Raw genomic sequence first — 58193 nt, forward strand, 5'->3', positions numbered from 1 at the left:
AATATGCTCAATCAAGAGGAATTAAGTTGGTAACTTCAACACCCTATTATGCACAGGCAAATGGACAAGTCGAAGCCGCTAATAAAGTGATCATCAGCTTGATCAAGAAACACATTTCAAGAAAACCTCGAAATTGGCATGAAACTCTTGTACAGGTATTATGGGCTTACAGAAATTCACCGAGAAGTGTTACAAAAACCACACCATACAAATTGGTGTATGGTTAAGAAGCCATTCTGCCTATAGATATCAATCTACAATCAATTCATATACAAAGACAAAACGATTTGCCTGTCGAAGATTATTGGAATTTAATGTATGACAAGTTAGTTTCTTTAGATCAAGAGAGGATGATAGCATTACAAAATCTCATCCAACAAAACGAAAGAGTCGAGAATACATACAATAAAAGAGTCAAAATTCGAAATTTTCTAGTCGGAGATTTAGTATTGAAGACAATTCTTCCCATGGATCAAAAATCTCGACACCTAGGCAAGTGGTCTTACAATTGGGAAGGTCCATTTATAATTGATCAAGTATATTCAAAAAACGCGTATTTCATTAGATAGATAAATTTGAAGTCTATGAGCAGGATAATTAATGGTAAATATTTGAAAAAATTCCATGAAAGGTAAAATAGCAGTATGAGTTGTATCAAAGTAGAATAATTACAATCATGGACAGAATTTTGACTAACAACTCCTATAAGCCTGATATGCTTCATCTAAGCTTTGTCTTCGAGAAGCACATTGAGTTTCCAGTCGTTTCTTGTGCTCCAGAGTCTTCGAGAGTCTCGAAGAAATATCCTTGCCTTCATCTTTAAGACTCTTTTGCCGTTGAATTACTTCTTGACTTCGAGTCTTTAAAGCTGTTTTCTTTGCTCGAAAAGTATCAAGCTCCTTTTGCAAAACCTCGATGGATTTTTCAGTGTCAACTTTTGCTTGTTGTAATTGCTTCAAAGCAGGAATCATTTCTTCTGTGGATTTCCTGATAGAAAGCAAATCCTATCTAAGATGCTCAAGCTTAGCATGATCGCCCTCGATCTCTACCTCAATATGGGCCACTTCCTGAAAAGTGTTAGCCTATTTAGCACGAAGATCATAGGCGAGGGTGAATGGCTTGATGAATTCTTGAAGCTCGAGATGAATTTCCGGAGGAAGGTCTGGATACACGAGCAAATCATCAACCATTTGCTCAACTTCAGTTTTAAATGCAGGAACAAGAAATGCCTGGTCAAGATCCCTAACATAAGCCTTGGAACGAAATGATTGGAGCAGAGGTTAAAAGTTGGAAACTGACTCAGCGGCTTTCTCTAAGGCAGATGTACCGCTTGTCCAATTCTCTAAGACATCAAAGATATTATCAACTTCGATGTCATCATTGAAAAAGCTGATCCAATCAGCAGAAGGGATTGAAACAGGAGGTGGCATGGAAGATTCGACGCCACCTTGGTTGGATTGTGAAGGAGTAGGAAGCCTAGGTGATATGGGAATAGTCGAGTCTACATATAAAAGGAGAACACAGTTAGTTTTTTTTTAAGAATATATATATATATATATATATATATATAATAACCAATTTCATTTGAAAGAAAGATAAAAGAAACAGACCTGGATCAGAATGGATTGGAGGTCTTAGTTCAAAAGATGGAGCTTCATCTTGAGAAGAGTGATGAGGGGTCTCAGCAAGAGTAACTGGATCTGATAAGGAAACCTCACCTTAAACGTTTTGGGGAACAATTTCAAGACCCATAGTGACACCCATCAAAGGAATATTGACAATATTTAACTGAGGAGTCACCAACTTCAAAAAGGAAGGCAAATCAAATACGGAAATAAAACAAAGAAGATCGATGAAGAAGTCCAAACCTCTTGAAGGCAATCGAATGAATAGAGTGGACTATTGAATAGGAAATCGAATTGTGTTAAAAGCCAAATACCTTGGGGACAAATTTCATCGCGTCCTTCAAAAGTTTTTTGACTTTTAACTTTGGATCAGGTTTAGTAGCATAAGCTTGTTGTTTTCCTTTTCCTTTATCAAGCTTTCTCATTGTCAAAACCTAAAATAAAAAAAATGAGTAAAGAGAGAATGCGAAAAGAACATGAATATAAGATACTTACAATTTTGCTGCTCGTTGAATCCGCTTTGGTTTTTTGTTTTTTAGAATCGAAGCCCTAAGAAAGGGAAATAGATGTAAAAAAATGAATTATCAAAGCAAATCATACAAGTCGGAAATTATACCTTTGAACGTAAGGAAATTTTATCAGAAACAGTCTTCCTTTTTCGAGTTTTCAACGAAGAATCATCTCCACCATCATCATCACTCTCCCATTGGGGGGTCTCATCAGGGTGTTGAGGAACACTCTGAGGGACAACAACTACACAAGACAAAAAAAAAGATCAGGTAATGACAAGGAAGGTAATATTGAAAATTTTGTTTTAAGACATTTACTAGGTGGAAAGTTGCGATTATCGACCCAACACAAAGGCCACCATCTCTTTCGAGGAAAATCGTACACGGAACATCTCACATAGGTAACTCGATCTTTTACAGGAATTTCTATGCGTTCTAAATAAAAAGGGTCGAGCGTTTGGGAGAGGGGGAATATTTTTAGGGCAAAATTTTTCAAAATTTGATTCCCCTCGAAGATTAATAATCTTTTTTGAACGGATATTCCTTTATACCATTTTTGTTAAAGAGACAGAAGCATCAAAAATTGTTCGACCTAGGTTGTCGAGTCGATAACAAACTTTAAAAAATTGCTTGAATTGATAAATAATATTACGATTCTTGTAAGTACTCGGTAGTTTCGGGACCTACAAAGAAAGAGGAGAATTAATCAGCTTCTTCATGAAATCATCAAAGGTGAACATTTTTTCGACATAATATGCACACCACCAACGAAGAAAACACTTCGATACAAGAAAGGAGGAAAAGAAAGACAGAGGGTTAAGGAAAAGTTATTTTGTCAGGACGAAGCACGAAATTTAGAATCGCCTCAATATCTCCCTTATCAGTACAAATATCAGCATCAATTCTTTCTTTTCGAAGAAGTGGAAGAGGTTTTATTTGGCAAAGACCAAATTGTTGAGAAAAAACTTGAGGTTGATAGGGATAAATTCTAATGTCTTTTTGTTGCATGCCAGATAAGATGACATCCCAAGACAAGAACCCAAACCACATATCAAGAGATTCTTGAGACATATGTCCAACTTGATTATTCCCTCGAAGACAAGAGGGGCCTAGTAAATCTGAGCGAATAAACACTACAAAAAAAATGTTAAATAGTGGAGGTTATTTTGTGGTGGTTTCAAAAACCTCCTTAATTTATTAAAAACTACAATTTTTTTATTTAATTTACAGAGGTTTATAACCTCTATTAATTAAATATTATTTTTCTAGTTTCTGACTCCAAAAAAATTTCCCTCTAAAACAAATCCCAAAATCTGGAATTTCCCTCTTCAACTTTACAGCTTACCTCTCCAACAAAAATAAAAAAAAATTGTGATTTCCCTCCCTAAAAAATCACAAACCCCACAACTCCCCTCCCTAAAAAATCAAGAAACCCTCTCCAAAGAAACCCTTCGAAACCCCTTAAGCACCATGAGGGATGAAAGAACATCACGGTACCCAAACGCTCGACCCCAAATCCTCGAAGAACATCGCGGTACCCAAACGCTCGTGAGGGATGAAAATCCTTTTCCTCATGCTCTCCTCAACAATCATTGTGCCCCTTTCTCAGGTATTCTTAACATTCCCCCTTCCTCCCTCTCTCTAGGGTTTCGCCTCATGTTTTTCCTTTTTCCCTTTCTCAAATTAGGGTTCCGGCGAGCATGGCAGAGGGTCCTGCAAGCCCCGGCTGCGGCAGTCATGAGAGCAGCGACCACAGCCCTCGCTCCAACGTCCGCGAGCAAGACAGGTACCTTCCCATCGCCAACATAAGCCGCATCATGAAGAAGGCTTTGCGGGTGATGGGGCGACCACGGCCTCGGTTCTTGCGCGTGAGATAATTAAGCTCGGGCTTCTAAGTGTGACTTCTGGGGCTAACCCTGTCTCTCTCAAGAGAGGGATTGATAAAAGTGTGCAGGGTTTGGTGGAGGAGTTAGAGAAGAAGGCTAGGCCTGTTAAGGGTGGAGATGATATCAAAGGTGTGACTATTGTTGTTTTTGTTGTTAGTTAATTTGATATTGATGTAAGAGTAAGACTATTTGTTGCGGTTTATGGTTTGTTTGTTTGTTTGTTTGTTGGGGGGTGAGGTTTATTACTATTCCTTTATAAGTTACTACTTTTTCTTGTAAATTACATGTTACAAATCACCGCACACTTTTTAAATAACTATTCTGTCTACTTTTTTTTTTCTAATTTCTTTTTTCAAATGAGAGTGGCACGGCGTGCCTTTTTTGGTCACCAACAGTTAACCTAATATTTTTTGTGTGCATGTGTGATTTGTGTTGTTGCTACAAAGTTTCAAACTAATGATTTTTTATAAGGGGGATTTCTAGGTTTGCATGTAACATTTGGTGTGTCTCAGTTAAATTCATAGTTGGTTGCATCTATTTTATCCTAATTTTATTTGGGATCTTGATTTATGTATTAAGCTAATTTTATTATTTAACTGTTTAAAATTTTATCCATCTTTTGTCTCTTTTTATTGAAATTTTTTCATACCCTTGTTTTTGTTGTTATAGATTGTTTTGTCACAGGAGCTTAAAAAATGAAGAATGCAAAGGGTAAGGGAGCAGCGAAGACTTCAAAAGAAGCTCTGAAGCCTGTTGATGACCGGTTAGTTCTCGAGTTCCTGTAGCATTACAGTTTGGTGAAATTTATTTAGGCATTTTGATTTTTCATATAACTTTGCATCTCTTTGTACCATTACAGTTTGGCGAAGTTTATTGAGGCATTTTGATTTTTCATATAACTTGCATCTCTTTGTTGATCAGGGTGTTGGCTTTCGGGATTTTTTAATATCTAAACATTATATTATTATCTGATTATGCATATTTGATGGTGCATCCAGTTGTTACATGAATAGTGTAGTGATGGAACATATATCTCTATTGCTTTCAGAAAGGTTGGAAAGCGGAAGGCTCCTGCTAAGCCTGAAAGGAGTAGAGCACCAAAGACAAAGAAGGAGAAGGCCAAGAAAGACCCCAACAAGCCTAAGAGACCATCCAGTGCTTTCTTTGTGTTCCTGTTTGTATCTGTCTTTTCTCTTTACTTTATTATATATCTCCTTTGGAAAATTACATGACTTGTTTCATGGTCTGTGGTAGTGAGGACTTCAGGAAGACCTTTAAGGATGAGAATCCTCATTTGAGGGGTGTAGAAGTTGTAAGTTACATGTAAAATTGCTTCATCTTCAATGATGATGTACCCTTTTTGAATAAGCATCTAAATTGTTTGCTTCACTCTTTGATTGAAGGTTGGGAAAGCTGGAGGAGAGAAATAGAAGTCCTTGTCCAGTGCTATAAGTTCTGCAATTGTGATAAATAATGACACGTTTTTGTTGTCTTTTAAATTAATTTACTCTTTGTTGTGCTTTTAGATTCTTTCGGGTATAATTTTAAGTATATAAGCAAAAGTTTCTTCAATTAAATTCCAGTATATCAGAATCTATATATATATATATATATAAATGAAATCATTCTATTAAAGAAGGATTTATTTTTTAATTAATGTTGACTCCTCTCCTTGGAATGAAAAGGAGAAAGCTCCATATGAAGCCAAGGCTGCAGAAAGGAAAGTTGAGTATGAAAAACTTATGAAAGCTTATGATAAGAAACGGGTGAGTAACATGTTTCGGTTGTTCTGTTGTGTGTGCCTATGTGGTGTTTTGATCGTCTTGTTTATATACTTTATTTTCTATAATGTTGCCAGGCAAGCTCTGCTGATGATGATGAATCGGACAAGTCCAAATCTGAAGTGAATGATGAAGATGATGAAGCTAGTGGAGAGGTAGCCTTCTTTCCCCTTTCTATGTTAGCTATGTTATTTATTTTAGAATGTATTCTCTGTACCTTCTTGAATTTTGAGTGTTATAAGAAGTAGCTTGAACTAAATGAACATTGACTTTTTTGGTTTCTTTTGTTTCAAGATTTTTGTTCTAAAGGGTGACAAACCTGATTAGATTCTTATTTTTTGAGTATTTTCCTGATTGGTGTAATGTCATGTTACTTCAGAGTCCAGATGGTTGCATAGTGGCATCAGCAGCAGCGGATGAAACATTGAGGTTTTGGAATGTGTTTGGAGCACCAACAGTAGCAACTAAAGTTGCACCAAAAGCTAGAACTGAGCCATTTTCAAATGTGAATTGTATTAGATAGGCAAACAATATTTGTTCCACGGCAAGCACAAAACAGATTGATAGATAGCAGATGCAAATACATCATTGGAACAGAGAGAGACATTGATGTACATTGTTGTAACATAGCAATGATTTATGTAAACAGACTTTATTTTCACGCGCTGTGATGAATCGTGTTGTTGTAGTTGGAAAGCAAGCACGAAGCTGCCCAAGCTTATGTTGACGCCGCGTATTGCTATAAAAACCTAATATAAATGGTATGCAACAATGCATGTGCTTACGTGCAATTCAACATGTTTCTTTGTGTTCCAAATCTTATATATGCCTTTGCACATCATCAAATTATATAATGAATGTCAATGATGCTAAGCTTCTTTTTTCTATATTTTTAATGCTAAGATTTTCTATTTTTCTGCTCCTTTTATCTTGTGTTACTTATCTCCAAGATACTTGAATAAAACCCTGCCAGAGTTGGTGAGGGTGTCTGTTGATGGTGTTGTTATCTTCTCAGGTACATTGAAGCTTCTATACTTTCAGTTTATGATTTTGCACGTTGGAACTTGGTATAAAACTGGCTTTCTCTTGGGCATATGTATTTGGTTGCTTAGGTACATTGAGCTTCTATACTTTCAGTTTATATCTTTGTTTTTTGGCAGCTCTGTTCCATTAATAGACTTATATTGTTGCATTTCCGGTACACTGCTGGTTCCATTGGTTGTTATTCTAAATACCCGGTATATTGTTGCATTTAGAGGTAATTTTTTATTGGTTCCATTAGTTTTTTATTGGGTTAGGAACTAATTGGCTGCTACACATCTTTGGTTTGGTGTTGCTATTATGGTTTTGGCCTGTTGATTCATAGTTCTAGTTTTGACTGTGGGTGGGTTATGTTGTTGGTTGCATTAACTAGCTGGTTTGTTTTGGTCCTTGATTGATCTGGTCATCGGTGTTTAGAATTGTCATTATGATATAATATATGTGATAGATAATTTTCTTAACTAAGTTATTTTGCTTTTATTATTTCAGCCAAATGATGCTTCAAGTGTTCCTAATACACCTTTGGATGAAAGAGGATCATCTGGTGCTAGCAACCCTTAGATTGCTTATAATGTATTTCGGATTTAGAGTTTAGTATAAGGCTAATTTGACAATGTTATGGATTTTATGTTGTACTTGGATTTATAATAGAAGTTTGAATTGTAAATCTTTGAACTATATGTTGGTATTTTGGTTATTAGCAATGGAATTTCTTCATCCATTTTATGTGTTTTTTTTTTATTAAGTTTCTTATAAATATCACATGTGAAAATGGAAAATTGTAATACATGTAGATTATGCAATTAAAATGAGTATAAAAACTATTATACACAGGAAAATAGGGAGGATTAGAAACTCTACAAAAATATATTGATTAATGATTATTGTAGTTAATTTACTTTAAAACCTCCACTAAATAATCTTTACTGTTATTTCACTTCAAAGCCTCCAGTAAAAAAACCTCTGCAGTTAGCATAGCTTTAAAACCTCCATTAAAAAATCTCTGCAGTTAGCATAGCTTTGAAACCTCCTTTAAAAAACCTCCACTGTTAGTGTAGGTTTAAAACCTCCTTAACAAAACCTCCGCTAAATACTCACAATACCAAAGGTTTCTAAAAAACGCTGCTAATTGCTTGTGGCGAATGTAACTGCGGAGGTTTTTGGAAACCTCTACGATTTATTTTGTAGAGGGTAAAAACCTCCACTAAACGTAAAAATAACTTCCACTATTTAGCTCATTTATTGTAGTGAAAAGGGGCAAGATCCTCAGTAAATTCATTGAAACTTAGAATTACTTGAACATATCTAGCAAAGTTGTCGACTGAACGCTTTCGAGGAGTTAGAGTAGTCAATCGAGCACCTTCAAGTTGGCAAGTGGGAGTAAGAAAAGGAGAAGTTGATAGACTATGGCTAAGGCCAAGGAATCCAAGAGGTGATACATTGAAGGAACCAAGAGGAATGGGATGATGGACCATGGGCCAAGGGCCCAATCTCTAGAGCTATGGCCACCTTGAAGACCAGTGGACACCTTGAAGACCAGTGGGCTTTCCACGCCCAAGGTACTCTTCAATTTGGACCACTCTATGATGAAGAGAAGGCATAGTTCTAGTTGTAAATATCTTGTACATAGTTCTCTTGTATAGGCTTATTTTTGCCTTTGTATTTATGAGACACTTTAGTTTCTTTTATTAGTCATTGTATATTGATTCTAGGGTGGGTTACTTGGAGTTTGACTCCATTTAACCTCCTTTGTTGATACACTCATTTTCTATTTTTTCAATAGGAAAAGAGGGGTGACATTTAGCAATGCTTGAAGGTGTGACTAGTAATTGGGCCAGAATTGGGCGTAGGCAAAATTTTACATATTGGATTCATTTTGCTCCTAATTTTTCATAGATTTGATTTAGCTAGGTTTCATCATCATTGGATGAACCTAACTAAACCAAATCAAACATTTTTGAAATTAATTCAAGGAGCCAAAAGAGACCAAATCCGCCCACCTTGCCTAGTCTCCTTTCTTTGACCGAATTACTTCTCTAACCTTCAAGGAGATAAGAAGCTTGTGCTACAAGCTTCTCCTTAGCTTGCTTCCCAAGCAAGCTAAGTAAGAAGCTTGCTCCACAAGTTTCTAAACTCATCTAGAAGGTCAACTAACCTTACCATGGTTCCTAGTGAACCATGGTTAAGGTTAGCTTGCTCCTTAAGCTACCTACCTCTATATATTTGTAATTTCTACTCTTGTAATCACTTTTTGACATTTATGAGACTTATAATTCAGAAATTCTCTCTCATTTCAAGAGTCCAATTTCGTGGAGAATCCCTTTCTCCTAGAAGCTTCACAAAGGAACTTCTCCTTTGTGCTTGGTTCCTCAAGTTTCTCTCCTTCAAGAGAAACCGAACAACCTTGGGAAGCATCTTCAAGCTTTTGAAGCTTGAACTCATCCAAATCATCCATTGATATGAAGAACCTCAAGAGAAGAAGGGACTTAGCATGGTTCAACTTGAAGAAACATCAATCTTTTCCAAGTAGTTCCATCAGAAGTAAGTTGAAGTTTCTTCTCGAAAATAGCATTCAACCATAATTGCAACAACCAGAGTGGCCCAAAGAGGTTGCGAGCTCCAGATTCTCAAAAAAGGCTCTCCGAGGCGTCATCAAGACATGAGTATAGAGAAGCCAACAACAATTTACTCAAACATATTCTTTTTTTGTGAATGAAGAGCCTGAGCCAAAGCATAATAATACTTAGGGACTTGAAGAGAAGGAGTAAAAAAGACGCAATTTGATAACCAATACATCAAAAATGCAATGTGTTCCGAGGTACAAACAGGAGTACCCAACTTTCCCATATGTGTAGTAATGAAAGCCAAATAAGTCTTCTTATCCAAAGAAATATAGGTCTCTTTAAGGGGAATCTCCTCTTCAAAAGCGTCTGGGTAAAATCTATCTCCAGTAAGGGCCAAACCAGTAATAGCAGCAATGTCTAATAGAGTAAGGCATACAAAACCACATGGGAATTCAAAAGCACGGGTTTCTCTATTCTAGAAAAAAAATAGCAGAAAGAATCATTTGGGGGTCGAAAATATGCAAATCAAACTTAAACAACTGAATGAAGTCTTGAATACCAGCACCTACCCAGATAATGCGCATAGAACCCTCTACACGTTCTAACCATTGCAAGTGTCTATCTTTGGCGGGGGGAAGTGCCCTAAAGATCTTAATGGTATCACTTAAAAGAGAGAGGTCTATCTTGGGGGAGTAGACAAATGGCAGGGTAGATTGGTCCTCAGAAAGAAGTATATTGATGAATTTCTTTTTATTCTGACTTATGAAAGGTCCTAAGAAAGCACGAATAGAACCATCTTCAAGAGAGAAGGGAATGAGTACCTGAGATTGGTAGAGCTTGAGACTTGCCTCTTCCATACCAGGAATAGGGACAAAAGGTTCGTTGTTTTCCCCTACAATGCAAATAGTAGCATTGGTCATCAACAAAGGGAGAGATTATGTAGAAGAAGCAGTAATTAGTCTAGGGGAGACATCAGAAGCAATGCCTGAAGTGGAAGCAGTAGAGGAAGCCATGGCAGCACCAGGAAACAAGAAGAACAAAGAAAAGCAAGAGTGGGGAAGAAAGAGACTTGTGCACATAGAAAGCGGTGAAAGTAATTTTACCTTAGGTAAAAAACTTTTAAACAAGATAAATGGGCCCGAGGGTAAATTGGGCCAACATATCAAGTTAGCCGCCAAGACGTTTCACATCAAACAGATAGGAACTTAGGGAAACGTGAGCATGCACCGTCAAAATTCATGATAGAAGCAGTAAATTTCAAATAAAACGGTAATCGCATTTAATTCAGAGTAGGTTTTCATCGAAATAGAACAAGGAGCTTCAAGAGAGATTAAAAGAAGGTTCTTGAAAGAATGATGATAAAAATACAAATAGGAATTCAGCTCTCCATCAACTTAGTACACTCCTCGAGATTGAATTCCTAGGGGGGCATCTGTTAGGGTCTCTCGAAGAGATTCTCTCATAACTCACTCGAAAAAGGAAACAAAAAGGGTGCTTGCCATATACAAAGAGTAGGGAGGACCATAGGAATGTGCATATTCGAGGGAAAATCAGAATTTATAAATGGAAAAAGGTTACTAGAGATTTCCCGAGCAGTTTTGGTAGTTACACCAAGGTGGTTACTAAGCTAGCAAGTCAAAAAAATAAAAACCACGTGGGTTGAACGGTTACAAGAAGTTACATTTAAGCCACGTAATTGACGTAGTGGACAGCGGTTATGTGTCCATGACGAACCCGTGCAATGTTAACCGCTCTCGACTAGCTCTATAAATATGATAAGCAAGTCACTTCAAAAGAGTCAGAAAAAATCATACTTGCATTGTCAAGCACTCACTGCCTGCACATATGGCTTCCGTGCATGGAACTGTTAGGTATGACAACTTCTTGGCCACATTTTTTCTTATTTTTCTAGGATTGTTTTAGTTTAATATAGTTTAGTTTCATAGTTTATTTTCTTCTCCAAATTACTATACATTGTAACTTGATAATTATGTGAACTAGATGATGATTTGTATTGCTAATATATGTATTGTTCATTCTGTTTATTTGAGTATCTACATGCATGGAAATTATTGCTTAATAATCATTGATGAAAATTTGGAAACAAGTACTTATTAGTCACTCTGTCTCGTCTATCTCCATTATTAAGAAAGTTTAATCATAAATACCTAAATTGAAACAATTTTGTGCTAGTTCAAATAAAAAGAACTCATAAACGAATTTCATCACAAACACGTTTGCACTGATTTCATTTGGACTTTTATCCACAATTCATACTGAATTTGATTGATCTTTATGTGTTTCTTATCACATATTAAGCCAATGTTTCTAACGATGCCCCTATTTCAAATGTACTTGTTCATTTAAGGTTCGTTAACGAGGCTTAGAGTAGATAAAAGGGAGAAGAGAAATGAAGTAGAAAAGTGCATGGCATTAATAATAGAATTTTCAATTTACACGTGCCCATTTGATGTAGCTTGAGGGTTCGGGCATGCTCCAAGTTCTTGATTCGTACACAAGAAATATGGGAGAAAACATTTTTCAAAGGGATCTAGTTGATCTAATCACCAAAGTCGTCCCACAGCTTGCTCGGATGCCCGCACTCTGAAAGATTTCATATAAAGCAAGGGTTATCGGCTCTCCTTTTCTAGGTTTCGTCATCAACTCGTACCCCAAGCCTCGTCGCCTTGAATTGCTTATGTAGTTTGGGAATTCTTTTATTCCTTGAGCATTCTTACCCAGCCCCTGTCCAGGTTGACAGCCATTTTTGAACAAGATTCGTGTTGTCGGGTCCTTGTTTGGAATTTTTTCTACATGAGCAATTTCCAATGCTTGGAAGGTCGTTTCTAACGCTTCTTTGGCCGTATCTACATTCGGAATAGTCAGTGGTTTGCTGATAATCATATCTCCCTTTACTTGAACGACTACTGGCTTATTATCCACTACAAACTTGACCTTTTGGTGAAGCCTGGAAGGTACTGCCCTTGCTTGGTGTATCCACAGCCTTCCAAGGAGACAGTTGTAAGCGGGAGCGATATCCATTACTTGGAATTCCACATTGAAAATGATAGGTCCCACTTGGATAGGTAGGACGACCTCTCCCATTACTTCCCTTTGAGTTCCATCGAAAGCTCAAACGATCATATTGCTTGGTTGCATCTGAGCTTCCTTGACCATTAGCTTGTCAAACGTACTCTTAGGCAACACGTTCAGCGAAGACCCGTTATCTACCAAGATCTTAGCGATGAGAAACTCCTTACACTTTATGGATATATGTAAGGGTTTATTGTGGTCCAGTCGACCATTGGGTATCTCATCATCGGTCAATGTTAAGTGATTGTTAGCCATGATGCGACTTACGATCCCGTTAAACTTGTCTTGGGATATGTGGTCTGCCACATAAGCTTCGTTAAAGACTTTTAACAAAGCTTTTTGAGGTGGTTCAGAGCTCATGATCAACGAAAGCAAAGTGATCTTTGCGGGAGTATGGTTAAGCTAATCAATGATGGAATATTTGCTTTGTCAAATGAACTTGAGGAATTCATCTTCTTTGTCAAAATATGCTCTTCTTTCCTCTTTGTCCTTTCCTTTTGGGAATTTATTTTCTAAGTCTTTGGGGGTGTAAACGCGTCCACTTCTAGTCATTCCTCCGATCCTGGTAATATTTGATGATTCTAATAATGGTGAGCTTTGCACGTCATAGATCCATGGCATTACCTTGTCACTTTCATAGGGGAAAGGACTAGGCACTCGGATGGTAAGCTTGGGCACGTTTTTCCCCTCGTTTTCTAAAGTACTTGCTGACCTTTCATGTAGGGCTTCCCAATGTGATATTTCAGGTTTGCATTTGAAGATAAGCGATTTCATTATCTAATTAACATTCACAGATTATATTTCCCTTTTTATTCTTTATAATCTTACCAAAAGGGCGTATGTTCTAAATAAAAAGCAGTTTTAGGATGCAAAGACAATCGAGGAATTCAACAAATATCATTCTCATTGATTTATTTGTTTAGTGAACATTCTTCATGCAATGTTTTTCAGTATGTTTCGACAAAATTGTAGGAGTCTGAAGACCGATCAAAAGACAAGAATGAGAGGCTTATCTCTTGAAGACCGAAGCTCTAGATACCACTTGATGAGGTTCCACTTGTGAATCCTCAAGAACACCTTCAAATGCTTCTAGGTTCCTTGGAAGAATGGCAAGGAAGGAAGCTCCAAGAAGCACCAATGTGACCTAAACCTAACCAAGCCAAGTCCGGAAGAAGTGAAGGTTAACCTAGCTCTACAAAGAGAGGAGCTCAAGGAGGGTAGAGGTAGGTTAGAGTGACTTCCGGAGGGAGAGAGTTCAATTGTGAGAAATCTCATGCATATATCCAAAAGTAGCTACAATTCTCGGCCACATAGAATATATAAGGAAAATTAGGTTAAAGTGAACCATGGGTTAGCCTAAAGTTAAGTGAAACCATGGTATGGTTTACTTAACCTTAGATACCCAAAATTTGAATTCAAAATTCAAATTTTGGAGCCAAACCCGGAACCACCCATGTGCACCTCATTTGGAATGTAATTTAACTTCCATTTGAGTTGCATTTCGGTCACACCATGTGCATGTGTTGCACATGGCCGAAATGCATACCAAATGCAAAGCTAATTACATGCTAATGAAGTTACACATGCAACCCTAATTAAACCGTAAATTCAAATGACCATGAAATGAAATTCCTAATCTAAATGGCCGGAAATACAAGGCCTAAAAGAAATACAAGCCCTAAGGCCCAAACCTATACTACAAGATACAAGAACAAAATAAATATACAAGATAAGCCCATGTAAAGCTCAACTTTGGACCTTCCAAGCCTATTGGGCCTATTGGGCCTTGACTGGCCCAAGCCTTCATGCCTAGCCCACTCCTCTTGGCTCTTTTAGGATGTCCCCTCTTGCCTTCTTAAGCATGATTCCATCATCCCCTCCCTCTTGAAAAGGATTTGTCTTCAAATCTCGAGGATGCATGGAAGAAGAATGATCACCTATATGCACAACATGCCAAATATAGAAGGTAAGATTTTCATGGTAAGAAAATGAATTATAGATCCTAAGAGGAATCCTTCTATCTAGCCTAACAAAGAAAAATAAACTATCAAAATTAGACTCCCTAAAAGTAGAGATAGGATCCTCTGCTAAACATAACCTAGAATGAAAGCCTAAAAATATAGTGACACTATGACTTAGACAATGAAAAGAATGATTCTTAAAAACTACAACATCTTGCCTAAAGTACCCTAAATGGTAACCTAGGCTTTTCCTAGAATATAAAGAAAAAACTACTAGAAAACGCCCTAAACAATTTTGGATTTGATTGCTTATTAGATATGCATAATCATATAAGCTACATTTGTTTTGAAGGGAAGGAATCAATTTAAATTCAAAAGAGTAAGAACTTCCCTTAAAAGAAAACATAGAATATAGATTATTACAAATTGGTTCCAACAAACAATGTAGTCCAAAGATTGGTTGCTTTATTAAGACCATAGAAATACTTTCTTCTTTGTGCACCTTCAAAGAAGTAGTATAAGGAGTAAAACTAGAATTAGTCAACTCTTTCTTCACAATATCTTGAAGTTGAAGATGCTTCGTTTGAAAATTGTGTTGTTCTTTAACTTCAAGATTAGTGGCAGCATGAGGATAAGAGTTAAGACTTTTATGAATCAGAAGAGTACTTTTCAATGCGTGTTTGATGGTTAAATAACTCTCCTTGGTCACAAAGTCTTTAGAGGAGACCCCTTTATCCTCACTCTTCCCTAATAATTTATTTCCTTCTTTTTTTTCTAAATCACGTTTGGTCTTCATTTGCACTTGATCTTCCATCACTTGTGAAGGTGATAGAGAATGAAGCACAAACTTCTTACCCTTGTGAGTGAAAGTTATTTTATTAGTTAGGCCATCATGGTGGGTTTGCTTATCAAATTGCCATGGCCTACCCAACAAAATATGACAAGCTTCCATGGGAACTACATCATATTTAACTTTATCTTGATAGTTCCCAATAGAAAACTCTACTTCCACTTGTTGGTTAACCACCATATCCCCATCATCATTAAGCCAATGAAGTTGATAAGGTTTAGGGTGGGGTGTGGTAGTTAAACCCAACTTTTCAACCATCCTAGTGCTACAACAATTGCACCAAGATCCACTATCCACTATGAGAGAACAAGCTTTGTTTGAAATATTACATCTTGTGTGAAAAATGTTCTCTCTTTGGGATTGTGTATCACTAGGTTGGTTATTGAGGACCCTTCTCATCATAAGAAGTTCCCCATTGTAAGGGTCAGTGACCTCACATGACTCTCCCTCACTTGTTTCTTCTTCATCCTCACTTGAAGATGGAGAAGTAGTAGCTTCATCTTGGCTACTATAAATGTCTTGGCCCCTTAATATCATGACCTTTTTGGTAGGGCATTGAGAAGCAATGTGGCCTCTCCCAAGACACTTAAAACATTTAATATCACTAGACTTAGTGCTAGTGTGTGAGGTGTTTTTCTTTTCTTTTTCCTCTTTTCCTTTACCCTTGTCTAGATTTTTGGAGGAATCAAAATTATTTTTCTTGTCAAAAGTTTTTCCCTCCCTCTTGTAGTCAACCTTTGAGTAACGAGATGAGTATGAGCTTGTTTTGAAATTCTTTATCAAATTTTGTTGTTCAACCTTGATACAAAGTTGAACCAAATCATTCAAATCTCTATAAGGTAGAAGCTCAACCTTATCCCTTATCCCAAAAGTTAAACCACTCAAAAATCTAGCAATGGTAATATCTTCCTTCTCCCTAATGCCAGCCCTCATCAAATATAACTCCATCGTTTGTCTATACTCTTCCACAATCATGTTTCTCTGATGGAGTCTTTGGAGCTTGTTGAGAAGCTCCCTAGTGTAGTAAGAGGGAATATGCCTCCTTCTCAAGGCACTCCTTAATTCATTCCAATATTGAATTGGAGGATCATTATGGAGACGCCTATCCCTAACAAGGGATGTCCACCAATACATGGCATGACCTTGAAAGCTTAAGATGGCTAGGGATACTTTTCTTTCTTCACTCACTTGATGGCAAGTGAAGATTTGTTCAACCTTCATCTCCCAATCAAGGTACCCCTCAACATCATCTTTGCCATGAAAATATGGGAGATCTACCCTAGATTCCCTTGCTTTGGGGGTCCTATGAACTCTTCTAGGAGGTTGTTTTTAATGATCACCTAAGGCTAGGCAATCATCATGCATAAACTCTCCTATGGTTAAACTATGAGTTTGGGAGCTATGTCTACTTCGGTGCTTTTGGTGTAATTTTTCTTCTTTTTCCTTTAACAAACGAATTTCCTCCTCCAAAAGAGCAAGTTGAGCCTCTCTTTCAAGTTTTTCTTTTAGTCTTTGTTTAGACTCTTGCTCTTTCCAAATTTTGAGTGATCTTAATTCATGTGTTACTTTTGCCATGTCATTGTAATCACTTGAATTACTATCACTTTGAGGAGTAGAAAATTCTTCCATTATAGGAGAAAGATTTCTTTTGATAAAAGAAGTTTTGAAAGCATTTTTTTTTAACAAGGTGATGGAAGCACTTGGAGAGGATTGATATTCTTCCAAGCTTTCCATGCAAGGACCGAAATGCTCCATGAGGTTGAACTCCTTGAAGGTGGCGGAATCACCTTGGAGGATTCTCCAATGGTGGAGAAGCACCTAAGAGAGGTTCGGTTACCTCTTGAAGAAGTGGAGAAGCTTGAGGAACCAAGCTTCTAGGAGAAGGAACTTTGAGAGAAAATGATGTATGGAAAACCGCAAGTGTACGGTTGTCGTCAAGTAATAAATATCGAATCACAGGGACTACGTGTTTGACCTAGAATTACTAGTATTTTAATTTGAATTTTAAAACAGATGAAATTTTTGTTTTGAGATGATAAGATCAGATTCGATGGTAAAAGAGATAGTAATGCAATTAATGAATAAGATAAAACTTTAAGATAAGATAAGGAGATTTCCGGGAATCTAGGGTTCGCACAAAGAGTTCCAACATTATTGAATTATTATTTTCATTAATTAATTCTATTCCATCTTGAAGGTAGTCTTAACCTAATTTAATCCTTGCACCTTCTCAGGCTACGAGGACGTGTTTAATTAAAATTAATCTCTACTCTCGTGGTAATTACGTTCAATTAAACCCATTAAGATCTTTGTTAATCTATTGCTCCTCGAAAGCTTAAATCAACTCTCGTGATTTAACACTCAAGTCTGTTCCTTTAGGTTCCGATAATTAGGTTCTCCTCTCAGTTCATCCCTAATTATCTATGATTATGAAAATTAAGATTAATTGTTTATCATAATTATAATCAAGTTCTCCTCTCAGTTCATCCTTAATTAATGTTATTATGAAAACAATAATATTAAAGTTCATATATAAAATATAAAAGAACAGATCAAGAATTGGAATAAAATTAAGAAACTGAATAATGCATTAATAAAGAGGTTCTCAGAGGCTAAGCCCTGATCCCAGAAAAAGGGAAACTACTCACAGGAGTTCATAGTAGTTCTCCAAGAAAAGAAGAATAAAAGAAAAGCAAACCTTAGAGTCGATGGCACAGGCGCCCAACCTTCTCCAAGTGTCAAAAACTAAAAAAAACTGTCTCCGAAACAAAAATCCCCGTTCTAGGCTAACCTCATCTAATTTATAACCTAAAAGGGTAAAAAGGTAAAACTACCAAGATAAAAATTACAAAGATAAAATAAAAATAAAACATAAAACTTAAAAAGCTGGGACGCGAAGTGAATCACGGCCGTGATCTTCTCTGGAGCACATCTATGAAGGGTCAGTGGCGTTCACGGGTGTGATTGGGAGTCACGGCCGTGATTTTCTCTGGTGAATCACGGGCGTGACTTAGAATCACGGCCGTGATTTTCCCTGTAGCTCAGCATTTCCTCTTTAATTCTTAAATCTTGATCCTGCTCAGAGAAAACACAACACATACCAAGAAAAGCATAAAATAGGAAAATGATATAAAAATTTATTAAAAACATGAAAGATATGCATGATTATGCTATGAATTCTTGTGAATTAAAGTGCTAAAATACGAGTAAAATACACAACATCAGAAAACTAGGAGAAGTTTTTCTCACGAATTTGACTCTTGAAAATGAGAGAGAATTTCTGAATTCTAAGTCTCATTAATGTCCAAAAGTGATTAAAAGTGAAGAGAAAACGAAATTATAGGGAGAGGTAGCTTCTAGGAGAAGCTAACCTTAACCATGGTTCACTAGGAACCATGGTAAGGTGTAGCTAACCTTCCATGGTTTATAAAACTTGTAGGAGAAGCTAACATTGACCATGGTTCACTTAAGAACCATGGTAAGGTCAGCCTAACCTACCAAGATTTAGAAACTTGGAAGGCAAGCTTCAAAACTTGAAGAAAGAACTAGTCAATTTTGGCCAAGAACTAAGACACAAGCTAGGCGGTCAAGGCTCCAAAATGCTCCATGATTTATTTTGAAATTCTTTGATTTGGTTTAGTTAGGTTCATCATATGATGATGAGACCTAGCTAAATCAAATCTATGAAAAATTAGGAGCAAAATGAGTCTAATATGCAAAATTTTGCCTAGGCCCAATTCTGGCCCAATTACTAGTCACACCCTCAAGCATTGCTAAATGCCACCCCTTTTTCCCTACTGAAAAAAATATAAAATGAATGTATCAACAAAGGAGGTTAAATGGAGTTAAACTCTCCAAGTAACCCACCCTAAAAACATTATACAATCACTAATAAAAGCCAGTAAAGTGCCTCACAAATACAAAGGCAAAAATAAGCTTATACAAAGAAACTACTATATGTACAAACATATGAAAAAGGTCTTTAAGATCATCCCATTCCTCTTGGTTCTTTTAAGATATCACCTCTTGGATTCCTTGGCCTTGGCCATAGTCTATCACAAGGTGAAGACTAAGTACTTGGAGGACTAAGTATACAAATTGAACTTTGGAGGGAGGTGAGCTACTAAGAGCCACTTAAAAACCAAGCCTCTTCAAGTAAAAATTACTAATCCCCCTTGTAGTTAATCTCCACCAAAAATCTTTTCAATGAAAATTATTTTTTTTGTGATTTGTGAACTAAGATAAACTAGACGAATTAAAGCAACTAAAACAAGTATGATTGCAAGAAAATAAACTATCTAAACGTTTTCCTAAGGTGAGAGCTTGAGAGGTACCAAAGACCAATCAAGGACCACTCTCACCAAGTCTAACGAAAATTAGAAACCTAAGGAGAGATGGTTGTGTACCAAAGACACACCCAAGACACTCCTAAAAATGGCCAAATTACAATGAATTACAAACTGAACAACAAAGTAAACAAGTGGCTTCAAGATAAGTCAAAAACAGCCACCAAAATTAGTGAGGGATTAGTGACCAATTTTGCAACAAAAATTCAAAGTAGTAAGGAAAATTTGGTCTCTAAATCCGTCACTAATACTCTATTTTTTTTTATTTTAAATTTAATACAAAAAAGTAAATGAACTCCAAAGGATCTCCACGGATGTATGTAAGTCCAGCAGCCACAAATTTCCAGCAACAAGTGTTTGGTGTTTGAAATTTTAGTAGCCAAATTCGAAAGCACTCTTTGTCCCTTCCTCCTTCTTTTCTTAGTCCTCTTTTGATGACCCTTGTAGAACTAGCTTCTATGGAGATAGACTAGGTCAAAACTTAGGTCACATTTGAGTACCAAAAAAGAACATAAACAGCCAAGAGATTTGAGAGTTAAAGAAGACAAGAGTAGAGTTTAAGAGAAGACAATATAGATGAACAAAGAACAAAGAATTGGCTAGGACAAGAAGGAATTAACCTAGATAAGATCTAGAGTTGATTAACAAAACCAAAAACACTCAAAATATGTAAGCTGAAAAAAAATGTATACACAAGAGGCAATGTAAAACCGAGAAGAAACTTTAAACAATTTCAACACAATCTCCTTGTATGGCTTTTACTTTGAGGAAATTAGGTTTAGTTATTTTTTTTAATCACTTTGCTTTTGCATTTTCTTTTAAACTTTGTTCTATTTTTTTTTTATCTTAGGAGATGCCTTTTTCTTTAAAAAAATTTGCAAACACACACTCTCGGTCACACTTAGGTTGAAGCACAAAACCGGTTCAAATTTGAAATACAAATGGCAAGAAAATTAGGTCAAGATGTAATGTAAATGCAACATGCTTTTTGTACTTGCTTGTTTGTTTAGCACATGCACGGTTTTGGCTCTAAAATTCAAATTTCAAATGAATCTTTAAACAAAAATTTTCAGCAAACAAGTCTCACATAAGATCAAACTCACAGATAGGAAAAAAAATTTCAAGACATTTTATAGTATAGGAAACCTAAAATCTAAGAAAACTACTAATGAACTAGTAGTAGTTTATGAACTCAAATTCAAACAAAATTATGAGCACACAAGACAATAAGGATCTCGGACAAATCCAGAAAAAAAATTTCAAGATGCAAATGAAAACACAAGGTTAAACAAGCATAGCTAAGAATGATGAACAAGAAAAGAACTACACATTACTCCTAGACATGGATTCAAAATAAAATTGACTCAAACACACAATGACCGAATAAGATTTCAAATAAGACAAGCAAATTAAAAAGATCATCGGCAGAAAATTCCTAAATGCATAAGAGAATGTAGCATGATTCATGAAAGCAATTGATCAAAAACGCATAGATGAATCATTCAAGCAACATGACAACTAGATCCATCAAACTTTAGGCACAAAATAGATCTAGGAAAGATTAAACTCAAAAAGTGACAAGAACACAAGGATGAACAAGATGAACCACGGATCAAACAATCAAAAGACAAGAATGAGAGGCTTATCTCTTGAAGACCGAAGCTCTAGATACCACTTGATGAGGTTCCACTTGTGAATCCTCAAGAACACCTTCAAATGCTTCTAGGTTCCTTGGAAGAATGGCAAGGAAGGAAGCTCCAAGAAGCACCAATGTGACCTAAACCTAACCAAGCCAAGTCCGGAAGAAGTGAAGGTTAACCTAGCTCTACAAAGAGAGGAGCTCAAGGAGGGTAGAGGTAGGTTAGAGTGACTTTCGGAGGGAGAGAGTTCAATTGTGAGAAATCTCATGCATATATCCAAAAGTAGCTACAATTCTCGGCCACATAGAATATATAGGGAAAATTAGGTTAAAGTGAACCATGGGTTAGCCTAAGGTTAAGTGAAACCATGGTATGGTTTACTTAGCCTTAGGCACCCAAAATTTGAATTCAAAATTCAAATTTTGGAGCCAAACCCGGAACCACCCATGTGCACCTCATTTGGAATGTAATTTAACTTCCATTTGAGTTGCATTTCGGTCACACCATGTGCATGTGTTGCACATGGCCGAAATGCATACCAAATGCAAAGCTAATTACATGCTAATGAAGTTACACATGCAACCCTAATTAAACCCTAAATTCAAATGACCATGAAATGAAATTCCTAATCTAAATGGCCGGAAATACAAGGCCTAAAAGAAATACAAGCCCTAAGGCCCAAACCTATACTACAAGATACAAGAACAAAATGAATATACAAGATAAGCCCATGTAAAGCTCAACTTTGGACCTTCCAAGCCCATTGGGCCTATTGGGCCTTAATTGGCCCAAGCCTTCATGACTAGCCCACTCCTCTTGGCTCTTTTAGGATGTCCCATCTTGCCTTCTTAAACATGATTCCATCACAATTATTGGGCCAAGGTGTAGGTGCAACCCAACATGAGGTAGGGTTTCAATTTCAAGTTAACTTTCAACTTCAGAATAATTTCAACACTTCACCAGTCACCGCAGGTCGCAATGTAGCAAGCTCCAACCACCCCCTCACACCACACCGCACCACAACTGCAACCACACCACAACTACCATGCATTGTAACACAACTTCCACGCACCACCGCGAGCCACCGCCTACATCGTGAGCCACCGTGTGCATTGCGAGCCACCGCACACATCGCAAGCCACCGTACGCACCGCGAGCCACCATGTGCACCACGAGCCACTATGTACACCACGCACCACGTGTACCGCGAGCCACCGCACGCATCACCACCCTAGGCCACCTCGTACCGCGCACGTCGTTTAGGGGCCACCCACCATCACTATCCTAGCACCACCGCTTGTGCAACGCACCACCGCTTGTGCAACGCACCACCCTAGCATACCTCATAGTCTCACACCGTACACCACCTATGAAGGTAAGCTTTTTGTCATTCTTTGAGTATGAACCTGAATCTTGATACTTTGATAGTTCATACTCCATAGACACCTTTTTGAGTTCTTTTCATTAAATTTGTGGTTGTGTTACTGTTAGCTTTGTTGGTTGTGTTGGCTAAATTTTTTTTGAATATTAATTAAATTTGTTGGTTGTGTTGGCTGAGGTTGAATTAGTGAATCTTTGGTATGGTTGAATCCTAATAAATTCCTTTTGTATGTTGGCTAAATTTGTTACTGTTGGCTTTGTTGCCTGTGTTGGCTAATTTTTTAAATATTAATTAAATTTGTTAGTTGTGACGTTGTGTTGGTTAAATCAGTGAATCAGTGTGATGGAAAACTTGATGGAGAATCCGAATTGATGTGAATCCTCTTCAAGTTCCTCCCTAGATCTTCGGCTCCTTGATTCTTCCTAAGCTTTGCTAAGGTCTCCAATGGAGGAGGAGACCGTAGAACCACCACGGTTTGGTGGAGAACTCTCCCAAGAGACGCCACTCCTTGATGGAGATAAGTCTCTTCAATTCTCACCACACTCTTCTAGTGAAGTGATAAGAGAATTGGATGAATATCAAAGAGGTTTAGGGACTTTTAGAAGAGAGAAATCTAAACAATTCTTCATAAAATAATTCTCAATATCTCAAAAAGTGTTTTACAATGAAGGAAAAATGAAAATATAGGAGTAGGAAGCTTGGAGAGCAAGCTAGCCTTAACCATGGTTCACTAGGAACCATGGTAAGGTCTAGCTAACCATCCATGGTCTAGAGGCTTGGAGAGCAAGCTACTCACTTAGCTTTCTTGGTAAGCAAGCTAAGGAGAAGCTTGTGCTTCAAGCTTCTAAGCTTGAGTTTGAACAAGCAATGTGAACACAAATCAAGGTGGACGGCTCATGGACTTTATTTTACTCCAACCGGTTTTGAAAAAAATGTTGATTTGGTTTAGTTAGGTTCATCCAATGTGAATGAAACCTAGCTAAATCTAATCTATGAAAAATTAGGAGTAAAATGAGTCTAATATGTAAAATTTTGCCTAGGCCCATCTCTAGGTCCAATTGCTAGTAACACTCTCTAGCTTGCTAGTTACACTCTCTAGCTTGCTAATGCCACTCCCAATCCTACTACTAAAAAACTAAGAAAAGAGTGTATTTCTAGATTAGGTTATATGGAGTCAAAGTGTCCAAGTAACCTACCCTAGAAACAATATACAATAGCTAATAAAAGGAAATAAAGTGTCTCACAAATACAAAGGCAAAAATACACCTATACAAGTATCTACTATATACAAGGTACAAGAAATCAAACTATACAATGTATGTACAATAGAGACTATGAGACTAAAAAGAGGAATCATACTCAATACTCATATTGAGCATAGGTCTAAGAAGCACCTCCTCTCTAGAAGCCTCCTTTAGCCTCCTAACCATGGACCTAGTTAAAGGCCTAATGGTCTTCAAGTGTGACCCTCCTTGGATCAACCTTCACCCTTCTTGGTCTTACCTCTTCCAAAGGGATCCTTGGGGATTAGATTTCCATCATAGTGTAATATTTGACAAGATAAATTTCTACCTGTTACTAATTGTGTTGTATATATTTATGGTTTTACAGAACAAAATGAGATCTGAATATAAGTGGATTAGAGAATTGCTTATATATCTAAATCCAAAAGTAAGAGTTCTAAGTAGGAATACAGTCATGTCTAATATTTCATAGCTAAATTTGTTTGACATTTGATTGTTGGACTTTTATAACTCAACAAGGGTATATTTGTTTGACTCCCCATTTTGTTGATGCTAGTTGGAAGTTGAATAGTAAGATTATTACCTATTGTAAAATGGAACCTCCACACACTAGTCATGATTTGGCACAAATTTTTTTTGCTTTGTTGTTTGATTGGGGAATAGATAGGAAAATATTTTCTATCACATTAGACAATGCTAGCGCCAATGAGGTGTTGCAAAAAATTTTGAGTGAGCAATTGAAATCGCAAAATAATTTGATATGTAACAGTGATTACTTTCATATATGGCGTAGTGCACATATATTGAATATTATTGTGCAAGAGGGCTTGAGGGTGGCTTTTGATGCTTTGCACAAGATTAGATAGAGTATTAAGTATGTGAAAGGATCGGAGGCAATAAAAACTGCATTTAAAGAAGTGTTATTCAAGTGAGGGGTATTGATACAAAAGTAGGTTTGAGAATGGAAGTTGCTACTAGGTGGAATTCTACCTATCTTATGCTTGAAAGTGCAATTACATATCGAAGTGCCTTTGGAAGCTTGGATATCCGTGATAGAGCTTATGTTCATTGTCCATCAAATTATGAATGGAAAAAGGCTGAAAAATGTGAGTTCTTGAAGCCATTTTATATCATGACTAATTTGATTTAGGTTCATCTTATCCAACTTCTAATCGTTACTTCATGCAAGTTTGGAAAATTGAATGTTTGTTACGGGAAAATGCCAAAAGTGATGATCGAACAATTAAAGATATGACATTGAATATGATGAACAAGTTTAGTAAGGATTGGGATCATTATTGTGACATTCTTGCTATTGAGGTTATTCTTGATCCACGAATGAAGTTTAAAGCTATTCGGTTCTGTTATTCAAAGATTGATCCTTCTACATGTGAAGAAAAGATTAATATTTTAAAAGAGAAGATGTACAAGTTGTTTGAAGAATATGTCAAATTACATTCAAATGAGTCAAATACTTCAAGTTCTCAAATTTCCCCTCCAACACAAGTTGTTTCCTTTACGAATGATGAGCATGTGATGGATGCATTTGATGTAAGGTTTTAATTCTCAAATTTTTCAACACAAATTGCTTTATTTTATTTACATCTTATTTCTTACTTATCATAGACATTAAAATTCTCTTATAATGTCTTAGGAATATGTTGATTATTTGAGTCAACATATTAATGAAACTGGAAGGTCTGAATTGGATCTTTATTTAGATGAAGGGAATCTTGACCCAAAGTTTTTGATAAGTTGGATGTATTGAGTTATTGGAGGGATCGTCGAGATCGTTATCTAAACTTATCTAAGATGGCTTGCAACATGCTTAGCATTCCAATCACTATAGTTGCTAGAGAGTCTACCTTCAGTCTTGGTTCTCGTCTGCTAACAAAATACCGTTCTTCCATTCTTCTGGAGAATGTTGAGGCACTCATTTTAACTCAAAATTGGTTGCATGATTTTGAATTAACAGGTAACATTTATTAGTACTATGAAATTAATTTAATAATTTATTACTTAATTTTTCATCATTATTAGTTAACATTTTATTTTAATTGTAGATGGGGATAAAGAAGATGCTTCAATAGATGAATATATTTTGGATTGCTCCATTCAAGACTCTAATGTTATAAATGGACAACTAACAACAATAATTTAATGTTGGATTGTAATTTGTAATTTTTATGATTTTGGATTGTATTTGAAATTGAAGATGATTTTGGATTGTATTTGAAGTTTAAGATGATTTTGGATTATATTTGTCTATATGAGATTATTTAGATTTTATTTGATTGTATTTAGAATTATCATTTAATGTTTGGGATGAATAATTCATTTATGAATAAGTTTGAGTTTTTTGGGCTTTAGTTGTATATTAAAAAAAAGAAAATGAAAAAAATACATTTCTTTTTAAATTAGGTGAGCCAACCCGTTTAACCTACCAACCCGTGGTGGGTTGGGCCAGGTTCAATTTTTTTGAACTTACTAATAAATGAGCCAGATTAGGTTGGCTCACCAAATGATCAACCCGTGGTGGGCCGGGCCGGGTTACCTGTTTTGACAGCTCTAGATTGAAGCGACAATTAAGTTCTCTTAGAAATCGTATCACTAAGAGTTCTTCAACTATTATCTCTTTATTAGAACATAAAAATATTTATTTATACAAATTTTAAAAATAATTTATATATTTAAATATAATATATATACAAATTATTATAACAATCGTTCATAGGCCAAATTATTAGATAAATTATATTGAAGTAGTTATTTTTCTTAATAATAGGTATAAAAAAACCTCAAAGATCAATATTGAAAAGATGATCTAATGGTGTGAATTTTTTTTCTCGAGAAAGTGTTTACGATTTTCCAAGCCTAGTTGAACCTCTTGTATTAATTATTTATTATTTAAATATATTTTTAATCTCTTAAATTTAAAATAAATTTATTTATTTTCTTAAATTTAAAATTATTATTTTTAATTCTTATAATTTTTAAAAATTTTGTCTTAATTTTTCATATCAACAATAATATATATGAAAGTGATAAATTAAAATAATTATATACTATTAATTAAGTTTAATGTGATACTCTCTTAAGAATATTAATTAAGTTATACACTATTAATTAAATTTAATGTGATATTTTTACTAAAAATATTGATAAATTTTATACGACAATATTTAATAAATCCTCTGAAAAAATTTAGATATAAAAACTAAAATAATTTTTTTACTTAAAAACTAAATATAAATTTATCTTGAATTTAAAATATTAAAAATATATTTAAACCATTATTAATTATCAATTAACATTTGACGAACCATAAAAAAATTAACATTTGACGTTCAGATTCCCGAAGACACTCCCACCTCGCCAAAAACTTAATACACCCTCTCTACTAAAGTTTGAAAACTTTTCTCACTCTTTCACTTTTCCCTCGCTTTCTCGGGAAAATGGCGAGGAAACGCAACAGGGCTCGGGTTCCAGGCGTACTGTGGCGCCTGTACCGCGACCGAGCGCGAACCCTCTCAGACGCCATCACATCTCTGCTCCCTCCGCCGCCGGTGCTCTGTCGCTGCAACGGCCGCCGTTGCCTTGGCTGCGCCGCCGACGCCAACTCCTTTCTCCTCCGACCAGGCGATCCCTCCGATTACCGGAAACTCCTCGCCAAGTGCTACGTCGTCGTTTCGGAAAACGCGCCTTCGGTTCCGTTCTTCGTTCCCCCGTCCGGCTTGCCCCAAGATCAGGTATTGAAAAGTACTTTTTTTTTGTCTACGCATTGGTGTTTGAATTGATAACTTTTTATGATAACAACTTTAGCGCTTTGTTTGGATTATGTAGAAAACAATGACATTAAGAGAGAAAGGGAAAGGAAAAATAGTGGGAAGTAGAAAGTAGAAAATGATATAGAGGCATATGAATCAATCGATCAAGTTAAAAGTTCCTTGTTTTTAGTAAAAAAAAACTCTTAAAACTCAACTAAACTCCTTTTCAAATACATGTTAAAAGTGCTTTTGAGAATTATATATTAAAAAAATTCTTTATTTTTAGTAAAGAAACTCTTAAAACTCATCTAAACTTGTATTCAAAAATCAAGGAGTTAGATATAAGTGGTAATGACCTGAATCCAAGGTTGAATTATTCGTGCAGTGCCTGAACTCATCCTTGACAGAAACAATTCTTGATTAGATTTTACTTACCTCCTGGCGGAATTAGAATAGTCTAAGGTGAAGCCTTAAAACACTAGTGCAAAAAAAAAACTTGTTTTCAAAAGCGAAAATTCTTTATTTTTAGTAAAGAAATCCTCAAAACTCATCTAAACTTATTTCTAAAAGCGCTCATAATTATTTGTTCTTTTTTTTGGTAATTATCTGTGCTTTGTGTGGTATGGTGAAAGTAGTAGAGAAACGTATAAGAAAGGGTGAAAATAAAGTGAAATTGGGAAATGACATGCCTGTATTAGAAATACGTTAGTGATTCAATACAAGTGGAAAGTGAAGAAAACGATAAGAGGATAGGAAAAAAAAATATTTATGAAGAGATTAACAATATTTTTTCTTCTCCTTCCACGTTGCTTTATGTCCAAATAAGATATAGGATACAATAAATTTTAGTAAAACCTTTACTTGTTTTTTTCTTGTTTCCTCATGTATCAGAACAAAATAAGAGGGAAAAGGATTGGGTTGGTGGAAAAAAATGAAAGGAGCGATATTTTCTTGATAAATGTGTTTTCCTTTATGTGTTTTTTATTGAAATGCCATTCCAAAATAGTCATTTCGACGGTGATTTTGAATTTCAGATTGTGAAGAGGACCATTGAACGGATGCTGTATCGACGGGAGCCATCGAATGTGTTGTCCTATGGTTATGATAGGGTGACTTCATTTCTTCTTTAGTACTGTACAATTATTTTGGTTGTTTGTGTATTTTTTACTGAGTTCATATTCTCCAAAGTAAAATGGTAAAATATTTAGTAAATTAATAAGATAATTAGTTTACATAATACTTGAACTATAATGGGTGTGTTTGTGAAAGCTGTGAAAATTAAATTATTTCAATAATTGATTATATGAATAATCGGTTATTGTTATAATCAATTATGATCGAAATGAAATTTTGTTTGTGTAAGTTTGTTGAAAATAAATTTGAAGATGTTTAATTTCGTTTGGTTAAAAAAAATCAATTTCTATGTAATAAATCAGTTTAAAAGGTAAAAAAGTTGTTGAGAAATAATCTAAGCTTCAAATTTTCAGCTTTATAAAAACATTTTATTTTTCAGAAAAAAAAAGCTGTTTACAAACTTTAGTTGTTCTAAACACAGTTATTTTTTTGTAAACAGCTTTTTTCCTCTAAAAATAAGCTTAAATGAGAGAATTATAATCTCTTTGAAACATGCACAAAATCTCGCACAATTGATTCATTCTTTATAAACATTCATGCTATTTCTATTTCATTTAAGTAAAATATATCTCTAATTTTTTTTAATAAAGAAAGAAAACTTAAAACAATTTTTTTAATAAAATGTAAAAAGTATAATCTAATTCATAGCAAATTAAAGATATTTAGGTAATATTAATAAATGATAAAAATAGGAAAAAAAAACTACTTGAATTAGAAATCTAATGCATATATATTATTTGTTATATATACATGTTGCAATCGATCAAAAAACTATATTTATAAACAGATTTTTATTAAAAAAATAGTTATGTTTATTTTTAATTAGTTATATTTTATTTAAATGAAATAGAAATAATATGGATGTAAATAAAAATAGATCAAGTTTAGTAGGTTTTATAATTTAAGTGCTACATTAATCAACTTTATTTAAATGAAATAGAAATAATATGGATGTATAATATAATAGATAAAGTGTAGTAGGCTTTTTAATTTAAGTGTTACATGAATCAATTATTTTGTTATTTTACTAAATACTTTACCATTCTATTTTAGAGGATCTGCACTTATTTTCTACTTTGCTTTGTTCTTTTTTGTTGTTTCTTTTGCTGTTTTTCCATTATAAAAGTATTCTTAATGTTGAATTAGATATTTCAAGGAGTCATAATGCAGTTGCGTTATTAGGTACTACCTAAAATGATTTGTTTTATTAATTAGATGTTGTTGACCGTAAAACTTTTGTGCTATTGCATGTCTCAAGACTGCATACTCCTGGATGGTTTTTGTTAGAACATTGGTTCTCTTACCTGATTTTAGTTAACTATTGAGAGTTGACATAATATAAACTGGAGAATGGAGGATTCATATTAATGCATTGGTGATCTAAGGATGAAATAATGTCAGGGACTCAGGGTTATAATATTTTTTGAAGACTAATATGATTTATTCCTTCATTTTTTTAGAGGGTAGTTACTGGTTAGGCAGGCATATGTCTTCATGTATTTTATGAATTCCAGTGTGTATATGTGCATGAATATATGTCTTGTATTTGCTGATTTTATTCATATGCAGCGTAAATGTTCAAGCCCTACTGTGGAGCTTTTGTCCTGTGCATCTTGGTGTCTTCTGTTAAGTAGGGTATGTGATGATATCAATATTTTTAGGATAATATTTATTTAGATAAAGGTTATTTTGTTTTTCTTATCAAAACTAGGTAAAAACTTTCATCTATGCAGGTTGGAGATGATTTTATGGTTTACTTGCTAAGGAATACATCAATATTCCTGCCAGTTCCCCATGGAAAACACCACCAGGTGGGAGGTCCTCTAATCAGTCGTGTATGCTTTGATAAGCTCAAGTGTCAACCCAAGTTTCACTATCAGAATGGTAATTAGAAGTCTGTTATTAAATTTAACAAAGAATTTCGTGGTTCTTGTTATTGCTATAAAATATATTCGTTTGACATATTTAATCCATCTATAAAGCACGGAAGGTTTTGTTGTTCATTACTTCATTTAGATTTCTATCTTAAATTTACTTGTCTAGTAACTAAAATTCATAGAAGATTTGAATGTAAATTGCCACATCTGAAAAATCAATAACTGTTGCCATATCTGCTGTATATCGTTGATTGGATAAACTCATGAATCAATAAGCCTTCTAATTAGAGATGTCACATCAATTTGTGATAAGGCTAAAGTAGTGTATACAAGTGAGGAGCAACTATCGCCTCACAAATTGATTTGTGAGATTTAGTCAAGTCTAAACTCACATTCTAAGATGATATTGGAATCTATATTAGTGATTGTTGTGGAGCCTATCTGCAACTTGTTTTTCTGTTATCCGAACACCAACAAATGTTCAATCTTGTAAACTTCACATTTGAGATGTGTAGTGCTTGGTGATAGAGGTGTGTATTTTAGATTTCACACCAATTAGTGATAAGAATAAAGGGATGTATACAAATAAGAGACAACTCTTACCTCACAAGCATGTTTTGTGAGATTGAGTGAGGTCCAAATCTACATTCTAAGACTTCTACTATTATTGAACCCATTTATTTGTCATCTTCCTCTTCCTCTTATTAGTTTTTCTGATTAATGTTATTGCTATCTTGGGTCTTCTTTCCTGAAACTTATTTGTGTCATGAGTTTAGAGGAACATGAAATATGGGAAATATCTTTTTCCCTCTTGGCTACTGGTGAGATAATGCAATAATGGGTTTTATTTGCAACAGATTCACAAAAGAGAAAAAGAGCTGATGCTGATGACCTGACAGTAGAGAAACTAAAGTGCCATATTTCTCATAGTACCAATGGTTCTCTGGGTTTTTCAAGTAATGTTGGTTTAACTGATAAGTCCTCGATGCAACTGACCAGGCATCATGGGAGCAGGAATTATGATGTGAGTGTCTTTGAAGTTCCCAAGTCAACAAGAACTGGAACTGTCACAAGCAAATTAGAGTCAGAAGTGAAACAAGGCTTGAATTGTATTACACCTAGGCTTGGAAAGCGTTCTAGGCCATTTAGTTGGCAGCGGCGCAGTAGCAAATTGCAAAAGCATTTAACCTTTGAAGAAAATAGTCTAAATACACATTGCAACATACCTGCTACTGATACAGATTGCTTGCATGCTAGTTTTCAGCCCAACACCACCAGCTTAAGTTATCAGAAAAAGGTGATCAATTGTTTTTATCAACTGTTGTTGAATGCCACTGACAAGCTTGTGTCCTGAGATTTTTGTAGGTATTAGACTCTTTTCTGTATCAAACTTGTATTCTTCATGTGCTCCACACATTTGTAGCTAGCATCAATCCAAAATACTGATAATGTCAAATGTATGGTGTTATAATTGTACTGAATCCTGATTGATAGTTATGTAGGACATCCTTAAGCTTATTTACTTTCTTTGGGATTTAGTGCATATTGGAATAATGTTGATTATTGATTTTTTGTAAACCATACAACACTTCAAGTTATGGCAAAGTGATATATGGTGGACGGATAAAGTTTAAACTTCTAGAGACATGGTGTTCAGATGTTTCACATTGATTAGGAATGAGTAGAAAACTTCATTGAGGTAACTTTTGTGATTGAGTTAGGCTCAATCCATTTCTAATATGAGGAATTACTATCTAATTTATTTGCGTTATATTTGATCATTATTTTACCTTTGGTGTTTACTGTAGGTGGAATCATATGATATTTTTATGAAATGCTAGAATAGTATAGATTGTCTGCTTCCAATAATCATTTGCAACAATAAGTGGAGTTCGACATCGCAAATAGTAATTCTCAAGAGCCAGAATTAGGCTTGTAGGAGTTTGTACCATGGTTCAAGCCAGATTCTCATAGTAACTTACTAATCACAGTGATAGACATGCATTAAATGCCTTAGTAAGTATTATCTACAACAGGCACAAGCAAGTGCTTCGCTTTTGGTACTTTTTCTTTATAAAAGAGAAGTTCGCTGAGATGGAAGAGAATATAAAGTTGGAGCATAATGATCTACTGCCTAAAGTTACAAAGTAACAACAGAAAAGTGAAATGTAAAGGAAATTGTTTATGTCAGAAGATCTAGTCCTTTTGCAAGCATGTCCTAGAAACGCCCCCTTTAAAATCCCATGAGCAAAAGCTCACAAAGAAGCAAGGAAAATTAACCTGTCTGATAAGAGCTGTTGATGGAGATAACTATATTTCACATTCTAGTTACTCTACAGTAATATATATAAATAGTTTCGGAATATGTTCATGAAGGAGTGAGTGCTGATATGTTGATGGTACGTTATGATTGCATTACCCTAAATATTAATGCTGAAGTTCAAGAGGACCGTGGGGTTCATTTCAATCTTCACTAACAGTAATTTATATTATTTCATTTTTTATTTGTTGTTTTTTGGTGCAGATTTCATTTTTTATTTGGTCGCATAAAGTATCTCCCCATATAATTGTTTGTTGTATTCTCATGCTCTTTATATGTTGTTTAACTGCAGATGTTGTGGCAATGTTCTTGCTGTTTAATCTTGCAATCTGTTCCCGCTGTTCCCAAGAGGACTGATATCAAAAGGCAATCTATTTTTTATAACCTGGAGTCTTGTTCACTTCTTCCAAAGAATCGTATCCACAAATGAGTTTTGAACTTGACATGATGTACAGTTTTCCCCTTGAAATGGGATTTTTTGGTTCCCTTCATTGTTTTAGGAATTCTTTCATAATCACTTGTCCTTTAAGTTCTTGAGAGACATTATTTTTCCCTATCGTTATAATGTTATAGTGTTCTGTTGTGTTGTTCCTTCTTTTAAGTTGGAGATATTATACATTTCCTTCACAAATTATGTTCAGATATTTTATATTCCTTAAAGAAAAATTTGGCTTGTTCGAAGCATCTCATTGGTGAAATTTTTGGCTTCTCATATGTGAATGCCGGTGCTCAGCCAATGCTTTGTTTGCACAACAATGACTCATATCTCATTGACTCTGGATGCCTGTAAGTTCAAGAAGGAATTTTTAATTACAATACATTGTTAATTGTGAAAGTTATTACACTTTTAATTATTAATCATTTATAAGGTCCCAAGTTCATGCCCTGTATTTTGTGCTCATAATACATTTGAAGTTCATTTTATTCTTGTATCCAGTTATCTTTCTACTTTGGTGCTTGAACTTCATGATGCTGCAGGCCTAATTTGAAAACATTTATACTATTGTTTTAGAAAATGCTTTGATTTTCAACAATTTTCCAGATGAGTTTCTGGTCTCAGAATGAGTGTTGTAGCATATATTTAGGATTTTAATTCCCTAATTTCTCTCTTATTGTTATTGTTATCATGTACAAATTTGTTACCTAAAGTCTCTTAGTTTTATTTCAATAGTTTCACATGCCTATATATTTGTTGTTCCTACCGCTATAAATAATCAGAAAAACAAATACTTTTTCAATTCTCTTTTCAAGTTGGCATCATAGCTCCTTGCAAAGGAGCTTTATCCCCGCATCTTGAAAAACCATAAGCTTGTCTGTTGCCTTCATTGCACCTGATTTCTGAACTCTAGGCATGGTTTTTGTGCCTAGGTATAATGTCAGTCACCAACCACCATTTTTAACTGCCATTCTCTAGTGTTGGCTATTGACCAACATTGATTTGGACTGCCAACCCCACCGAACTAAGGGCCTGTCCATTGAATGGTTTCATCCATGGTTGTCAAACTACGGAGTTAACTCGTAGAATCGTACGAGTTTACGAGTCCAGGGTAGGAAAATTGGTTAACTCGCTTCTAGAATCGTTTTCTAGTAGACTTGTACAGACTCAGTTGGACTCAGGCAGAATTGCTCAGAATCGCGAGTCTATGGGCGAGTCTGCGAGTCAGCTTCAGGTCAATTTTTTGCCCCCTAAATGCCCAAAACAATGTCGTTTCAGAGAGAGTTTCTAGTCTCCTCTCTATTTTCTGCAATCTCTCACTTTTTGCATACGAAAACCACACTTTCCCTCCTATTGCGTTCTTCGATTTGCTTCTGTTCGAGCTCCCACGACACCGTTTGGCTTCATTCTGTCTGTCCAACGCTGTCCTTGCAGCTTCCAGTGTCGTCCCTGCAGTTTTCGACGAGCTGTTCGTCCATATGTTTTCCTGTTCGTCCAGCATCGTTCATTCACCTTTGCCAGGTCAAGAAAACACTCGTTGGAAAGGTGCTTCATTTCCTCTGTTTTTACTCCTTCAGCCATGCTATTGCTATTGTGTTTATGCTATTTTATTCGAACTTTTTGCATCCCTGCTGTTCTAATTTATAGGTGTTGTTGATTGTGTTGTTTTGATTGCCTAAACCAGCACACCCTGCGGGGTGTTTTTGTTTAATCTTGAAGCCCTATTTGTTTAATTTCAAGTTTGTTGTGCTGTTTTGGGGTGTTTGTTTGGTTTGCTAGTGTTACTCCTATAATTAGTAAGATGTTTGGAACTGGTGGTGGCTCAAAGTCTTCAAGCAATTCCAAAACAAGGACAAATGCCCTTGAAAACAGTACTGACATTGGGTGGAAGTATGGGACAGATGTTCAAGGCAATGGAAAAAAGGTGAAGTGCAACTATTGCACAAAAATTGTCAGTGGGGGGATTTTTAGATTTAAGCATCACCTTGCTAGTACTAGAGATGATTTTGAGCCATGTGCAATGGTATCGGAAGAAGTTAAAATTCTAATGATGAAAATTGTTGCAGAGGCTAAAGAGGCATCAATGAGGAAAAAAAGATTGCTTGATATTTGTTGTGATTCAGGAATTGTGTGTCTTGTTGTACACACACCAATCTTATTTATAGAGTGAATACAATAAATGATAGAGATACTAATCTCTTATATTATGGAAACTAATCTAATCATATCCCTAATTGATAGTGAGGATAATATATGTATCCAACAATATCTGTACAATATCTGTAACACTCCCCCTCAAGCTGGAGCATATATATCATATGCGCCAAGCTTGTTACAAATATAATCAACCCGAGGCCCTTTAAGAGATTTTGTGAACACATCTGCTAACTGGTCACTAGAGTGGACAAATTCAGTGGTGATTTCTCCTGAGAGCACTTTCTCTCTTACAAAATGACAATCTATTTCTATGTGTTTAGTCCGCTCATGGAAGACTGGATTGGAGGCAATGTGGAGAGTAGCTTCATTATCACAGATGAGTTTAGTTCCTTGAGTGTCTCCAATTTGAAGTTGCTTGAGAAGTTGTTGTAGCCATGTGACTTCACTTGCAGCTGCTGCCATAGCACGATATTCAGCTTCTGTAGTGGATCTAGCAACTGTAGTTTGCTTTTTGCTTTTCCATGAAATTAAACGGCGGCGGCCGGCGGCGGCGGCCGGCCGGAGGCGGTGGTCGGCCGGCGGCGGTTGTCGGCCGACGGCGGTGGTCGGCCGGTGAAGGCCCCTGCAAGAAGAAAAAGAGAAAAAAAATTCTAAAGGAATAGACCTAAGCTCTAGATACCATGTTGTGATTCAGGAATTGTGTGTCTTGTTATACACACACCAATCTTATTTATAGAGTGAATACAATAAATGATAGAGATACTAATCTCTTATATTATGGAAACTAATCTAATCATATCCCTAATTGATAGTGAGGATAATATATGTATCCAACAATATCTGTACAATATTTGTAACAATATTGATGAAGAAGATGACATAGAGAAAGTGATGGAGACTATGACAGATAGCTCTCAAAGGAAAGGGAAGGATGTCATGAGGGCTTTTACAAAAGGAAATGGAGTTGGTGGTGGTGGAGTTCAAATAACATTAAACCAAATGATGAAAAAAGACTACAAGGACCAAGTTGATCAACAAGTTGCAAGATATTTTTACACAAGTGCCATTCCCTTCAATTCCATTAAAAATGTAGAGTTTATAAAGATGTGTGAGATGATTAGGAGATATGAAATTGGTTATAAACCCCCTTCTTATCATGATGTGAGGGAAAAACTTTTGAAACAAGCCGTGACTAAAATGGATTCAATGCTTGGAGAGTTTAAGAAAGAATGGAAGAGAACTGGTTTTTCAATCATGTGTGATGGATGGACAGATAAGAAGAGGCAATCAATTTGTAACTTTTTGGTCAATAATCCTAAGGGGACAGTCTTCCTATATTCATTAGACACATCTAACATCTCTAAAACAACTGATAAAGTTATTAAAATGTTGGATGTTGTGAATTATGTAGGAGAAGAGAATGCAATCCAAGTTGTGACAGACAATGCTGCAAATTACAAGGCAGTAGGTGAAATGTTAATGTAGACATGGAAGAATTTGTATTGGACTCCATGTGCTGCCCACTGTATTGATTTGATATTTGAGGATTTTGAGAAGCTAAAGGTTCATGAAGTGACTATCAAGAAAGGTGAAAGATTACCACCTACATATACTCTAGAACAATGCTCATTAGCATGTTGAAGAAGTTCACCAAGGGGAGGGACTTGGTTAGACTCGATATGACTAGATTTGCTACTGCTTATTTAAGTCTATCTTGTCTCAATGATAATAAAGCGTCATTGATGAGTATGTTGCTCAAATGAGTGGAATCCAGTAGGTTTGCCTCTACACCGGAGGGGAGAAAGGTGCAAGGCATGGCTTTAGATAGTCGTTTATGGAAGAACATAATCATATGTCTCAAAGCCATTGTTCCTCTTATGTTGTCCTTCTCTTGGTGGATTCTGATGAAAAACCTACCATGGGTTTTATATATGATGGGACGGATTGTGCCAAGGAAAAGATAAAAATCAACTTCGGCAATGTTAAGAAAAGGTAACTTTTCTAAGTTCTAACTACAACTCCCTTGAAATTTTAATGATCTTATTTAGTATAGTTATGTACTCATGTTTCTAGTATATGATAATGGGAATATTCCTAACTTGGATTTATTTCATATTTATAACTATGAACCTATATGGAATATTATTGATGAAAGGTGGGATAAACAACTCCATAGGCCCTTACATGTAGTTGCATATTATCTCAATCCCTTTTCCATTATGACCCTAATTTTAGAGATGATGATGTTGAGGTTAAACAAGGGTTATACAATTGTATGGCAAGGTTGGTCAGTGACTTGAATGAGAGGAGCAAGATCGATATGCAATTTGCTGACTTTCATTATGCTAGAGGGTTGTTTGGGTTTGATACTGCAGTGAGTAGTAGGAAGGTTATGCTTCCTACAAAATGGTGGGACTTCTATGGGGATGGATGTGCAAAGTTAAAGAAGTTTGCCATCCGTGTACTAAGCTTAACTTGTAGCTCTTATGGATGTGAGCTTAACTGGAGTTCATTTGAAATAGTAATTGAATTAATGTCTTTGTTTTTAGTTGTTAATTTTTAATGTTTAGAAATTAGAGTTATAGGTAATCTTGAAATTTTGGTTTTTGTGTTCTATTTTCTAGGTTCATACTGTTAGAATAGTGGATTAAGCCTAACTCAACCCTACAAAACCGGCTTGTAAGGTGAGGGTTGCTATTTTTTTTTTATTTTTATTTTTTGAATATGAATAATTTCTTATTATGAATCTGAATGAGTACAATAAAATAAATAGGCATAAAATATAATCAATCCCTAAAGTTTAGGGATTTAGATAAAACTGACTAAGGATGACTTAGGAGAAGATAAACTAGTATATCTAAACAGAATTATCTTAACACTCCCCCTCAAGCTGGAGCATATATATCATATGCATCTAGCTTGTTACATATATATGTTATCCTAGGACCTCGTAAAGATTTAGGCAATTGAATAGTATATAAGTGGAAAACAACCCTCACCTTACAAGCCGGTTTTGTAGGGTTGAGTTAGGCTTAATCCACTATTTTAACATGGTATCAGAGCCATTTAGATCCACTTTAAAAATGGGCCACCCACCATTGATGCATGCCTCATAGGTATGAGGGGGTGTATTGGAAAAAACCCAAGTCCTGCCTATCCTAGATCATTAAAAAAGGGCCACCTACCATTTATCCACGTACCAAGCCCAATAGTACTGGACGTGAGGGGGTGTATTGGGAAAAATCCAAGTCCCACATCAACTAGAGATTAGGCAATTGAATAGTATATAAGTGGAAAGCAACCCTCACCTTACAAGCCGGTTTTGTAGGGTTGAGTTAGGCTTAATCCACTATTCTAACATGGTATCAGAGCCATTTAGATCCACTTTAAAAATGGGCCACCCACCATTGATGCATGCCTCACAGGCATGAGGGGGTGTATTGGGAAAAACCCAAGTCCCGCCAATCCTAGATCATTAAAAAGGGCCACCCACCATTTATTCACGTACCAAGCTCAATAGTGTTGGATGTGAGGGGGTGTATTGGGAAAAACCCAAGTCCCATATCGACTAGAGATTAGGCAATTGAATAGTATATAAGTGGAAAGCAACCCTTACCTTACAAGCCGGTTTTGTAGGGTTGAGTTAGGCTTAATCCACTATTCTAACACATACAAAGAGAACAAATCGCTTGCATCAAAGGAAGATGAATGATTTGGTTTATGTGATGTATAACTTGAAGTTAAAGAGTAAACAAGTGAAAAGGAATCTTGTTATTCCTTTTGATGAACTTCATTCTGATGATGAGTGGATAACTGAGAAGGGAGATGCTAATTTTAATGGAGAGAATGTCTAACCACCACTTAGGGATGAAAATGAAAATGTGGATGATGGTGGAAATGTTGAACTAGTTGGAGATTCAACCAATCCAACTTTAGATGACCTTGAGGATTTGGTCTTTGATGATGTTAATATTGAAGAACCCTTATCATCAAACGAAGAGGATGAGCTTGAAGAAAATGAAGATGATGATGATGCACGTGAATTTGTTGGAGAGTGAACTTTGATTGATAAATTTAGATCTTGTTTTATGTTTTTGACTTGTGGACTTATGTGTTTTGGACTTTCGGTTGTTCATGTATGGTTAAGATTTGTATTATGACATTTTATTGTTGTTATTTGACTTATTTCAGACTTAGAATGTTGAATTAGTGATATCATATTGTGTGTATTCATTTTTTTTAATATCTTTTAATATTAGGTAGACTCTTACAAGTCTACGGGAGCTCCACGAGTTTGCGTAGATTCTCAAGTTTGACAACCTTGGTTTCATCAACTTGCAAGCTGGGAATGATTGACATTCATTCACCAGCTCAAGGGGAAGTGTTGTAAATATGTAATTAGCATTAATTTAGGACAGTATATTTCCTGTGCATAATATATCTCCCAAATTGATAGCCTGCAATTACTGGATGCTTTTTCCTTTTAATACTCTATTATCATTTGTGTCAACCTCACCCACAGGGATAAGTCTTTGTTGTTGTTCTCTATTATCATTAGTCTATATAGGTGGATTAGTGCTTGTATTTCAAATCACTCAATAACATTCAGGATTATTATTTCTTCTCAATTGTGACAGCACAATTCCCAACAAATAAAACTTTTTATATGCGTTAAAGTTCAAGGTTGATGATGAAAGCTCCAATTTCTTCTAAGTTGCACTTATTTTTGACTTTAATACTTTTTTACAGGTATCACGCCCTTGTTAAGTGGTTTAAGCATCTCATTCGTAGGACACGGTGTTGCCAGCATACAAAGCTCTTGGATAAGCATTGTGTTCTTCCATCATTGGATAAACATACAATTGGAGGATCTAGTTCCAGACTTAAGGTTCTCATTTTTTGTCACCTAGGATGTTAAAGTTTTACTATTGGTCAGTTCTCATTTTTTTTTGTCACCTATAGGATGTTGAAAGTTTTACTAAGTTGGGTGGTTTAAGATGTTTCCACCTCGTTGCCGAGGTTGTATAAAGCTATCCCTAGAATTCTTAGTTGATGTGCATGGCTACAGTTTTGGTCCAAATTGATGATGATGCATACAATGTCTAAAGTGCTTTCTAGTTTCTAGATTTTTTCTAATAATTATAATGCTTTTATTTTTACATATTCAAATAAATATTTGGTGCCTTTCAAAATAAATTTTACTGCAGGACAATGTATCAGAGACAAAGGAGCACAAGAAATCTTGGGAGTATGGTACTAAACATTGTGCAGATACTGTGGAAGCAATAGATTTGCAATCTGAGGCAGTCAAGTTATATTGCCCAAAAAGTCAAGTTGTATCTTTCATATGGGCTGTTTCTAGGAGTTTACTTCCTCCCGAATTATTAGGTACTCCTCCTGCTTGGAGAATAATGAGGAGAAATATTTCCAAGTTCATACACTTACGACGATTTGAGAAATTCCCTTTAAAACTATGTATGCATGAACTTAAAATATCTTTGTTTCCTTTCCTATCAAATGAATATTTCTTAAATAGTCAGAATGCTTGTGTTCCAAAGTATCCAGAAGGGAAAAATAAATTATTTCATCAAGAATTCAAGAATTGGAATGATTCCGTGCATGGTATTAAACGTAAACTTCTGGAGAAGTGGATCTTCTGGTATTACTCTTGTCTGGTTGTACCTTTGGTGCAAGCAAGCTTCTATGTTACTGAAAGTGAGCAAGGGAAACAAGATATTTACTATTATCCGAAACCTGTTTGGGAAAAGTTGTCTGGTAGCACTATTGCTTGCTTCAAAGACTGGAGATGCAGTAACCTGGATGATATGGCTGTACGTAATATTCTTAGAGGTAGATCATTTGGGTTTTCAAAGCTTAGACTTCAACCAAAAGAAAATGGAGTAAGGATGGTGGCAAATCTGAAAGGTTCTTCAAGAATGCCATTGCTTGTGTCCACTAAGGGGGTTCAAAATTGCCAAACATGGGGGAAGGTAAAACACGAGAAAATTAAGTTTGAACATTATCAGTCTGTGAATTCTGTTCTTCGTGATGCCCATACTATTATCAAAGGAATTCTGTTCAAGGAACCGGACAAGCTAGGTTCTTCAGTGTTTGACTACAATGATGTTTACAAAAAGTTATGCCCATTTTTGGTTGGCCGAAAGAAGGGATCAACATCTATGCCTAGTCTATTTATTGTCACGTCTGACGTGTTGAAAGCGTTTGATTATATTGATCAGGACAAGCTGCTTGGCATAATGAATGATGTTCTACTGAAAGATGAATATTCTCTTAAGCAGTATGATCAAGTTGTTTGCACAAAGAAGTCTCTCTGGGTTCAAAAGCAATTTACGATGCTGGATGAAACAAGTAACAATGTTCATACACGATTCACTTCATTTGCTTCCTTTCGTTCCAGGCATTCTGTCTTTGTTAACCAGGTATCCTTTTACATAGGAGAAAGTCATCAGGTTGTGTATATTGTACATTCCTTTACCATTTGTTCTGATTCATTTTGGGTCATAACAAGTTTATATTTTCAATCACATGCTTTGTTGCGTCAATAATGACCTTTACCTTCTTCCATATGATTTACATCATTTAAATTTGTCTTTATCATTTGAGCGAGTACATGACAATGACATTATTATTTCAATTAAAATTTATAATCTATTAAATAATTTTTTAAAATTTCTAATACTATTATTTTTCTGTGTCTAACTAACTGCATGGTAGTATCATTCACAACCACATCAGTCTTTTCTGTTTAATTTTAGATGACATGTTAGTGGGTTGAGCACCAATATTGTTTAATTTTGAACACTGATCCTAGGGTATGAAACAAATTCTGGTTCACGGTTCAAAAAATTAGCTTGACAATTTGCGATTTGAATCTCAATTTGAAACCTTGCTTGTAGTTGTCAATAGCATGCTAGAGTAGGATTGCACTGTGAGGCAGCTCCTAGACTTACGAAACTAGCTTTGTGGTTTTCAATAGCTGCTGTGGCACGTGCAGCTGTGATAGCAGGTGAAATCGTGGTTGGATTGGGTGCCATTGTTACTTTCTACCCCTAGTTAGCTCTATAGCAGTGTCACCTTAAACTTTTTAGAAGGAGGGATAATTTTGTTCCCTATTCATTTAATCAGAGGTTTCAAATGAAACCCCAAGGGTCTATTTAATTTTGTTTTCAATTTCTGTTTTTACTCTTAATTTACAAAATTGACACGTATTCTGCTTTTAAAGATTTTTATTGGATACAATGAAAAATAAAACCTCTTTCTTTTTGTTTTCTCTGTTTCTTTTAAAAATCTTTGAAAATGGGAAATAGATTGAAAATAAGGTGGCAATTGTGTAAATTAGAAGTGAAAATAGAAGTCAACAGGCCGTAATTTTCTTGCACTTGAAGACATTCACCCTTATGAAAGCCCTCTTCTGTGGATACAGTTTCCGGCCAGTGGTGACATTTCTCAGCATTTTCCCAGCTAGCACATTTCTCAATTGTCTTTTGCCAGTGGTGATGATTTCTGGTCACCCTGACCTGAGGTTCAGAGGTCTATCCTTCTTTTACTGTAGTTTTAGCCATACCTGACCTCTATGGTTAAATTTTGACCATCTCTTCTCACTCTAACTAATCTTTGCATTTTCCTTTGATCTTGTTCTTTGTTCTCGGCCCTTATGATTTTTTATTATTGACAATGAATATATCTTCAATTTGGGTTAGCATTTTTATATTTGAGCATACATGTATCTCTAGTGCATAAATTATTTAACTTTATCTATAATTTTGTAACAGCAATCATCTTGCTATTTGCTATTCCATTGTCACTGTTTTGGGGTCGCTTGTTCTCTGCTGCTATCCAAGACTGATATATATGCTAATACTAGTGTAGGTCTGTGCCAAATACTAATAAGACTAAGTGCATGTTTGGCATTGCCTTCTCTTTTTTGAATGCTTTCTCAGGAAGCTGCAAATAAAAGCATTTGTTTCATCAAAATAAGCTAATCCAATTGTGCAGTCACTAATAACCATAATATGTTCTATTGCTCCCCCTACAACCCCATACATAAAAAACAAAAGAATATCTGTCTATCAAAATATAACTTAGTACTCCCCTTGCATTCATGGCGCAAGTGTGGCATCCATCAACAGGAAATCCTAAAGTCATGTGCTCTGGTGTCACACAAGTGTGGCACCACCGGCCTCCAAAATGTGGTTGACTAGATGTCTTAACGGAAGACAGCCCAAAGTCTCAGCAGGAATTGCAGTTATGGATAAAAATATTGATTTGATTTTGACATGAAAGCTCTAAACATGTGTCACAAAACAAGGAACATATGTAGCTAGGTGAAAAGGAGAGTTTGGACAAAGGATATCTTATTCTCAAGAATGAGAACTCAATTTGTCATACAGGTGTGAATTATAGTGCCATCTCATGCATTTTCTTCATGTCTCTAGTGTTGCTTGTGTGATGAAGATTTAGTACTTTTGTCCAAATCTAGCAAAATGAACTTAATGCTATGTTTGTTTATTTAAATAAATTATGAGCCTATTGTTCAAATGGTTACTCATCCATCTTTCAGAGCAATAGGAGTGACTGGTTTATGGGTTAAACTAATATTTTGGGAATATTAAAAGTATATGGTTGATATAAATGGGAATTATAGTTATTAGACTCTTATGATTCACGATTTGAATCCTTCACTTGAATACATTTTGGCTGCCTATCGATTCAAATCATAAGATGAATCTCAAATGGCTTTTGATCTTATGTTACATGAATGAATTAGTGGCATTCCGTATTATCTATACAAATCACAAGATTTAACAATTTTTTAATTTTCATTTTATACTTCACCAATTCTTATAAAAGAAATTGAAAAGTCATGAAGGCCTATGAAAATGATTTGATGGAGCACTTATGAACTTGGTGCAATTAGTGCTATTCTGTTTTATCTATACAAATCTATTGGAGTATAGTTTTACTCTTTACTTGTATGTACAACAGTAGTGTAGGATTTATAGAGAAGTTTTTGTTTTATTATTTTCTATTGTATTGTTAGTCACATTTATTATTTTCCATTATAGGTCAATAGATGTTACAACCCAACACCTTCTATTAGAAGTTGTTGGCTTTATATAAACACAATTTGTACTCTCTATTCAGTTAGTGGAAAACATATTTTACATTTCAGAAATATTCTTTCTTTCTCTCTCTCAACTTCTCTCTTTATATTTCTTTTATAGTATCATAGAGCTCATTGATCCTTTCTTTCTTTCTTGATCCTCTCAACAACCTCCTTCATGACTGATTCTTCTCCAACACCACCGTCTCCTCCACCAATGAACGTTACACCAATCAATACTGTTCATCCAAAGAATCCACCGACTAACTCTTCTCCATCTCTCACCTTTTCCCACACCATATTAGAAAAGTTGGACACCAAGAACTACCTTATTTGGTGCTAGTAGGTTGAACCAGTGATCAAGGGCCACAAACTTCATCACTTTCTCGTCAACCCTTAGATTCCTCAAAAGTTTCTTTCAATTACTGATTGTGATGCTGGACAAGTCTCTGAATCCTGTCTTGCTTGGGCATAGCAAGATCAACTCTTGTTGTCTTGGTTGCAATCTTCCATGTCTAAAAACAAGCTTACTTGTGTTATAGGCTGCAAAACATCTTTTCAACTTTGGATAAAATACATTCCTACTTTCATTCTCACACAAATGCCAAAGCTCATCAACTCCACAATGAACTACGCAACACCAATCTTGAAAATCAAACCATTTCAGATTATGTTCTCCGCATTCAAAAACCCTTGTTGATGCCCCCACAACCATTGGTGACTCTATTTCCTCAAAAGATTATCTTGATATCATTCTTAAAGGCTTACCTGAAGAATATGAATCAATCATGTCTCTCATTAGCAGTCACTTTGACCTATTGTCCATTGACGAAGTGGAAACCTTGCTTCTTGGAACAAATCTCGCGTTGATAAATTCAAGAAGAAAGTTGTTGCATTCATTAATGTCGCTGCAGCCTCCTTCGAATCTAATTCTTCTATATCACACCCACAAGCAAATCTTACCCATCAAGGACCTAGATCTTAATTCGTCCAATGTTGTGGTGGTCAAACTAGCTCTCTTGGTGGTCGTTTCAAAAATTGTGGTGGTTGTGGACGAGCTAGATTTGCTAGCATTTAATGCCAGGTCTGCTATTGTTACAGGCATGTTGCGTCTTGTTACCACAAGTTTGATGAGAATTTTGCCCCATATTTTCCTCTGGATACACCTATCTCTACTTTTGCTAATCAAATTGCCAATCCCAATACTCGTTACACCATCCAATCTACTGCAATGTAGTACATTTATTCATGTTCACAACAACTCTCTCATCCTCCACTCCACCAAAATGGAATTCTTGGGCCTCGACCAAGCCCACCCCACAAGTGTACTTTGTTTCTACAACCTGAGGCCATGATTGCCTCATCCTTTTCTTTTGGAAATAACACTTGGTATCCAGATTTTGGTGCTTCAAATCATGTAACCAATGTCTCAAAATATTCAACAGTTTACCCCTTTCAAAGGACCGGATCAAATCAATATTGGAAATGGTTAGGGCCTCAATATTAATTCAACAAGTGTTACTACCTTTTCCTCCCCAATAAATCCTAAATTTCATTTTGCTCTAAATAATCTTCTTTTTATTCCATCCATTACCAAAAATCTATTTAGTGTCGGTCAATTTTCAAAAGATAATTCTGTATTTTTTGAGTTTCATCCCACAATTTGTTTGGTAAAATCACAAGCTACTTAAGAAATTCTTCTCAAGGCTTTGTTGGTTTTGATGGTCTATATCAATTTCTTGCCTTGCTTTTCACTTCCAACAAACAACCCTTCAAGTCTTATCAAATTGTCAAAAATCCTACAGGTCATACAACTAAAAATTTTGTTTCTTTTGCCACTTGGCACTCTAGATTAGGTCATCCTAATATTGATATAATGAAACTTGTCTTTCAAAATTACAAATTTTCATCTATGAATAAAATTGATCCAGATTTTTGTGCCCATTGTTGTCTTGGCAAGTCCCATAGATTACATTCTAGTTTGTCTAAAACTATTTACACACCTTTTGAAATAATATTTAGTGATTTATGGGGCGCTGCACTAGCCTCATCTACATGTGGGTATCAATGTTATGTTACCTTTGTTAATGCTCACACACATTTTGGATGGATTTATCTTCTTAAAAGCAAAGCCCAAACTCTTGATATTTTTAAACAATTTCATGCTATGGTTAAGAATCAATACCAACTACCTATTAAAGCCATTCAAACTGATTGGGGAGGAGAGTACCGTTTCTTCGCAACATATCTCAATCGTGTTGGAATACAACATTGTATCATATGTCCACACACACCCCACCAAAATGGGGTAGTAGAATGTAAACATAGGCATATTGTTGAACTTGGTCTCACCTTGTTAGCTCAAGCTAATATGCCTATGCAGTTTTGGGATCATGCTTTTATCACAAGTGTTTACTTAATCAATAGGCTTCCATCATCTTTTATCCAAAATGAAGTTCCATATCAGAAACTTTTTCAACAACCTCCAGATTACAACTTTTTCAAATTTTTGGTTGTTTTTGCTTTCCACATCTCTGACCTTACAACAAAAACAAACTTCAATTTCGATCTCAAGAATGTGTCCTTTTGGGTATTCCACATCTCACAAAGACTACAAGTGCCTTGCAGCAGATGGTGCCTCAATTTTCAAAGATGTTGTCTTAAATGAAACTAGGTTTCCCTACAAGGATCTCTTTTCTTCATAAACCATCAATTCTCCCCAAGAAACAACCCAAGTTCCTCTTATTGTAACCAACACTCATACTTCTACGCCCCACATCAACCTTCTCAAATGAACATTGTTCAATTCCCACCTATGAAACATCACCCATTGTGGAGACTGAACCTCACACATCAATAACCTCACTAAACATTCCTCCTGAATCACCTAACTCACAAGACATTACAGTTGGTATGTCTCTTTCCAATTTATCCATCCCTACATTACCTATCCTAGAATCCAATAATTTTCCAATCATTCATCCTCACAATGTTCATCCTATGTTATAACCAACCCTTTCGTTGACCCATGTTGAACCTAAAACAACTAAACAGTCCTTATCCAATTCTACTTGGTTTACTGCAATGCAGGTCGAATACAATGCCTTACTTCACAATGGCACATGGTCCCTTGTTAATCTACCACTAAATAAGACTACCATAGGATGTAAATGGGTCTTTCGTTTTAAGGAAAACCTTGATTGCACTGTCCAAAAATACAAAGCCTACCTCGTTCCTAAGGGGTTTCATCAACAATTTGGATATGATTATAATGAAATTTTCTCACCTGTCATCAAATCTGTCACTGTTCAGCTTGTTCTTACCCTTGCCTTAACCCATCATTGGCCTATTCAACAACTAGATGTCAATAATGTCTTTCTAAATGACACTCTTGAAGAGGAAATGTATATGACTCAATCTCAAGGATTTGAATCTACTAACAAGAGTCTAGTATGTAAACTTCACAAAGAAATCTATGGGCTCAAACAAGCACCTCGTTCTTGGTTTGTGCAATTAAAATCAACTCTATTGCAATTTGACTTTCAAGCAAGCAAGTGGGATCCGTCATTGTTTGTCTACTCTAGTGCCAATAATGTCATCTACATCTTGGTATATGTAGATGACATTATCATTACAAGCAATAATTCAACCATTCTTCATAGTTTAATCTCTTAGCTTAATTATGCTTTTTCACTCAAAATCTTGGTAACCTTGATTACTTCCTTGGCATTGAAGTGGAAACTCAGATTGATGGCTCACTTATCTTAACTCAAAGCAAATATATTAGGGATCTCTTTAATCGCACTGATATGGAAGGTTCAAAGTCCATTTCTTCTCCAATAGTTAGTGGCTGCAAATTATCCAAAACTGGATCTGAAGATTTTTTGGATGTGTCTCTCTATAGGTCAGTGATTGGGGCATTACAATATGCCACCATCACTAGACCCGAAATCAGCTTCTCAGTGAACAAAGTTTGTCAATTTATGTCCCACCCTCTTGAACAACATTGGTTTGCCGTTGAACGTATCCTACACTATCTAAAGGGTACTATATCTTGGGGACTTCACCTGGAACCAACCCCTTCCAACACCCCTTTTTCTATTCATGCTTATTGTGGTGCAGATTGGGCATCAGATCCTGATGATAGGAGATCTACATCAGGTGCTTCGCTTCCATCTCCCTTGGACCAAATCTTGTGTCCTGGTGGTCCAAGAAGCAAACTGTCGTTGCTCGTTCTAACACTGAGGCAGAATATCGAAGCCTTGCTCTTACCGCTGCTGAAGTTACTTGGATACAAACCTTACTCTCTAAACACAAAGTTCTTCTTTCAAATCCAATTATATTCTATGACAACTTAAGCATTGTAGCCCTAGCTCACAACCCTGTTCTTCATGTGCGAACTAAACATATTGAATTAGATCTTTTTGTGTTCGAGAGAAGGTAGCTACTAAGCATCTTCAAGTTATCCATGTTCCAGCTATTGATCAATGTGCTGATGTTCTCACGAAAGCTCTCTCCCTCTAGGTTTTGTGCTCTTCGGTCCAAACTCCAAGTAGTTGAGGTGCCACATCTTCCTCCCCCTACTTGAGCTTGCAGGGGGTATTGGAGTGTAGTTTTACTCTTTACATATATGTACAACAGTAGTGCAGGATTTATAGAGAAGTTTCTATTTTATTGTTTTCTATTGTATTGTTAGTCACATTTATTGTTTTTCATTATAGGCCAATAGTTGTTATGGTCCAACACCTTCTATTAGAAGTTGTTGGCTCTATATAAACACAACTTGTGCTCTCTATTCAGTGAGTGGAAAACATATTTTACATTTCAATAATATTCTTTCTTTCTCTCTCTCAACTTCTCTCTCTATATTTCTATTAAAATCAAACGATTCAAGGATTAGTTATTATTCTCTTTTCATTTTACTTTCACCAATTCTTGTGAAAGAAACTGAAAAGTCAAAAGCTTAAATTTTTAAATGAAAATGATTTGTAGGAGCACTTTTAAACTTATCCTATTTGATTACTTCACTATTTTATTTGTCACTCATGCATTGCATGCTCAGTATTTGTCTATGTCATGTTTTGATATCATTCTTCTAAAATGGAGGCTTCACAAAAATTTGTATATACAACTAAGTTTTGTATTATGAGGCTTACGAATAAGCTGTTTTTTTTTTTTATATTTCTAGTTTAAAATTATTACATTAAACACTACATGTCATATATATATATATACCTATATATGATGTATTTGTAGTTATTGTTCATTGTCCCCTAATCTTATGATTCATGATTCAAAAGTTACCTTTGCGATTCATGAATTGAATCTCAATTTGATAACCTGGATGGGGTTAAGCCTGCCTAATTGATGCACTGTACGTATTGATCAAGTTTAACATATTAGTATTGCTTTCTCTTCAAAGAAATTGTGTAAATTCTCTAAGTACATGATTATTTAGGAATGAAAAGTTTTAGTAAAAAGAATCATGTGCTATACTTAATTTAAACATATATATATTTTAATATTTCAGGAACGATGGAAGCTTGTGAAAAAGAAAGTTCTATTTTCAGATCTTATGGAGCATGTGAAGCACAATGTGTTGCAATTTGATGGGAAATTTTACTTGCAAGGTGTTGGTATTCCCCAGGGAGGGGTTTTGTCATCTTTGCTTTGCTCCATATATTATGGACATTTGGAGAGACATTTAATATTTCCATTTCTTGAGAAGACTCGTGAGTCTGGCAATTGCAAGGAGAATAACAGTGCACAAACCAACTGTGATAATAAAGTTTCATCTTACATGCTAATGCGATATATTGATGATATCCTTTTTATATCAACCTCAAAGAAGCAGGCAGCTAGCTTTCTCTCCAGGCTACAAAGAGGATTTCGTGGTTACAACTGCTACATGAATGAGAAAAAGTTTGGTGCAAACTTTGATGTAGAACAGATATTAGGCTCTCAATTAAACCGAGTTTATGCGAGTGAAAATGGTGCTACTTCATTTCTTCGATGGAGTGGTCTTCTTATCAATTGCTCCACCATGGAAATTCAGGCTGACTACTCCAAGTTAGTCTTTACTCAGCTTTTTAATTGATCTCATTAGCCTATAATGTGTATTCTTGTTTTATTACCATGTTACATAGATACATGTTTGCTTCTGTACTTATTTATCATTGATGTTCAAGTCGTGGATTTTCAAATAGTGACAAGATTTTCTTAATTTTATACAAAATTTTAATAAATAGATTACCAAAGTCATTTTTCAGTTGTTGGAATACACATAAATATAATTTTCTGCTTTCTTTTGTTATTTCTGTAATCTGTTTTTACTTGAAAAGTTTAGAGGTTATGGCCTATGGGACTGTGAATGAAGATTAGTCTATCAGTGAATGGTTGTGAGAGGATACCTTGTGTAAGAAGTAAGATCAAGAAACAATGAGAACATTTAAATGTTAAGTAATAGTGGTAATCCTCCAGTGAATGCATTTAAATGGCTGTTCAGATGTAATATGAGGGTATTTTGTGACTTATTTTGGTATGAATTTCACAGGCAATGACGTGCATGATTGAATTGTAATTTATATTCTGTTGATCTGTTCTTGTCAGAGGCAGGATCTTGGGGAAGGGGTTAATTAGATTACTCTGGGATTGGATTAATTTGAGAAGTCTGTAGACTATCCCATATGTCTTGCAACTATAGTTTGGTGGTTGAGTTGTTCATTTTTTATTCTGAGATAAAATTGTCGCGAGACAAATTTATAGTTGAAATGTGTTCAGGTGTGGCATGTTTTTAGACTGTTCACCTATAATCATAATTGTAACTTTGCATTATTTAATGTCGTAATCTTATTGACTTACGTGTTTGAATGTTAGTGTTAAGTATTATTCATATTGAGAATCTATTTTTTAGTTCTTTTTTGGAATAAGTAGTTCCATATGCCTAACAGGTACTTGTGTAACCATTTAAGCTCGACACTTACTGTTTGCTGGCAAGGTAAACCTGGTATTCATCTTAAGGAGAAGTTGCATCTCTTTCTGAGACCTAAATGCCACCCTATATTCTTTGATTCAAATATAAACTCAGCAGCAGTTGTCAGATTGAATATTTATCAAATATTTTTGTTATGTGCAATGAAGTTTCATTGCTATATTCGGGATCTATCATTCATCTGCAAACTTCCCAAAAGATACTGTTCAAACATTATTCAGAGATCTCTGAGGTATGGATGTAATATTATCTTACGGTTGGACTGATATTAACACAGCCTTTTCTCATTGTTGATTTGATTGACTCTTATCATGAAACTAATGCTATGCATAAGTTATTCAATGGTTATGAATTTCTTTCTGAATACTTCAATTCTAGTAATTATAACAGTTAGTTAATTATGTTTCCACTGCCAGATATATGCACCTTTTGATAAAGAAAAGGATGCATTCCATGAGTCTTAATTCAGATATACAGCCGATGCTTGAGTTGGAGAAGGAAGAAGTGGAATGGCTTGGATTTCATGCTTACATACAAGTACTAAAGAGAAAGGAATCACGTCATAAGGAGTTGCTGGCAGTTCTGAGGTTAAGGTTGTTATCACACAGAATGTCTGGGAGGGTGTCCCCTGAACTGAAATATGCGATTAATAAAAAAAATTCCTCTTTACTTTGGGACATCAAGTATTAGCTCTTGAAGGTTAGTTTCGATTATTGGTGTAGTTCTTTGTGTTGAAATATTTCATTTCAAGTTCTTCTACCTCATGGGGTGATCAAGAATCTGGATATATTGGTGACATGAACCCTGAATTGATCCAAAGCCCAAAGGCTAAATCAGGTCTACAATGTAACCAACCATTATTGGTCATACAGGCAAACCAGTTGAACTCAATCAGGCTTGAACTGCTTTTTATTTATTTATTTATTATTTTTTCATTTTCTTTCCTATACTTTCAATTTTATTTTGATCTTATATATATATACATATATATATGTATATATATATAATCAATTGTTTAACCTGACATAAATTTGATTGGGTTGGTTCAGGTTAGATTAGTTACATTTTTTTTATTTTGACTAATTCAACCTGAGCATAGTTAATTGGTTCGAGCATTTTTTTCCCTTAATCAATCATATACATTGTACAAGCCTACTTCTACTTCATCCTGGTGTATTTTCTCACCCACATGTTGGGGGATAATGCAATGTCTTTCACTTGGTGCCATTATTTAAAATAAACTTGATCACTAATTTTGTAAACAAAAATATTGCAAAAATGTGTAACTTATGTCTTCATTCCACGTGATTTTTTTTCATGGAATATGAGGCAAAGTAGAACACTTTAGCAGCAAATTTTCAGCATAATTAATTAGTGGATAAACTTATACATATGTATATATAAAATAAAACTTAATCATACTAATTGTTACTTCCTAAATTTTTTTCTATGCAGGTAAGAGACAATCGTACATGATAGAAGTGATAAGTTGCCGTGGGAATGCTTGTTCTTTCAATTGTTTTTTTGAACATACAGCTATGTGATGCTGAGTGGTAGATTTGGTTATTATATCTGGCACACGTGTTTTTGTTGTTTTTTTGTTTCACATGGCTTTGAATCAGGGAGAAGAGTCCATGTCATGTCACGTTCAACAGTAGAAAAGTTACTAGAAAAAGGGAGATTTGAATGGTGTACTCCGGTAAATGTTGAAAACTGTTTTACCTACATCTTTTTGTTTTGTAGTTACATTACATACCAAGTGCAACTAGTTACATTACATACCGGTTATTATATCTTTTTGTTTTACGTTCTATTATATTGTTGTCATCTTTATACTGTAGTGTTAGTAAGCCAGATGTATGAATGGTTAACAAGGAACAGAAAACAGTATAAATTTTTAACGTGGCTAGATATGAATACCTTGGTGAAAGAAAAAAAAATGTATGATCAAATGATAATTAGAAAGATGAGATGTTGAATGCTCGAGCTTTAATCACAGTACTGATCGTTACTAGTATCCATGAAAAGCCAATGACATGGTGTCAGGATATCTGTGTCAATACATGAGCTTGTGCTAAGGCTTTTAAGTGGGTTTGTAACCATAATTGCGATTTAATTTTAATAGAGTAATAGGGTTCTTTAGTTGTAAGTTAAGTGGCTATATAATTTGATCCCTTCTATTGAAGAATCACAATATCAATAATAAGAAATTCGGTTCTCTTTCTCCTTCTCTTTCGCAGCTCTACATGGTAATCCAAAGTTTCATAAAGTTTCCCACGGCTTTAGATCTTATTCAAACACCTTGGTTGCACAATTCAACTTTTTTGGTATTGATTCAGCTGTACTTTGTGTTTTATTTTCAATTAATGAGAAATTGTTTGATGATAACTACCGTGTTTGGCTTCAACAAGTTGAACCAATCCTTTGTGCGCACAAATGGCATAGGTTTTGTGCTTCACTTGAAATTTCAAGTTGATATCTCTTTGAAGAGGATTGACTTGATAATGAGAATCTGATGTTCACATTCTGTGATTTACAAGATCATTTCTTCCTTGCATGGCATTAATCATCATTACACTGTCAATTTTACCAAAGGTTATTGGTTACCACTACTCCCAGTAATTATGGGAGACAATTTATCATTTTCATTTGAAGGCTAAAGCACAAGTTCGACATCTTTGTTCTGAGCTTTGCAACACCAAAAAAAAGGTGACAAATATAATTGGCAGCTTCTAACACAAATAAAATCGATCTCCGATTTCTCTCTTATCCATTGGAGTAACTATTTCCTCACTAAAGGAACTTGAATCTCTTCTTGAAGGTCTTCTTAAAGGATTGTCTCTCGAATATGAATCCCTAGTTACTTTGGTGAATAGCAAACCTGATTGGTTTGACTTTAATGATGTTGAATCTCTTTTGTTAGCTTAAGAAAGTTGTTTTAATAAACCGAAAGATGTTGATTCTGTTTCTACTCTAAATTTGACACAAATCTAAACCAAGTTGAATTTGTTTATCAACAAACACAACTATTACACTTGCAGCTAAAGTCAATTATGACAGTAGTACACCTTAGTCTACAGTTGATAATCTCATTCTTTTGATTTTCAAGCTAATCGGGTGGTCAATTTGGCCGAAGAGGTGGTAGAAATGGTCATTTAGATCGTGGAAATAGTTAGTGTCAAGTTTCTATAAGTTTGGTCATAAAGCTTCTTATTGCTATCACATGTTCAATCTAGCCTATGCACTTACACCAGAATTTTATGCCTCAGCAAAAAAGTTACATGCCTCCTTAGTCATATTATCCTTATCAATCTTATTCATTTGGTTATAACAAGAATCCATATCAATATGTTTGTCCTTCACACTCTATGGTACTGCCTTAGCAAAATATATCCACATCTTAAGTATCTGTTCCATGTTCATCACCATTTTAAACCTTTGTTGCAAATATACTTCCTCAACAGTAATCACAAAATTGGTTTATTAATTCAGGAACATCTCATCATGTTATGGTCAATCCCAATAATCTTGTCTTCCTTAATCTTGAACATGTCTTGGAGGAGGAGGAGATTCCTACTTAGGGGAGCCAGGAGGCATCATACACTGTAATATATGCTACTAGATAGGCCCTAACAAGGGGAGCTAGTTGGTTAGTGGAGGAGAGTAATGAGGATGATCTTTGTGAACCTCTTTACATGTATCCTGCTGACGAGATCCTTTTGATTGCTAACTCTCGACTTACCTCGTGTACAACTTTTACACTGCATTGGGTTTAGTGATGACTGCTCTTAGACCAGGTTTATTCCTTTTGATGTATTTTTTATTGGTAGCCTAGGTTTCTGATTTTTTATGCATGTAAATTTAGTCATCATACTTTTATCATATGTATTTTGTTGATCTTTGGGGTATATATATATATATATATATATAATGAGAGAGATAGGAGGATCTATTTATTTTAAGAGAAAGTCTACTTAGGTTTACTCTGTTCAATAACTCATGTTCTACATCAAATTTACCGTTAAATTTAAAGTTCTTAATGAATAGATCAAGTCTACAAATTTCTTAAAATAATTAAAAATCATTTGATACTTCTTTTCATTAATTTAAATTGACGGATAATCATAAAGTATTTTATATATTGATTTGAATTAATGAAACGAAATATCAAATAGTTTTCAAAGTTTTAAAAATTTGCAAACTTGATATATGCATTAAAAACTTTAAATTCAATGGTTTGATCGTTGAAATTTAATGTAAAACATAAGTTATTGAATAAGTCTAGATAGATTTACTCCTAAAGTAAATAGATCCCTCCTTATATATATATATGTGTGTGTGTGTTATTTTTCCTGTACTAGAGTCCTAAAGTTTCATTTTAGACTAATTTGACTTGACTATAAGGTAAGTAAAGTTTGATTATGGATTTTTTTTGCCAAGTAAGGGTATTCATGGATTATATTTTTGAAAAATCTAAACTGAATTAATCTATTTTATAAAAGTGGGTCAATTTGTTTTTTTTATAAATATGGATCAATTATTTTGAATATGGATTGATTTGATGTGATGTGGTGATTAATTTTATACCCATATATGGATTAATTTTTTTTAAAACATTGAATTGAAGTGGTCCACTTTATAAAATTAGAACGAATAACCAAACCAATTTTGCAAAGTCGATTTAGTTATGGATTGATTTTGATTTTTTGCACATCCCTACTGTTGAGGATTCAACTCTAACACTACTCAAATAATTCAATCTTAAGTTCAACATGTTAACTACTTGTGTCCAGCTCCTTGATTTCTTTGAAGCTATGTATGTTACTTATAATTATGTATTATCATATAAACCCATCATTTTATGTACACATACACATATGTCGCAGTTTGTATTTAATGTAATAAAATTTTATTTTAGTTAACTCATTTCATTGTCTTAAACAAATATTTTATGCTTATTACTTTAAAATTTCAGACAATGCGTTTTATATATTAACCAATACTAAACTTACATGTATAAAAATTAATAACAAAGTTTGCAACCGAAGTTTTTCTTTTATTATTATTTTAAATATCAAACCTTCTTTGAACTAGAAATTGGGTTGTTACAAAAATGAACCATTATAAAAAATTTGTTCTCTTATCTCTTATTTTGACTAACTAGGATCTTGTTTTAAAATAGTCTATAATTTAAAGTATTTATCGAGATATGAAAAGTATTTTAATTGTTTGAAGTTAAACAAGTTTTTGTGAAAATTTATTATATATGATAATGTTTGATTTCTCGTTTAGATATCAAAATGGAGGTTCTTCAATCATTAAAAATTACACCCATTTGTTTAGATTCCTTCTTTTCCATTCAATCGAATGTCATTTTGGCCTTAACCTCCATTTTAGATAAAACAAAAACCTTGTTGCATTTACTTTAATGCAAATAGGGTAACTCATACTCTCAACCTTTCTACATTAAAGATATTAATATTATCAGCTCGATATAATAGAAAGTGGGAATAAAGGAGAACAAGAGACAATGAGGCCATGAAGAAGACCAATGGAGAGGCAATCATCTAGTTGTATGCGGTGTTTCTTCCCCCATATACATCAACCACTATTTATTTTTTATTATTATTAATTCAAATATACGAAAAATAATAAAATAAATAACACTTATATTATATTATAAAATTCATATTCATTTTAATAATTACACATTTGAAACTACTTTTGATTATTATCGTCCAAAGAAGTTTTTATTGTGATAAAAGTTCTTTTAGCATATATTTATTCAAACATAAATAAAGTTAAATTAAACTCATTTTTAGTTAAACTTAAATTTAAAAAGTTAAGTTTAACTCAACTTAATTTTTAACTATAATTTAAACACACTATATCAACTTATAGGTTAGATGAAACGTGGTTCTTTGAAAAGATTTGTGAAAACAAATAGTAAAACACAATTCAATCCTCTTTTTGTTTCCCTGTTTCACAAATTTTAAATCCCAAATAATTGATTATTACATTGTGTAATTAATTGTTGACTTATTATCAAATCTGTCTTTTTTGAAAACCTTAAGAGCATGATGAAGCAATTTAAATTTAAACAAGACTTAATCAACTTTATTCAAGGCTTAATGAAACAATTTAAATTTTATAAGCTTGATTCAATTTTAGTTTTAAGAAAAACAATCTTTTCATTTTTATCTTTTTAAGTTTATAATCAATGGATCAATTTTTTCAAAGGCATGTTAAAAGCTACCAAACACCACAACACACATCCTAACTATTATAGTCAATTGTCAACACAACCAAGTGTGAGACTTCATCAAAACTATAAACAAAACTAAACCAAGCATATAAGCACTTGTCATCTTCATTTTTCTTGGGAAAAAGGATACCACAAGGTGAATTATTTCTTAGACTCAAAGTAGGTGGTGTAGCTTGTTTATGTGGATGTCAGCTGTCACCA

General features: G+C 34.9%; 3 protein-coding genes and 1 pseudogene across 3 annotated transcripts; 3 read left to right on the top strand and 1 right to left on the bottom strand.

Moving 5' to 3' along the window:
* Nucleotides 1-3507: 3507 nt before the first annotated feature.
* On the top strand, nucleotides 3508-7563 carry LOC145949331 (high mobility group B protein 1). The gene is made up of 10 exons (XM_083065272.1): nucleotides 3508-3743; nucleotides 3822-4149; nucleotides 4690-4783; nucleotides 5069-5194; nucleotides 5275-5332; nucleotides 5424-5786; nucleotides 5879-5956; nucleotides 6181-6562; nucleotides 6817-6913; nucleotides 7332-7563. The coding sequence occupies exons 3-6, from the start codon at nucleotides 4716-4718 to the stop codon at nucleotides 5448-5450; spliced, it is 279 nt and encodes a 92-aa protein (XP_082921398.1). The 5' UTR covers nucleotides 3508-3743; nucleotides 3822-4149; nucleotides 4690-4715; the 3' UTR covers nucleotides 5451-5786; nucleotides 5879-5956; nucleotides 6181-6562; nucleotides 6817-6913; nucleotides 7332-7563.
* On the bottom strand, nucleotides 5670-6170 carry LOC145952376 (uncharacterized; annotated as a pseudogene).
* A 17319-nt stretch (nucleotides 7564-24882) lies between the features above and the next one.
* Nucleotides 24883-26082, top strand: LOC145952377 (zinc finger BED domain-containing protein RICESLEEPER 2-like). Its single transcript, XM_083064729.1, has 5 exons — nucleotides 24883-25027; nucleotides 25072-25472; nucleotides 25576-25664; nucleotides 25754-25896; nucleotides 25985-26082. Exons 1-5 carry the CDS (start codon nucleotides 24883-24885, stop codon nucleotides 26080-26082), a joined length of 876 nt encoding a protein of 291 aa, XP_082920855.1.
* A 1207-nt stretch (nucleotides 26083-27289) lies between these two features.
* TERT (telomerase reverse transcriptase) lies at nucleotides 27290-53540 on the top strand. Its single transcript, XM_020378063.3, has 13 exons — nucleotides 27290-27670; nucleotides 28723-28797; nucleotides 30392-30457; nucleotides 30556-30706; nucleotides 31557-31996; nucleotides 33312-33435; nucleotides 33661-33805; nucleotides 40362-40500; nucleotides 40820-42052; nucleotides 50267-50805; nucleotides 51687-51959; nucleotides 52144-52426; nucleotides 53183-53540. Exons 1-12 carry the CDS (start codon nucleotides 27377-27379, stop codon nucleotides 52415-52417), a joined length of 3753 nt encoding a protein of 1250 aa, XP_020233652.1. The 5' UTR covers nucleotides 27290-27376; the 3' UTR covers nucleotides 52418-52426; nucleotides 53183-53540.
* The last annotated feature ends 4653 nt before the right edge of the window (nucleotides 53541-58193 follow it).

Source organism: Cajanus cajan, chromosome 10 (assembly GCF_000230855.2).
Source record: "Cajanus cajan strain Asha chromosome 10, NIPB_CcT2T_4, whole genome shotgun sequence".
Lineage (NCBI taxonomy): Eukaryota > Viridiplantae > Streptophyta > Magnoliopsida > Fabales > Fabaceae > Cajanus > Cajanus cajan.

Coding starts and splice junctions, on each gene's coding strand:
- LOC145949331 (XM_083065272.1), top strand. CDS start 4,716: ATGAAGAATGCAAAGGGTAAGGGAGCAGCGAAGACTTCAAAAGAAGCT. Junction 4,784..5,068: donor CTGAAGCCTGTTGATGACCG/GTTAGTTCTCGA, acceptor TATTGCTTTCAG/AAAGGTTGGAAAGCGGAAGG. Junction 5,195..5,274: donor AGTGCTTTCTTTGTGTTCCT/GTTTGTATCTGT, acceptor GGTCTGTGGTAG/TGAGGACTTCAGGAAGACCT.
- LOC145952377 (XM_083064729.1), top strand. CDS start 24,883: ATGGAAGTTGCTACTAGGTGGAATTCTACCTATCTTATGCTTGAAAGT. Junction 25,028..25,071: donor ATGGAAAAAGGCTGAAAAAT/GTGAGTTCTTGA, acceptor AATTTGATTTAG/GTTCATCTTATCCAACTTCT. Junction 25,473..25,575: donor ATGTGATGGATGCATTTGAT/GTAAGGTTTTAA, acceptor ATAATGTCTTAG/GAATATGTTGATTATTTGAG.
- TERT (XM_020378063.3), top strand. CDS start 27,377: ATGGCGAGGAAACGCAACAGGGCTCGGGTTCCAGGCGTACTGTGGCGC. Junction 33,806..40,361: donor CTCATTGACTCTGGATGCCT/GTAAGTTCAAGA, acceptor ACTTTTTTACAG/GTATCACGCCCTTGTTAAGT. Junction 51,960..52,143: donor ATTATTCAGAGATCTCTGAG/GTATGGATGTAA, acceptor TTCCACTGCCAG/ATATATGCACCTTTTGATAA.